The following is a 71,546-nucleotide window of genomic DNA, read 5'->3' as shown; positions in this document are numbered from 1 at the left end:
TTCACAGTCCATTCATTGGTGCGACACGAAGTGCCACCGCTAGCATTGGCACTACCAGAACCGCTACCGCCAGAACCACTGCCACCCAATATTGGTCCACTGCTTATCACCTCTGGCATGGTTGCATTCGAATTCGATGAAGATACCATCGGATGAGCTCGACGGGGTAAGCGTTCCAACTGTTGGCGAGTTGCCTAAAACAAAAATTGTGCAGAGATCAATAGAAAACATTAAGAGTGCTATACTTACTAAATTAGTACAATGCAAATACAAAAACGACAGCAAATACAAAATCAAAACAAAATATAGAAATTATAAATAATTAGAATCAATCGCGTCATTATTTTTCGATGTCGTACCTCAGCAAGATTTTATACTGCGCAATTTTTGCACATGTATCATTAGGAAAATATATTGTTGCCTTAATTCTCAAAAGCCCAAACTAAACCGTTCCTTGAAAGTGTTTTTACAGATTTTGGCATGATATGTATATAAGTATATTAAAATACAACCTCACTAAAAAAATTACAACAAAGTTATACCGCTTCTAAAAAGCCATATTTGAAGAGATCGTGAAAATGTGGTTTTGGCTTTTCTATGAAATGTGAGATCTGTTGGTTCGTTCCTTTAAATTAAGGTAACGAAAGAATTATTTATGTATTAGGTATGTTTGTAAGATACATATATGTACATTAGGTTGTACATATATGTACAACAACAATAACAACAGGATGTACGTTATTTTTTGACTGCTTATTGACAACATTGGTTTTATTACATTTTTCAATGTTCAAACTAACGCCCACCTAGATCGGCAGCTGCCCAAACTTAAGTAGTGCTCGACTGGCGCCACTGTCACCCATGGCTGTGCCCCATCCATTACGTGCCACCAGTTTCGTCGCCTGGTCTTAAAAATACATACTAGAAAAGGCTGTAGGCCTGCCAAAATGTTGTACTCAGAACTGCCACGGGATATCTCCTTATTTATTTAGCAAACGACTGCTTGGTCTAGGCCCGCATCCAAGAGGGAACATTTCCTTAAGTACTATGATGACATCTGAGACATGCCAACAAAGACGTTTGATCCAGACGAAGGGCTAAACGAAAGTAAAAAGGGCTTAACGAAATCCATATCGCACTGCTACAATAACAACAACCAATTGGATTTGGTCGGTGACATGCCAGGTCGCGCGAAGTTAAGAAACTTGAAAGACTGGGGAGATAGCTGTTTATTCTAGAAACTAATTCGTCTAATGGCGGGCCAGGTCCTGTTTCCATTATTGTGCAGTCGTCGGCGTAGGAAATGATTGTAACTCCTTCTAGTTGGGATAGGAGCTTTGATATGTTAATATGTTAAACAGAAGCGCGGATAAGACACCACCATGTGGAACCCTATGTTTAATGCTCCTAGGCTTTTAGGTTTCGTTCCTAAATTGAACCGACGCTTGCCGACCATTCAGATAACAATCCTTTTAACCAAGAGGAAAGGAGCGAACCGTCTTGGAGTTGCGTACCGTGGTTGTTTGTCAAAAGCTTTTGATAGGTCCGAGTGTCACGAGCACCGTCCTATGACGTTGTTTTTCTTGATTTACTCCGCGATTTATCTTAGTGTTTATGGCGTTTAGCGCGGTGGTAGTACTATGCATTTTGCAGAGGGTATATTGATGGGTGGCTAGGCGACGATTTGCAGTGAAATGAGGGAGCAGGACGGTTTCCAATATCTTCGCCACTGGCGAAAGTAGTGATATCCGTCGACCCGCCTTCGTTAGCTGGTTTTATCCTAGCCATTTGCCATTGTTCGGGAATGACGAAGGACTTCAAAGAAAGGTTGAAAACGTGCGTTAGGTAGTTTATTCCCTCAGCGCCAAGGTTTTTTAGCATTGGCATGGCTATTCCGTCTGGGCCTATTGATTTAGAAGGGGTGATGGTGATGGGTGACACGTTGTTGTTGTTGTGGTAGCAATGCTCGCCCCACCTAATAGCCGCGACCGATCACAAATTGTCATCAATATCCTCTAACGGGAGTCCAAGCAAACTTGCCGTTTCAATAGGGGTGGACCATAAGGAAAGGTGTGTTAGAGGCGTTGGTTCCACATTACAATTGAAGAGATGGTTGGTGTCATGTGGGGACACGTTGCAAGCGGGGCATACATTTTGTATGTCGGGGGTTGATTCTGGATAGGTAAGAGTTTAACCTGTTACAGTATCCAGAACGAAGCTGAGCAAGAGTGACACGCGTTTCCCTGGGGAGTATGCGTTCCTCTTCCGCAAGTTTTGGATAATTTTCGTTAAGCACTGGATTCACCGGGCAATTCCCGGCATAAAGGTCCGACGCCTGTTTATGGAGTTCACCAAGGACCTGCTTGTGTTTTTTCACTTCATACGGCTGGGTTCTCAGGTGCCGTATTTCCTCAAAATGCTTACGGAGATGACTCCTTAAGCCCCTAGGCGGTGCTGGTTCATGTTGTTGTTGTTGTTGTAGCAGTGCTTCGCCCCACCTAACAGACGCGACCGATCACAAACTGTCATCAATATCCTCTCACGGGAGTCCAAGGAAACTTGCTGTTTCAACAGGGGTGGACCATAGGGAAAGGGGTGTTAGAGGCGTTGGTTCCACATTACAATTAAAGAGATGGTTGGTGTCATGTGGGGACACATTGCAAGCGGGCATACATTTTGTATGTCGGGGTTGATTCTGGATAGGTAAGAGTTTAACCTGTTACAGTATCCAGAACGAAGTTGAGCCAGAGTGACACGCGTTTCCCTGGGGAGTATGCGTTCTTCTTCCGCAAGTTTTGGATACTTTACTTTGAGTACTGGGTTCACCGGGCAATTCCCGGCATAAAGGTCCGACGCCTGTTTGTGGAGTTCACCAAGGACCTGCTTGTGTTTTTTCGCTTCATACGGCTGTGTTCTCAGATGCCGTATTTCCTCAAAATGCTTACGGAGATGACTCCTTAAGCCCCTAGGCGGTGCTGGCTCGTCAATCAGATGTCTGTTGGGATGCCCAGGTTTCTGGGTATTCAACAGGAACTGTTTGGTCAGCATCTCGTTTCTTTCCCTGATGGGGAGTATTCTCGCCTCATTATGTAGATGGTGTTCTGGGGACATAAGAAGACAGCCCGTGGCAATTCTGAGAGCAGTATTTTGGCAGGCCTGTAGCTTCTTCCAGTGGGTAATTTTTAGGCTTGGCGACCATATGGGTGACGCGTAGCACGTAATCGGCTGGCTAATTGCTTTGTATGTAGTCATGAGCGTTTCTTTATCTTTTCCCCAGGTACTGCCAGCAAGGGATTTGAGGATTTTGTTACGGCTCTGAATTCTCGGAACAATTGCGGCTGCGTGCTCACCAAAATGTAGATCCTGATCAAACGTCACACCCAAGATTTTGGGGTGTAGGACAGTCGGTAGCGTAGAGCCATCGACGTGGATGTTCAAAATGGTCGACATTTGGGACGTCCATGTTGTAAATAAGGTTGCGGAAGATTTAGTCGGTGATAATGCCAGGTTTCGCGAGGCGAAAAAACTGGAGAGATCAGGGAGGTAGCCGTTTATTTTGTTGCATAGCTCATCGATCTGTGGGCCTGGGCCTGTGGCCATTACTGTGCAGTCATCGGCGTAGGAAACGATTGTGACTCCTTCCGGTGGTGAAGGTAGCTTAGATATGTAGAAATTAAACAAAAGTGGGGATAGGACACCACCCTGTGGCACCCCTTGTTTAATTCTCCTTGGCTTTGATGTTTCGTTTCTAAATAGCACCGATGCCTGCCGACCACCCAGATAATTTGCGGTCCACCTTTTAAGACATGGGGGAAGGGTAGACCCTTCCAGGTCTTGCAGTAACGAGCCATGGTTGACCGTATCAAAAGCTTTTGATAGGTCTAGCGCTACGAGTACTGTTCTATGGTGGGGGTTTTGATTTAAACCGCAATTTATCTGGGTGCTAATGGCATTTAGCGCGGAGGTAGTGCTATGGAGTTTTCTGAAGCCATGCTGATGGGAGGCTAGTTGCAAATTTGCTTGGAAATAAGGGAGCAAAATGGCTTCGAGCGTCTTTGCTACTGGCGATAGGAGAGATATCGGACGATACGACTCTCCTATGTTAGCTGGTTTACCAGGCTTTAGTAGCGGGACCACCTTGGCCATTCTCCATTTCTCGGGTATGACAAAGGTGGAAAGAGACAGGTTGAAGACCTGCGTGACGCGCTGAATTTGTGTTTATGTGCGTGTCTGTTGGCCCTCCGTCTAACTTTGTCGACCGTGGAATGCATTATATATTGTCGGCAGAAAGCGCTCGCGCATTTTTTCGCATCCGACAGCACTTTGTCGCCAAAGGCGATGGAAACTTTGTCTTTGTGCTTGGTCGGCTTCGATAGGGACTTTACGGTGGACCAAAGTTTACCCACACCGGTAGAGAGGTTACAACCTCTTAGGTGCTCCTCCCATTTCGCCCGCTTGTGTTCATCCACAAGCAATCTGATGCGTTGGTTTATATCCCTTATTTGGGGGTCGCCTGGATCAAGCTGCCTTATAAGGTCACGTTCTCTCGCTAAGTTTGCGGCCTCCGCCGGGAAGTGGGGCCGGATTTCGGGAATTCTCCCGGCGGGAATGAAACGTGCCGAGGCGGATTCAATGACCTTGCGGAAGGCACGCTCCCCTTGGCGGGCATCAGTCGGGATAGGGAGGGCAGCAAAGAGGTTGTCTGTAAAGGATTTATATTCTTCCCACTTTCCTTTTTTAAAGTTTATGAAAGTGCGTTTTTCGGCGACGATGAAGTCGGCGGTACGCTCGAGCGAAACAAGTATAGGCAGGTGGTCGGATGCCAATGATACCATCGGCTGCCAGTTGACGCAGTTTACGAGTTCTGCGCTCACGATTGAGATATCTGGCGAACTGTGACAGCTTCCTACCATACGTGTGGGGGCGTCTCCGTTTATTGTGCAGAACGTCGTTTCTTCTATTTGATCCGCCAACATCTCGCCCCTACTGTCCGCCCGCAAATTTGAGTGCCATAGATCATGATGGGCATTGAAGTCGCCTAAAATAATGCGATTGTTTCCAGTGAGTAAGGCTCTGATATTAGGGCGGTATCCACCGGGACAACAGGTGGCAGGGGGGATGTAGATGTTGATGATTTCTAGGTTTGCATCGCCTGACCGGACAGATAGAACTTGACGTTCTAAGACGTTGTCCCTGCGGTCGATGCCAGGATCAAATATGTGATATTGCACAGAGTGGTGTATTATAAACGCGAGGCCGCCTCCATTTCCGCTCTCGCGATCTTTTCTGTGGACATTATACCCAGAGCAGGTCTGCAATGCAGATCGTGCTGTGAGTTTAGTCTCTTGAATCGCAGCAATGCGGATGTTGTGCCGCTTCATGAAATTGACTATCTCCGTAATCTTCCCAGTTAGTCCATTACAGTTTAACTGCAGAATTCTGAAGTGCATGAGGGGAGACGTCGCCACTCTGGGGGTAAGTGACGGGTGACTACTCCTGGGTTCAGGAAGGCCAGGACGCAATTGCTGTTGTGGCCCTGGGACTGGGCGTCCTTGGGCAAGCATTGGGGTACCCGGATGATTTGGGTTTGCGACCTGGCAACATGGCGCGATGAAACCCGTCGAGGGGTTGCCGTCGCGGAGACCAGAACATCTAGGAAAGTGGCACCACCCAAGGCAGGAGCTGCATTGGGCGGATGTCGCAAACATATATATTCTGTGCTGGCAAACGGTGCAAACGGAGGTAGGGACTAAGAGTCTGGTTCCCTGACCTACACGATTGCTGCCGGAAAAGAGGGGGGAGAAGACGGGGGCAGGGGCTGTTGCTCAGCATTGCTTCCGACTCTACTACGAAGATTGTAGTTATGAGTGGTAGCAGCTGTTTGAGTTGTTGGCGCCGTAAGGCGCGAGCAGCAGCGGGTACTAGTTGTGGCTTGCTGAGCAGCGGGGCTGCTGGAAGGTAATGGGGGGCGCTTAGACGTAGACTACGGGGCGCCCTTGGGCGTGAACAGCAAGGAGCCACAAAAGATTTATAAAAGTTACGTGGACGTCGGGTTTTGGGATCAAGCCCAGAACAACCTGTCCGATGCAACCATCCCTTACACGAGACACACTGAACAGAGTATGACCGTCCTAAAAAGATTCTTTTCCGGCATATGCAGCAAAACCATTTCTCAGGACCGGGGTCAGGAGACGGACCCGGATTGGATTCGACACCTTCCCGGAGCAAGAGAATATGGAGCAGTCCTGCTGCAAGGAGCTGCTGGGAGGATGACAATTTGTGTGAGGGACGAAACAAATTAAATGGGGTTACACTGAAATGACAGTCCTTGGTCGGGAAAAATCCCGAGTCGCTCCGGTACATAGAACCGACTGCCTTGGGAAGCGCGGTGCTGGTTCATCAATCAGATGTCTGTTGGGATGCCCAGGTTTCTGGGTATTCAACAGGAACTGTTTGGTCAGCATCTCATTTCTCTCCCTGATGGGGAGTATTCTCGCCTCATTATGCAGATGGTGTTCTGGGGACATAAGAAGACAGCCCGTGGCGATTCTGAGAGCAGTATTTTGGCAGGCCTGTAGTTTCCTCCAGTGGGTGATTTTTAGGCTTGGCGACCATATGGGTGACGCGTAGCACGTAATCGGCTGGCTAATTGCTTTGTATGTAGTCATGAGCGTTTCTTTATCTTTTCCCCAGGTACTGCCAGCAAGGGATTTGAGGATTTTGTTACGGCTCTGAATTCTCGGAACAATTACGGCTGCGTGCGCACCAAAATGTAGATCCTGATCAAACGTCACACCCAAGATTTTGGGGTGTCGGACAGTCGGTAGCGTAGTGCCATCGACGTGGATGTTCAAAATGGTCGACATTTGGGGCGTCCATGTTGTAAATAAGGTCGCGGAAGATTTAGTCGGTGATAATGCCAGGTTTCGCGAGGCGAAAAACTGGAGAGATCAGGGAGGTAGCCGTTTATTTTATTGCATAGCGCATCGATCTTTGGGCCTGGGCCTGTGGCCATTATTGTGCAGTCATCGGCGTAGGAAACGATTGAGACTCCTTCCGGTGGTGAAGGTAGCTTAGATATGTAGAAATTAAACAAAAGTGGGGATAGGACACCACCCTGTGGCACCCCCCGTTTAATTCTCCTTGGGTTTGATGTTTCGTTTCTAAATTGCACCGATGCCTGCCGACCACCCAGATAATTTGCGGTCCACCTTTTAAGACATGGGGGAAGGGTAGACCCTTCCAGGTCCTGCAGTAACGAGCCATGGTTGACCGTATCAAAAGCTTTTGATAGGTCTAGCGCTACGAGTACTGTTCTAAGGTGGGGGTATTGATTTAAACCGCAATTTATCTGGGTGCTAATGGCATTCAGCGCGGTGGTAGTGCTATGGAGTTTTCTGAAGCCATGCTGATGAGGGGCTAGCTGCAAATTTGCTTGCAAATAAGGGAGCAAAATGGCTTCAAGCGTCTTTGCCACTGGCGATAGGAGAGATATCGGACGATACGACTCACCTATGTTAGCTGGTTTACCAGGCTTTAGTAGCGGGACCACCTTGGCCATTTTCCATTTCTCAGGTATGACAAAGGTGGAAAGAGACAGATTGAAGACATGCGCTAAATATTTGAACCCCTCTTTCCCTAGGCTTTTAAGCATCGGCATGGCTATGCCGTCTGGGCCCACTGCTTTGGATGGTTTAGCACGACCAATGGCGTCCTCAACCTCTTTATCGGTGATGGTGATTGGTGACGCGCTGAATTTGTGTTCATGTGCGCGTCTATTGGCTCTCCGTCTATCTTTGTCGACCGTAGGATGCATTATATATTGTCGGCAGAAAGCGCTCGCGCATTTTTTCGCGTCCGACACCACTTTGTCGCCAAAGGCGATCTTTGCTTACTCGGATTCGATAGGGACTTTACGGTGGACCAAAGTTTACCCACACCGGTAGAGAGGTTACAACCTCTTAGGTGCTCCTCCCATTGCGCCCGCTTGTGTTCATCTACAAGCAATCTGATGTGTTGGTTTATATCCCTTATTTGGGGGTCGCCTGGGTCAAGCTGTCTTATAAGGTCACGTTCTCTCGCTAAGTTTGCGGCCTCCGCCGGGAAGTGGGCCGGATTTCGGGAATTCTCCCGGCGGGAATGAAATGTGCCGAGGCGGATTTAATGACCTTACGGAAGGCACGCTCCCCTTGGCGGGCATCAGTCGGGATAGGGAGGGCAGCTAGGCGGCTGTCCGTAAAGGATTTATATTCTTCCCACTTTCCTTTTTTGAAGTTTATGAAAGTGCGTTTTTCAGTGACGATGAAGTCGACGTTACGCTCAAGCGAAATAAATATGGGCAGGTGGTCGGATGCCAATGTTACCATCGGCTGCCAGTTGGCGCAGTTTACGAGTTCTGCGCTCACGATTGAGATATCTGGCGAGCTGTGACAGCTTCCTACCATACGTGTGGGGGCGTCTCCGTTTATTGTGCAGAACGTCGTTTCTTCTATTTGATCCGCCAAAATCTCACCCCTACTGTCCGCCCGCAAGTTTGAATGCCATAGATCATGATGTGCATTGATAAGATAATGCGATTGTTGCCAGTGAGTAAGGCCCGGATATTAGGGCGGTATCCACTGGGGCAACAGGTGGCAGGAGGGATGTAGATGTTGATGATTTCTAGGTTTGCATCGCCTGACCGGACAGATAGGCCTTGACGTTCTAAGACATTGTCCCTCCGGTCGATGCCAGGATCAAATATACAATATTGCACAGAGTGGTGTATGATAAACGCGAGACCGCCTCCATTTCCTGTGGACGTTATACCCAGAGCAGGTCTGCAAAGCAGATCTTGCTGTGAGTTTAGTCTCTTGAATCGCGGCAATGCGGATGTTGTGCCTCTTCATGAAATCGACTATCTCCGTAATCTTCCCAGTTAACCCATTACAGTTTAACTGCAGAATTCTGAAGTGCATGAGGGGAGACGTCGCCACTCTGGGGGTAAGTGACGGGTGACTACGCCTGGGTTGGGGAAGGCCAGGACGCAATTGCTGTTGTGGCCCTAGGACTGGGCGTCCTTGTGCAAGCATTGGGGTACCCGGATGATTTGGGTTTGCGACCTGGCAGCATGGCGCGATGAAACCCGTCGGGGGGTTGCTGTCGCGGAGACCAGAACATCTAGGGAAGTGGCACCACCCAAGGAAGGAGCTGCATTGGGCGGATGTCGCAAACATATATATTCTGTGCTGGCAAACGGTGCAAACGGAGGTAGGGACTAAGAGTATGTTTCCCTGACCTACACGATTGCTGCCGGAAAAGAGGGGGGGGGGGGGGGGGGGGAGAAGACGGGACAGGGGCTGTTGCTCAGCATTGCTTCCGACTCTACAACGAAAATTGTAGTTATGAGTGGTAGCAGCTGTTTGAGTTGTTGGCGCCGTTGGGCGCGAGCAGCAGCGGGTACTTGTTGTGGCTTGCTGAGCAGCGGGGCTACTGGAAGGTAGTGGGGGGGGGGGGGGGGGGGGGGGGCGCTTAGACGTAGACTACGGGACGCCCTTGGGCGTGAACAGCAAGGAGCCACAAAAGATTTATAAAAGTTACATGGACGTCGGGTTTTGGGATCAAGCCCAGAACAACCTGTCCGATGCAACCATCCCTTACACGAGACACACTGACAAGATTATGACCGTCCTAAAAAGATTCTTTTCCGGCAGATGCAGCAAAACCATTTCTCAGGACCAAGAGGAGCAAGAGAATATGGAGCAATCCCGCTGAAAGGAGCTGCTGGGAGGATGACAATTTGTGGGAGGGACATAACAAATTAAATGGGGTTACACTGAAATGGCAGTCCTTGGTCGGGAAAAATTCCGAGTCGCTCCGGTACATAGAACCGACGGCCTTGGGAAGCGTCTCTTTTTGTTCTTTTTTTGCATTTGTTATTTGAGCAAAACAAGTTTTAAGAAACACATGTACTTTCTCTGGTTATATTAGCCATTTTAATCAAGAATATATGAAAAATTTTATGGTACTCGATTTACGCAAAAAGCGATTTTACGAACAAACCCTGCAACGATGGTGTTCGTAAAATGAAGAAACTGCTGTATATTCAAAAAAAAAAAAATTTTTTTAAAAATTGGTATAAATTTCGTTCACTTTGTATACCTACTTCGTTAAAGTCAAACCGTATTTATATATAGTCTGATTAATTGTTAAATTTGTACACTAATAAATTAATAAATAAATCTATTTTCTAAGGAAGTTATATTATAGTTCTGTACATTCAATTTGTAATTATCTTTAGTCTGAATAATTATTCAATTTTTTAAATTAAAAATCAATGTATTAATAAACTTACCGTAACTTGTTGACGTTCTAATTGTATTTGCATCTGCAATTGTTGTAGTTGTGACGTCTGTGGTCCACCTCGCCTCACACCCGATAACTGGGATAATAATTCTGCTATAGGGTCAACAGATTCCCTTCCTGATGGTGACAGTGCAGACAAACCACTTGATGAACTAAAGTGCATATTAGACCTACGAGCACGGGGACCTCCCAAAGTACGACCTGGAATACGACGTACACCACCACCATGTCGAATAGCTGATGGTTCGTCGTATATATCAAAATTAACACATTAAGGTAAACCCACTAGTTTTAAGTAAATAAACTAAAAAATAGCATTTCATGTATGTATGACACTAGGATGGGTAAAAAAACTAACTCACTTTTTAAAAAAGTACTCTGAAAACAGTGTTTGAAAAATGAGCAAATATCCAGTTAAACTTTCGATCCTCATTATTTTTAAATGCCACATGAAATGGGGTATTCGAACCGAATCTTGAAAGCAAAATCAGCTTCCATGGAGTTGTGTACTTAGATACTTTCCCTTTACAATATTCGATTGAACACCTCTTTGTATAATTGCTTAAAAAAAAAAAAAAACAGAGGATAAACCCAGCTTTATATATCCATAATTTCCTTCAAATGTAAAGGATAAAAATGGTGCGCATTTCCGTATTGATTCTATTTTCAAGGTACTTGAATTACAAATGATTTTCTGCAGATTAATATTAATGTATATACACACATGAAAATCATGTTTTAAAATTCATTATCATTTAAAAAGGATATCAGAAATGAAATCAATTCACGCGGCCCAGTTCTATGCTCCAATGTTAGATGACCGGCAAAGTCGTCTGTGACTAGATTCGGTTCACCACCCGGCAATCCAGCACACACTGGACATACCACTTCAAGGCTTGTCTCCGTATGCTCAGCCGAAACATGTTCCAGCAGCGTAGCATCACTAAACCCCATTTTCTTGCAATAAGGGCAAGTAAAACTTTGTGGCTGCTCAGAATTGAGCATCTCGCCACCAAAAAACAGCTCAATATCGGAACGCGTTAGAATACATTGCATTGGATGATCGACCAAATGACGAGTCGATGTAACGCCCTCTTCATAACAATCGGCGCATAAATCATAATCATAACAGATCAGACACTTGTAGCGGCGTCCGTTAAAATTGCTTTTAAGACAGGAATCGCAACTGACTCCTGCAAAAAGACAGTTATTAATAAATTCATTTATTTACCTATAGTTTTATTCTAACACATTTACCTTCATGACGACTCATTATTCAGAAGGCGAAGCAAAACCAAATTCCTTCCACACTCACAATGCTGCCGGCGTTGTTGTTGGTGACGATTTTCTTTCTAAAAAAAAGCAGTTCAGTATGCGTTGGAGCTCTTTATGCCTCTCGTTAATATATATATTTTGTGGAATATATATATTTTGTTTTAAGGTTATCGTTGAATAAACTACTTTCCGTTGTAGGTTAGATACAATAAAACAAACAAAACTGACCATCAGACAAAATTATTTGCAGTTAAAACGGGCATTCTAGTGTGTTATATTCAGTAGTTTTTGTTAAATTCGCTACAGTCGATGATAAATAGACTTGCCTCTGATGCTACAAAGCTTGTGTTTATAATTCTCAAATATATGTATATAATAAACGTTATTGCGAAAGATCTTCACAAACACCAATGTCTATACTATTCCAGCCGGTAATGGGCCGTGGCCAATATTTTAAAAAATTTTTTGCGGAAGATATCTTTATCGGTAACAATCCCTCCTTTTATGTATGTATGTATATTATGTTTAGTTATAGTTTATGGTATCAATGAAGCAACTGAAAATAGAGACATGTATGTTAGTTTAGTAAATATGAAATATTAAATAATGGATGATTTATAAGTAATCTGCCTAGCTCCCTGAAACAGATGCACCTTGCAATTATATAACATTTCCTTTGTAGATTTATTCTACCGTCGGCAATTTAGCCAGCAATACCCTTAATTCAACAATCCAACTTTGCCTCTAATATTATCGAAATTGCTAAGTTTTATGAAGTTTGCACACACATGTTTACTCCATCAACTTCTTATTGGTTACTGTTCATACGATTAGCAGACAATGGAATATTTTTCCTTTTGCTTATAATTATCAACTACACAATTCACTTTCGTAGCCAATTTCTTTTTTCCTCTATATCTATTATTTCGTTGATTGCATTCCAATTAGACCAGCCAAATACCCATAGATATGGATCTGCACACCTCTATTCTTATTTTTCTTTACTTTTTGTATTTCTGACTTGAGCAGAAACGACTTTAAGAAATGTACAATTGCGTTTTTTTTTTCTTTCACCTTCACTTAAATTTCCTGTCCTGTGTATTGCGCTGTGTTTGAGAAAAACTCAATTTTAACAAAGGAATCGTAAGTTCTTTGTTTTCAAAAAGATGTTTCTTTTAGTTATGATAAGCTTATTTGTATATCTACAATTATTTCCATTGCAAAATTTTATTTTTAACTCCGTCAAGGAAAAGCAAGAAAAAGGAAAATATTTAGCCCGTTGCCCGTTCACTTACTTCGTTTTTTCGTTAACAATCGTGCATTTTCCATCGGCTAAAACAGAATTGCCAGTTTAAAGATTTGAACCTTCAATAATCACAAGGCTGACAGTAGATAGTAAACAACACAAAAAAATCCGTCTAAATCTTGTTCATAATTACCGATTATCGAAAAAAATGTATATGGCAAATCTAGTTATGTAACTAACGATTTGGAGTTATGTACGAATATGAAGATAATCTCATTATATGTAAACAAGGTCTAACAGTGCTTCGAGAAATTTTTTATGGGAATGGGCAAGGCTAAAAGTTTCAATTGCGAAGTCTGAAGTGTAAAAGATAAGTGCAATCGACTCATCATGCATAAGATTGCGTTAAACGCATATATATGAAAAGCTGTTTATGGGACGATGAAAAGGTGAACATGCCCTCACAAACTGTATGAGAGCAACTAAAATTTAATTTACTGCGTAAAAAATAAAAACGATTAAAAAAATGTCCGGTTTGGGGGATCAAATGTGTATACGCTTCTGGATGAATGTGCACAACAAAATCTGGCAAAATACAACAACCACATGAAAACTTGCACCGGTAGTAGTGCAGTTTAGGGGCCCACCCTAAAGTTGGGCCAAGATTTTCGAGTGCGGTATCAAAAGACTGGCGGCCACCGTGGTGTGATGGTAGCATGCTTCGCCTACAACACCGTATACCCTGGGTTCGCACCCCGGGCAAAGAAACATCAAAATTTTAGAAATAAGGTTTTTCAATTAGAAGAAATTTTTTCTAAGCGGGGTCGCCCCTCGGCAGTGTTTGGCAAGCGCTCCGAGTGCCAAGAAAAGCTCTCAGCGAAAACTCATCTGCCTTGCAGATGCCGTTTGGAGTCGGCATAAAACATGTAGGTCCCATCCGGCCAATTTGTAGGGAAAATCAAGAGAAGCACGACGCAAATTGGAAGAGAAGCTCGGCCTTAGACCTCTTCGGAGGTTATCGCGCCTTACATTTATTTTTTATTATCAAAAGACGCGCATTTACGTCTAGATTAATAATCCGAAAGCCGAAGTTAAAATTTTTTCAACCCTTCAAAAGTTATCAGCGAAAAACAGGTTTGTGTGATACATATTGTTCCCGCATGTTTGCAATCTTTTAAGCGCACACATCACTTTACTTTTTATACTTGGTATATTAACATAATCTAACTTGCACGAATTAACGAAAATATCAACACAAATATTGCAAAAAATGTCTGTCCAAATGAAAACATATAAAAGTGAACAGTGTTGCCAGCTCAGCAGGTAATAAAACAAGGTTTTTTGTGATATATAAAACATCTATATTTGAAAATGTCTATAATAAAATTATGTTTTTATGGGATAATGATTGCTAACTTATCGTAAATCGAATAAGTTGAAAAAATGTGTTATTGACAAAATACTTCATTTTTTTTATTTTATTTTTTTTTTTTCAAAAAGGGCTTAACTAAACATGCACAGTAATTCTGCGTAGAACACCCTTAGCCGATCCAACACCGGCTGCGCCATGCACAGCTACCGCCACGGTTACACCACACACCCGGACTTAGCATGGCGTAGCCCAGGGTTATTTTTATAAGCGAGGCCGAAGGCCGCCTATGCAGAAAGGTGTTCTACGCAGAATTACTGTGCATGGCGCAGCCGGTGTTGGATCGGCTAAGGCTGTTCTACGCAGATGACTTGAGAAAAGCAAGAGTAATTTCTTGTTCAGTTAATTTCTATTATTGCTCATCTGGCAGCACTCTTCACTATCAGGTGTTTTTCTTCAACAACGAATCTGTATTTTTATTATTTAATTGCATATTAATTAGAGAAATTAAACAAATTTTTTTCACTAATTCGTGAATATCAAATTGTATCAATATATCGAAAAACAAAACAGGATGTGATTTGTGCGCTTAAAAGATTGTAAATGTGCGGGAACAATATGTACAAGACGAACCAGTTTTTCGCGCATAACTTTTAAACGGGTAAGAAAAGTTAACTTCCGCTTTCGTAATCTTGATTTAGACGTGAATACGCGTTTTTGATACCTCAATTAAAAAAAAGGCTCAATTTTAGGGTGGGGCCCCTAAACTGCACAATTACCCTTGCACCGACTTTTTGCTTATAGCTTTTGACAGCACTAAAAATTTTTACTCTTCGCTAACGGGTTCTTGAATCGGATGTCAAGGTGCGCCTTTTGATACCCCCTTTAACAATTTGTATCAAAAATTGTCAAATGTGATATCAAAAGACGCGTCTCGACCTCCGTTTTTAGAATCCGAAAACGAAAATTTAAATTTTTAATTCTGTGAGAAGATATAAGCAAAAAATCGGTTCAAATTTATATGTGGTTGTTGTTTTTTACCAGATTTGTTGTATACACACGCACACTAATGCAGAAAGGTGTTCTGAGCTTGATCCCCAAACCGGTGTCGGACCCACCCAGGGTAATTTTTTATAAGCGCGGCCGAAGCCCGCCAACGCAGAAAGGTTTTTCTGTGCAAAATAACTATGGATCGGGACCCCTATTTCGGAACCTCTCGGGGTCATTTTACAGTTTTTTGTAAATAACTTTCGACAGAAATAAAATTTTTGATTTCCGCTTTCGGATTCTAAAAACGGAGGTCGTGACGTGTCTTTTGATACCACTTTGGATAAAAATTAGGTGATGCACCGTCTTGTAAAACGTTACCATAAAAATAAACTGAGCAGCCTAAATGAAGAAATTGTTGAATTTATGGATTAGACATACTTTTAGATAGTAGTGCAGTTTATGACATCCACCGAGATTTGGACTAAAGTTTTCTAGTGAGGTGTGAAAAACGGGTATTTACGTCTAGATTAAAAATCCGAAAGCGGAAATTAATTATTTTTCTTACCCGTTTAAAAATTATAAGCGAAAGCCCGGTTTTTGTTGATGTTGTAGCAGTGCTTCGCCCCATCATATAGGCGCACAAATTTATCTTGAATCAAAACCCGGTTCTTGAGGTACAGTTTGTTTCCTTGCATTTACGTTATTTTAAGATAAATCACTTTCTTTTTGAAATTCAGTTTAATATTAGGCAAAAGGCTGTATGTTCCATTAGTGCACCATTAACGAGGTAAGGGGCGGAGCCTCTTTATACAAAAGTAATAAATTGTTTTGTGCAAATACTAGAAGTCTCCGGAAGATACAAAATTTTGTTTTGGCATCTAGGAGGATTCCTCTACTAACTTTGTTTATGTATATGCTCAAAGCGTGGCGCACTTATAGAAAACTTTACCGAAAATACAACAAGTTTATTAAGCTTTCTGAAATAACATTTTTATCATATGTGCAATACTCCTATATTGCTAGAATACAAAAACAGCACTTTGATGTTTGCAAGTGTACCGAGCCTGAAATAGCAATACAGAAGTATGTATGATTTGTATACAAATTTTCAATCATAGTAAATAAATGTTTAAAAATGAAGACATCCTTATGAATAGACAACCGAACTTCGACCATTTTCTTAACTTGCGAGTGCTGGGAGCTGTTGTTGTTGTAGCGATTAGGTTGCTCCCCGAAGGCTTTGGAGAGTTATCGATGTGATGGTCCTTTTCCGGATACAGATCCGATACGCTCCGGTAACACAGCACCATTAAGCTGCTGGCCCGACCATCTCGGGAACGATTTATATGGCCACATTCAACCTTCAGGCCATCCCTCCCTCCCCACCCCCAAGTTCCATGAGGAGCTTGGGGTCGCCAGAGCCTCGTCTGTTAGTGAAACGGGATTCGCCGCTCAAAGGTGAGGTTGACAATTGGGTTGGAGAAGCTATATATTGCGCTACACAACCCCTTGAATCCCAGTGCTGGGAGTTCTAGTACTTTATACAATTCTGCATCATGGCTACACAATATCAACTAGATTCACTTCATAATCGCACTATAAATATAACATATTACTATTATTGACATATGTATATTAATTTGAAAATTTTACACACACTTCAGCGGCATAATTTACAATTCGGATTGAATGTTATTTGCTCTGTCACATAAACGTTTATCCATTCACCACAAATACTTGATAGTATTTTTGGTAATCATACATGACAGAATATCGGGAAGGATGTCAAAAGACGCGGCTTGGACCCAGAATCGCGAATCCGAAAGTGGTAATTCTTTACTTTAGCCACAACTGCGATAACTCGTCCAAAAATATCGGGAGAGGTTTCCAAAGACGCGCTTTGCACCCAGAACCATGAATCCGAAAGCAGATTCGTCGTCCTGGGTCCAAACGCGTCTTTTGACACCTCTCTCGATATTTTTGAACGAGTTTTAGCAGTTGTCAGCCGAAGGCCGCTAACGTATAAAGTTGTTCTGACCAAAAATAATACGGATCACTACGCAGGTTTCGGAGAGACCCGGGGCCATTTTTTGTTAATATCTTTTGAACGACTCAAAACTTTTGTTTTCCGTTTCCGGTTTGGCGATCCCGGCACCAAAACGCGTGTTTGGACATCCCTACAGATATTTTTGAAAGTGTATTAAGAGTGTCATGCTGTCGTATAGAATTACCCTACTGCTAATCTATATGGAAAAGCAACATCCTGGTATATAGTGGTACATACATATGAATGTACACATGTAGCTAGGCCTCGTTGCATTCGTTGCAGCAAATAGCCTGAACTTTTCTTTTACCCAACTTCTGCAACAGCTTTTATATTATTTGGAAACGTAAAATGTGAAGATCTTAATTCAGTTTAATTTTTTTACATAGTTTTGTAAATCTAAACTTTTTATAAGAATGTTCAATAGCGGCGCAAACGATGACACGCAAAAAAAACGAGCCTACGTTTTCATTTGCTTAAATTTAATTTTATCCTACATTTTTATAATTTAGCACCTGATATTTCTTTATCACAAACTAAATCATGTTCACGTTAACAAAAATTTAGAGAAGAACTATTTTATTACTCGACTGGAGATAATTTGTCAAACTTCTTGTGTTTTTGCTCATTAATTTTTTATTCAATCTAGAGTTGGCAATTACCGTGTACCTGGGATTTTGTAACGACGACTGAAAAATCACTGGATATATTGCTATATAACAACTTGAAAGGAATCGCCGTGACTGACTGACTGTGATTTTACAGAGCTTGTTGCCCTGCCAGATGAGTTGAATATATTTATATTGGTATACAATGGCATACCGCGCCTTCCAATGGACAGTGATCCAGATCCCTCCCGATATAAATTTAACATGCAAATGCAACTACAATGTGATCCATATGCGTAATTTTAACACAACACCGCGTTTTTTGATAATAGCTGTCTTTTTCACATCTATAGACGTTTACGCTTAAATTTTATATGGACTGATAAGCGTCAAACTTTAAATACACCTCTGAATTTGCTGCGTATAAAATTAATGCATATTACTAAATTTCAATACGCATTATACTCAGATGCAACTGAAATATGTGTCTATGTTTCACCTCTACACTAATTTTATGTATCACCTCTTAAAAAGGTGCGTGTCTACAATTCATCGCAACTGGTTCAGCTGTATGTTATGCACTATGACCATCAGAGGGTTGTGTCTTCGCTTTTCGGTACACCCTGTGCCCTAGCTAGTTGCCCCTATATGGGTCTCCTAATACCTATATGACACTACTTTATTTTCGTGTATTTTTTCTTGTATTTTATCTTCAGTTTTTTGTCGCACTCCCTCCTAATACGGCTTTAGTACTAGTGTAAGTGTGTAGACTATATTTGAAAAAACTAACGAAATACAAGGAAAATACAATCTAGTTCACTAAAAACAAACGAGCCAGTGTATTTCGATAGGTTTTTTTGACATTCGGCCGTTTTTTCTTTATTTTTTCTGACACATGAAAATTTTGTTTTTAGTTTGAAAATTTGGTGCATAAAAACACATATAAAATCCACTTTTTTGTGAAAAAAAGTGAACCATTAGAGACCGAAGTAATTTTCGCGTATTAAAAAAAATGTAAGGCGCGATAACCTCCGAAGAGATCTAAGGCCGAGCTTCTCTTCCAATTTGCGTCGTGCTCCTCTTGATTTTTCCCTACAAATTGGCCGGACGGGACCTACATGTTTTATGCCGACTCCGAACGGCATCTGCATGGCAGATGAGTTTTCACTGAGAGCTTTTCATGGCAGAAATACAATCGGAGCGCTTGCCAGACACTGCCGAGGGGCGACCCCGCTTAGAAAAATTTTCTTCTAATTGAAAAATCTTATTTCTAAAATTTTGATGTTGCTTTGCCCGGGAGTTGAACCCAGGGCATACGGTGTGATAGGCGGAGCACGCTACCATCACACCACGGTGGCCGCCACGCGTATTACTTGCATTGTTTTTATTGTTAAAAGTGTTAATGTAAAAATAAAATGTAAAACATAAACAAAAACATGTCAAGCTCACTAATTTTGGGGGAATAGTGGTCTCGCTTTTTCATGATAGAAATTGTTTTTGTGTTTTGAAGTTCCGATAAAGTTTCGTCAGTTTTTTTAGCTTGGAATCCAAGCATAAATAAAGTAGTATCATATGTGCTTAAGTATTATCTAAGCGAAGTTAAGGCCTAATTAAACTTCCTCAAGGGCTAATTAAACTTCCTTAACCCTAACGCCATAGTCGTAACCATACCCATATCCATTACCATCTCCAATGTGATCGATTAACGGTGCCTTAACCTAAAAATCGTGAAAATTTCATAAAAATTAAAAAAACGCAAAAAATTACAAACATATTCCACAAAAAATAAGTCTCTTAATCATAACGTATCCAAAACAATGAATAAAATCTACAAACAGTTATTAAATTCACCGACTCAGATATTTTTAGGTTATGGATGTGACGAGAAACCTAATTGATTACTTAATCGTCACCAATAACTTGTTCACCAATTATCGTCTTAATGACTTTTACTTTACATTGCTGTCGTGAAAAAGGTAACGCATGCGCTCTCTCAATGTACGTGTGAATCGCTTTCTCGCTCTTACCTACTGTGTTTTCGACATTCCTTCTCGCTCGATGTTATTTACATTTTGAAGTTACTTTTTTTTTTCTTTGGGGTTTGGTTGAATGGCACGGACGCTAGTCCATAACGCCAGGTTGTATGTCGGATGATTCGGATGATGATGCACTACACTACAAAATATTCTTTGCATGTATTCTTATGAGGCATTTGCGATGAGTTCGATGAGGGTTCAGCTATTACAATTATTGAGGAAGATGCTGCTAAAATGATCGGGTTCAAGGATCAACTTCACCCCTTAACTGTCCAGTGGTACAATGATAAGGTCGTAACCGAGGAATCATTTAAGGTAACATTTGAAATTGGTAGCTGTAGTGATAACAAAAGGTTTTCGTTGCGTGGGGTACATACGGTACAACATTTTAATTTACCTCAACAATCTTTCGCTAAAGATAATTTTCGCCATTTAAAGGACTTGCCATTGCAGGACTACAGCATTGCGAAACCAGTTTTGTTAATTGGTCTAAATGAAGCACATCTAGGTATCAGTTCCAGCCAGCACAGTTCAAGCCGACCACAGTAGATCGGTAGCCATCAAGACTTCATTAGGTTGGGTAGCTTATGGACCGACTAAATTTGTGTCAACTACTGGAGTGCGAGTTCTACACGTACGTGAATGCGACCAACTACACCAACTGGTATCGGAGTACTTTGCCACGGACAACTTCGGTGTCAACACAATGCTATCCAAACTTGAATCTGACGCCGATAAGCAGGCGAACTGCATATTAGACACAACAACGCAGCGATTAGACAATCGTTATGAGGTTGGGCTGTTATGGAAGTCGTTTCCACTCCAACTACCACCCAGCAGAGATATGGCAGAAAAACGTTTGTTATCGGTGGAAAAGCGGATGAGAAGAGACCCCGAATTTGCTCTACGGTACAAACGTGAAATGGCGAAGTATGTGGAAAAGGGTTATGGCAAAAAGTTAAGTGCCGAGGAAAAGACCTTGTCACATGCACACGTATGGTATGTACCACACTTTGCTGTCTTCAATCCGAATAAGCCGTCCAAATTCCGTATAGTCTTTGACGCTGCAGCAGTAACCAACAATGTATCACTCAATTCAGTTTTATTGAAAGACCCCGAGCAGGCGCAACCATTACTACGTATACTTTTACAATTCGTACAAAGGAAAGATCGGCGTGGCAGCCGACATAAGAGAAATGTTTTCGCAAATTAAGGTACGACAGATCGATCAACAAGCACAGCGGTATTTATGGAGAAATGGAGACCCAAACGAACCGATACAAGATTTTTTACTTATTTATTTATTTATTTATTAAAGTCAACACAGACACATAGCGGTCGACTACTGGATATAAGATACAATACAAATAACAAGGAAAAAAACATAAGTGTAAAAAAACAAAATTTAAAGTAAAAACTTAAATAATAAATAATCAAATTAATAAAGTTAAATTTTAAATCAAATCAAAAATAAAAATTTGTTAAAATTAATATTGAAATAAAATTGACATCTTATTTAAAAATCTTTGAAAAATATCATCCCAGACGTGAGAGTATTTCCTTACGGATAGCAGCAACCTACATAGCATATGGAAGATTGATTAAAGTATAAATCACCACAATGACACATTTTCGACTCCTTTTGACGACTAAAAACTGTTTAATCAAATTTGTGATCGCTTTACATTTTGTTGTTGCTTTTTCAATAAATCATATTTCACTCATAAGGGGGAGTCGATTTCGAGTCTTCTTTTAATCACAAAAGCTTTAAAACACACTTAAAAATTATTCCCACAAGACTCATAAATGATGGTAAATATGACTCGAAAAAGACTAAATACTGGTTGGAAATATGGGTTGAAAGAGGCTCACTAAGTGTAGTCGCGCGTAGGGTACCATTTTCTCCCGACGAGGGAGTCTTTTCTGATCAGAAAATGAGCGCATATATGCTTATTTTGATCATGCTGGAGACTCGAAAAAGACTCTAATATGATTAATAATTTCAAAAAATGCTGGGTGGGAATCGAATACTCAAAACTAATACAGTTGTACAGTTCATTATAGCGCGAGCACCAATGGCGAATCGGGCTATATTTGGCAAAATAGAAACGCCGTAGAATGGGTAAATAAAAGAGTACATAGTGTTTTGTAGTTCTCACAGGAACAGAAAAATTCAGTCTGCTTACAAGGTCAGTGGAGTCTATCTCACCGATAATCAGTTTATGAAGGAACATTACCCCGAGTAATTTTCTTCTATTCTCTAAAGTTGGCAAACTAATGAGAAGAAGTTTATTTCTATAAGGAGGAAGATGTTGATTTGATTCCCAGTTAAGACCGCGTAAAGCGAAGATTAGAAACTGTTTCTGTACCGATTCACTTCGATCTATATGATATTTATACCCCGGGAACCAAAAACAGGAACAATACTCAAGTATTGGGCGAACCAAAAATGTGTAAAGGGTCTTGGTTAAATAAGGATCATCAAATTCTTTAGCCTATCTTGAAATATGCATGTTAAAGCTCAATTTCGCATCAAAAAGAACACCTAGGTCACATACTACAGATATACGCTCCAAGGGAGCACCATCTAGCATATAGGATTTTAAAAATGGGTTGACTCTGTGAAATGTCATTAGTTTACATTTGCAGCAGTTAAAAACTAGTAGATTTACTGTACACCATAATTGAAATGAGTCCAAATCGGCCTGAAGTAGATCCAAACGGGAAGAGTTAGAAGGCAAGTATGTACAGCATAGTTTAACATCATCTGCATACATTAGAGCACGGGAATACGAGATAACCATTGGTAAGTCATTTATAAAGAGGGTAAAAAGTAATGGACCCAAATGGCTACCCTGAGGCATACCAGAAGTTACTTCTATCAACTCTGAGATTGATGACATCGATGATTTTTGCGCAAATTGCTCCCCTTGTATCGCCGAGCATGTAAAGAACAAAAATGCCCAAAGATTTGAAACTAAATTTCCGGAAGCAACAAACATCATAATCAATAATCATTATGTCGATGACCTGGTGGCTAGTTTTGACGAGCCACAGGAAGCTATTCAAATCTGTCAACAAATCGTGCATATTAATTTAGAGGCCAGGTTTGAATTGCGTAATTTCATATCAAATCACATTGACGTGGGGAGCGAGCTGAACAAGCCACCACCAGTGGCGCGCGAGGCCATTAACATGGAGCGGAGTGAGGCCACCGAAAAGGTTCTCGGGATGTACTGGAACACCCGAACCGACACCTTCGAGTTCCATACAAAATTCTATCGCGGTCCACAGCCAGTTCTTTCTGGTGCACGTTCGCCTACAAAAAGAGAACTGCTTAGCATAGTAATGGCGGTATTCGACCCGTTTGGTCCTTCGGAAAATTTTTTAATATCATCGAAAATCATGGTACAAGATACTTGGAAGCAGGGTATCAGTTGGTATGAAGCACTGCCGGCGGAACTGACAGCAAGATGGACACCTTGGTGAAGAGAGTTGCAACGTAGCAAAAAATTTCACATCCCACGGTATTACTCGCCTTATATTTCACGTGGCCGTAAAGTCGACCTGCATACCTTCGTGGACGCAAGCCAAGTAGCGTTTGCAGCAGTTAGGTACTTCCGAGTGGTACATGAGAATGTAGTGGACATAGCTTTCATAATGGCCAAAAATAGTACTGCTCCTAAGAGACTAACGTCCATTCCTGGACTAGAGCTGCAGGCAGCAGTGTTGGGTACAAGGTTGAGTCAAACGCTATTCAACTCTCATCAGTTTGAGTTCAGTCGCATTTTGTTTTGGAGTGACTCACAAACGGTTCTGCAGTGGATCCACTCCTCCGAGAGAAAATACAAACCATTCCTGGGTCACCGAGTTGCCGAAATTATAAGCACAACGAATCCTCAGCAGTGGCGTTGGGTGCGCTCTAAGCACATCCCAGCAGATGCAGTGACACGTCCTCCAAATCCACCTAAGTTTAATGACGACCAGCGTTGGATCAACGGTCTAGATTTTTTGAGATACGAGGAGCATTGGCCAGTAACCATTGTAGAGCGTTCAACATCCTTACCCGAAGAATGCCAAGCCAGTCGTCTACTTTATTGTCAGGCAAGTAACAATTTCATTGATTTTACTAATTTTAATTCATCCTTAAAGATGAAGCGAACAGTCGCCTGGGTGTTACGAGCAATACATAGCTCTATTCCGTAAAAAACGAACCAAGGTTGGCGCACTTACCCTAGCAGAAATCGATGAGGCAGAGAAATGTATTTGTAAACAAGTGCAGCGAGAGTGTTTTGGGAAGGAGATCGCCGATCTTTCGTCCTTACCCCAGCTATCTAAACAGAGCGTAGTGTATAGTCTCTCGCCTTGTCTGGACGCTTATGGTATTTTATGATTGAAAGGTCGCATCGACATGTCAACGTACTTACCATTGGAGGCCCGTCACCCGATTATACTGCCATCGAAACATAGAGTCTCGGAACTAATCGTTCAATACTATCATCAAAAGGGGGACCATCAGAACATCGCGGTTATAATCAACGAGGTACGACAAAAGTTCTGGATTCCACATATAAAAACTCTGTACAAAAGAGTAGAACGAAAATGTCTCAAATGTATAATCGATAAAGCCAATCCAGTAGCACTATTGATGGGACAGCTTCTTGCTGACCGCGTCACGCCCTACGTACGACCGTTTTCTTATATTTAATGTCGCGGTAGGGCGAAGAAGGGAGACACGGTGGGGTGTCATCTTCACCTGTTTGACCATAAGAGCGGTGCAAATTGAGCTAGCTGATGATCTGTCAACGGATTCCTTCATCGTGTGCCTCCGAAATTTTGTAAATCATCGTGGTACACCAGTTAGAATACGAAGCGATAACGGCACTAATTTTATAGGCGCACGAAAGGAGTTGCGAAACGCGAAGCAACTACTTGACACAGACCGAGTTCAAGCAGAATCTACCAAGTGTAACATTGAGTGGCTGTTCAATTGTCCAGCGAACCCCAGCTCAGGCGGATGCTGAGAAAGTTTAATAAGGATCGTTAAATCTCTGCTGAACAAAACACCGCGCGAGACAGCACCTAAAGTCGCTACCCTGCAATGCGTACTCATAGAGGCAGAAAACATTATAAATTCCAGGCCATTGACTGATCTGCCGTTGACACATGAAGACGACGAACCGCTTACGCCCAACCATTTTCTGTTTGGTTGCGTCAACTCAACACAAACACCGCATCCCGTCGATGAAAGAATATGCTTAAGAAAACAGTGGGGGATTGCGCAGAACCTCAAAGATCGTATATGGAGGCGGTGGGTTACGGAGTACTTACCACAACTCATATGTCGCACCAAATGGCAAGATAAAACTACCCCACTCCGTGCAAACGGTTTGGTCCTGGTCTGCGATGCATCACAACCACGCAGTCAATGGCAGAAGGGTCGTGTCTTGAAAGTTTTTCCCACGGAAGATGGTCAAGTACGATTAGCAGAGGTGAAGACAAGCGGAGGAGTACTGCGTCGTCCAGTCACACGCCTAGCTCGGCTCATGGCAAATAATGAATCCCAGGGAGATTCACGGGGGGAGGGGTGTTAGGCACCCTGTGCCGTTTCCCTCTATTTCCTTTTACTCAACACTCGCCGACAGCAGCGAGTACGTCTCGTGAACTTGCAAAGAAAATTCTACAAGTCATTGGCAAAAAGTAATTGGCGAAGGCGGACGTACTGACAACACAATCAAGAAACGAATTAAAGCAATTCCTTTGTAATAATTGCCAATCAACCATACAATTTTACATATTATCAATTCACACAATAAATGCAGTAATTTTATATCTTACAAACTCAAAACAGACGCGTTTTCACTAATTCTTACACAGCCAGTATTTTTGAGTGTAAGACAGCCCGTAGCGTAACGCCATCGACGTGGATGTCCAATATGGTTGCCGATGATTTGTTCCGTGACAATGTCAGGTTTCGCGATGCGAAAAGACTGGACAGATCAGAAAGATAGTTGTTTGTTATATTACCGGCCGGGAGCTGTAGCCATTATCGTGCAGTCATCGGCGTACGATACAATAGTAACTCCTTCTGGTGGCGAAGTGAGCTTCGATATGTAGAAGTAAAACAAAATCGGGGATAGGACACCGCCCTGTGGGATCCCTTGTTATTCTTCTGGGCTTAGATGTTACGTTATTGAATTGCACCGATGCCTGCTGACCAGACACATAACTTGGGGTCCACCTTTTGAGACTAGGAGGTAGAGGGGACCCTTCCAAGTCTTGCAGTAACGTGCCGTGGTTGACTGTATCAAAAGCTTTTGATAGATCTAGCGCTATGAGTACTGTTCTGTGGTGGGGTTTCAGATTCAATCCGCAATTTATCTGCGTTGATGGCGTTTCGTTCGAAAGCCATGCTGAGTAAGACGCAATTTTGCAGTTGTTGTATTAACCATAAAGACACTCCCCGAACATTTTGGGGAGTGCTATGTTGTTGTTTTTGCAGCAGTGCTTCGCCCCACCCAATAAGTATGCCCAATCACAAATTGCCATCAATGTCCTCTAAGGGGAGTCCAAGGAAACTCGATGTTTTAACAGGGGTAGACCATAATGAGAGGGTTGTTAGAGGCGTTGGTTCCACAATACAATTGAAGAGATGGTTGGTGTCATGTGGGGACTCATTACAGGCAAGGCATAGACATTGTATGTCGGGGTTGATTCTGGAATTCTGGGGAGTGCTATCGATGCTGATGGTACTTTGCCGGATACTTGCCCCAACATAACCCACAAGTAGCAGAGGAGGAACACACTGCCACAACAACAACAACAACAGGAACGCACTCTCCCTAGGGAAACGCGCGTCACTCTAGTTCAATTTCGATCTGGACACTATAACAGGTGTCCTATCCACAATCAACCCCGACATACAAAATATATGTCCTGCTTGTAATGTGTCCCCACATGACTTCAACCATCCCTTCAACTGTATTGTGGAACCAAAGCCTCTAACACCTCTCTCATTATGGTCCACCCCTGTTAAAGCAGCAAGTTTACATGGACTCCCCTCAGAATTCTGGGGAATGCTATCGATGTTGATGGTACTTTGCCGGATACAGATCTGGCACGTTCCGGTGACAAAGCACCATAAAAGTACTAGCCCGATCATCTCGAGACCGATTAATATGACCACATTAAACCTTCAAGGCCATTCCGCCCCACCCCCTTGTGCTAGCAAAATAGGGGAACAGAATGGCTTGGCTTCTGGCTATCGGAAAGATATCGGACGATAAGATTCTCCTAATTAGCTTGTTTCCCAGGCTTTAGTAGCGGTACCACCCTCGCCATTTTCCATTTCTCGGGCATGACGAAGGTGGAAAAATACAGGTATTAGCAGTGGACCGCTGTTTTACGTTTTTACCTTGGTTTTTTGTATTTTTGTATTTTGTATTTGTATTTTATTAAATTTTTCATAACACAACAATTTGACAAAATTATTTTATAGTGCTAGTCAGAACAGTAACAGACCAAGGCGAAAATTCAAAAAATGTTTTAATAACTTAGATAAGCAATAGATAATTTGTAAAATAAGACTTAATGGTTACAATAAATTTTAAGAGCTTAGCCTAGGGACACAGAACAGAAATAAGAATAAAGGGGACATTGCAAGGGTAGGTAGTACAGTAATAATATTAGGTTCTATCCTTTGAGGAAATAGGGAGGTGGCAAGAAAAACGGATAGAAGATCAGTAAAGAGAGTCAGTTGAAGGAGAGGTGAGTCAATTAAAGAACAAGATTAATTCTTTTTTGAAATGCAGTGCATTACTTATTTGTCTTATTCTGGCTGGAAGGGAGTTCCAAAGACGGATCGAAGTAACGAAGAATTGGCGTTCAGAAATTAGCATACGGTGTTTAACATGTGCAAGAACCATTGTCCTCGTAGAATGAAGAAATTGAAGCCTTCGATATAGGTAAAAAGGCTCCTTCTTGTAGATTATCTTATGCAGGGTAATAATAATAAGTGTTCTAAACTTAAAAGGATTGTCAAAAGAAATGTCTAGCAACTTTGCAGAAATTAATTAAGAAAAATCAATTAAAAATAATCAACCAATTAACCTACTTTGAGTAATAAAACATTTATTTCTTATGGGATTTTATCATACATGGATTTTATATTATAGTTTGTTGTTTGTTTTGATTAAACTTGGCAAATGCTAATCAACTGTTTGGAAAACTAACTTTCATCACAAGTTTGCTGTTTTTCGCTTGCACTATCTGTTGATGCGGCAGTATTGAGCAGTGCTGCCTCTCTAACAGCTCGTTTATAATCACGAAAACGTGGGCGTTTTGAGGGGTTCTCAACCTCACTGTCACTTGCTGGACTTGCTTCTCCACTAACACCATCGAAACCTGTAGTACTCTCTTCATCACTCAATTGCTTCGCTTGTTCTTCGCGTCGTTTTCTTACATTTAACCAACTTAATAGAGTTTTATTTTTAACATTGCCTTCTTTTGATACTCTCGTTTTTGGAATTAGCTCTACGGGCTTGTTGCACTGCTCCGATTTGTTTCGTGAGTTATTCACAAGGTTTGAGACACGATACCATTGTAATTTGCTGGCGGGACGTAACGTTGCTAGGGCTTCATTGTCAGTAACACGTTTAAAGTCAAGCCAGTCCTTAAAAGTGATAAAGGGTATAATGAGTACACAATGTATATTTAATATTTTTATTTATTTATTTAATTTATTTATCAGTCTACAAATTAAACAATTATTCAGACCAAATATACCGACACTTAAATCTCAGATGTAATACATGATATAAACAACATAAGCATTCATCAATTTTAAAGTAATATTTAAACAGTATTGAACCAAGCGCTTGACAATTTCAATTAAAGACTTAGAAGAAAGCAAAAGATAAAATGTTGTAAATGTGTTAAAATGTACTCATGAAGGAGCTAGTAAATAATAATTTATGAAATTGACAATAAAGCAAATTAATAGTAGATAAAATATATACAGAATAGAATTTATACAGAATTTCATTACAAACATATAAAAATAATGATCACAACGCAATTTTGCAAACAAGTTTCAAGTAACTGGTACAAATTTGAAACAGAGGGTTGAACAGTATATCACGGTTTAGCGTTCTTTGCTTCATTTCGAATTACAAATTTAATGTAGTTAAAAGGTATTTTTTAATACCAAGAAACGAGTCGCAGACGTCTAAATTTTTACAGTGTTTATTAAAATCACGACATAAACAGTGAAGTGGTTCGTGCATTTCATAATTCGACCTGCATGTAGCTACAAAAATTGATTGAAAATGTCTAGATGGCCTAATAGGAACGTTAAACTTAATTTCGCCAAGCAAAAATGGACTATTTATTGACCCTCTTATTAATTTAACAATAAATAAGACTCCAAGTATCTCCCTGCGGCTCTGCAATGTGGGCAGCTGTATTAGATTTAACCGGCTGCAATATGGGGGAAGATTTTTAGAAGGATCCCATGGTAAGTGTTTTAAAGCGAAAAGCAAAAATTGTTTCTGGACCGATTCCAGCTTGTCAGAATGAACCAGATAACACGGATTCCAAATTATTGAAGCATATTCCAAAGTAGGTCTGACCAATGATGTAAAATGAGTTTTTGTAACGTATGGGTCATTAAATTCTTTAGACCAACGTTTAACAAAAGCCAAAGTACCTTTAGCGCTGTTCACGCAAGATTCAATTTGAAGTTTAAAATCGAGTTTTGGGTCCATAGTAACGCCTAAATCAATAAACTTAGTGACTTGCTTGATTACACAGTCGCCAAAATCATAATCATGGGATTGCAAGGACTTCCTTGTAAAACAAATGAACTTACATTTAGGTAGGTTTAGTGACATGGCGTATACATTACACCAGTCATCAAGACTATTCAGATCAGCCTGAAGACATGCCCTATCCACGGGTGAGCGGATAGGCATTACAAGTTTGACATCATCAGCGTACATCAACGGCTGGCAGCTCTTCAAAACACTAGGAAGGTCATTAATGAACAACAGGAACAAAACCGGACCAAGATGGCTGCCTTGAGGAACACCAGAAGATACATTTATGAACCGAGACCGACAATTATTAAATAAAACTGTTTGTTTTCTTTCCTTCACATAAGAAGAAATCCAAGATAGAAACAAAGGAGGAAATCCTAACCGATCAAGTTTGAGTAAAAGTATAGAATGAGAAACTTTATCAAATGCCTTAGTATACTTAAAATTTTACAATATTCAATTTCGTTTAAGTACTTACGTTGACCTGGTGTTCTGTTTCCAGTATAGCGGGCATACGATGATGTAGCCATGACATTATTTTAGATGATTCGAATGTAATAATACTGTAGCTAAACATTTTGTCTCCATTATCGTCGTCCCACATATCGAATAAACCGGCCATTTTAAGCAACTGTACATTCTCCGAAGTCCATGTAGATTTGTCATAAATTTTTATGTTTTCTGATTGTGGCATATACAACAAATGTGCTGCACGTTCTGATGGTTTAGCAGATTTTGTTGTCTGCCATTCATAGAAACCTTCACACAATACTACACAACGCTGACCTCTGCGAAAGGGACCCCGATACAACTTTGACTCCAGCATATGTTCCAATCGACAATTGTTAGTCGAGAGTCCATGACGGCGATAATCGCCCTTATGCCAAAATGGTATCATACCCCACATCATTGGCACAATCACACGCGATTTGGTGTTCAATTCATTACCATCAGTATTGTCGGAGAAATGATCAGATGATACAATTACAGGAGTTATATCGGTAGGAGTCATATTATATGAGGGCTGATATTTGCGTCCGCAATTAAACTCAGAACGCCACTCCGGTGTTAATAAACTACATGGCTCTGTTGACATGTTACATTTTTGATCATTATTTTTTGAGTTAAGTATAGTTTCAGACTTATTTGAATTTGGCGACGTTGTTGTTGTAGTAGCAGTTTTATTTGGTTTATATCTACAAGCACACAACACATCTTTGGGTTCTAATGTACTAGTAAAGTATAGATGTCAACAATTAAATCATAAGATCTGAATATGTTAATCAAGCTTACAGACAAGTCCTTCCACACATTTTATATTGATACTGTTTAGTGGAAACCATAGTGTACAAGTACAAGTGTGTTGACTTATCTGTCAAGCATTCTGACAGGCACTCGCTGGATTCGGAATGACAGCGAATTCAAAATGGATACCATTACCGAGTGCGCCGAATAGTTGAAAAATTGAAAAAGTCGATACGATTGGTAGTCAAAAATGTTGTCGTTGAGACCAAAAATGCGACTCTAGACTTGAGATTTCCATCAGGTGAGCGAGGCTGTTTGTATTTTTGACGTTTATCGCTTAGTGAACACACTTGGTATAGGTACACTATGGTGGAAACGTTTCTCCAATATTCTCATTGACACCATAGTGTACCTATACAAGTGTGTTCACTAAGCGATAAACGTCAAAACCATTGTTTACTATATAGTTTGGCAGCTTAAGTAGAGGTTATGTTGCGAATAGAGTGGAAGGCAGTGGACTAGGCAGTCGAATGTCATATAATGAAGGAATGGTGTTCGGAGATTTTTTAAAGTTAAAAAAAAAAAATGATAAAAGCTTTAATATAAATAAAACTATTGTTTTAATAACAACAAAAACGCCATATATATTCTGTATACATAAATTTGTAAGGATTATCTCACTTTAAAATTTGAATTAAATAATCTAAAGTTTTGTTTTGAGACTGAGTCGAGAACTGTGCGTGTGAATGTGCGAATTTTCACCGATCAGCTGTTAGTTGCGCTACTTGGTAAAATTTACAATGGTCAAAACTACAAACAGCCTCGCTCACCTGATGGAAATCTCAAGTCTAGAGTCGCATTTTTGGTCTCAACGACAACATTTTTGACTACCAATCGTATCGACTTTTTCAATTTTTCAATCATTCGGCGCACTCGGTAATGGTATCCATTTTGAATTCGCTGTCATTCCGAATCCAGCGAGTGCCTGTCAGAATGCTTGACAGATAAGTCAACACACTTGTACCTGTACACTATGGCCAAAGAGGATAAATACAATAAGAGCCGTCACTCGTTATTTTTTAGGCATTTACTCGATATATACTGAGAGGTAGTCGCTACTTTTTTTTTGGGCGAGATGTTTATAAATGTGTTCTATACATTTTCGTGGGGTATTTGTGTTTATTTTTCCCACTGTATTTAATTAACTTATTTAATTCTCTTTCCAAAAATCACAGTTGCACAAGGGGCCTACACGACACGGATAAATGCGAGACAATTAAAAATGTCCCTCTCATAAAACATTCGGCATCAATTTTTTCAATTTCCAGCGACATAGCGCAACCAAAGAGGATAAATACAATCAGAGCCGCCACTCGTTATTTTTGTTTTATGAGAGGGACATTTTTAATTGTCTCGCATTTAAGCTGGAGACATTGGTGCTTTATCTATTTTATTTATTTATTTATTATTACGGTCTTTAAGACCTAGTTTAGGTTAAAATAAGAAATTAAACATAACTACTCATGTCACATTTAGTGACGTACAATATAAAAACAATTTTTCTTTGAACTTACTAATATTTTCACAGTCTTTCAAATCAGAAGGTAACTCATTATACATTTTATACCCTAAATATTCAAGAGACCTTTTGGCGAACTCAGTTCTTATTCTAGGCAGTCTTATATTATTGCAATTTCTTGTTCCATAATTGTGGATTTCATGATTATAATGTATTTTACTACTCAGGTAATTCGGTAACATTCCTAACCTAAGTTGGTGTATAAATTTCAATGTGAAATAACTAACTGACTGTTTAATACTAAGCCAGTTTAATCTATTGAGCATTACAATTTTTGGCGTTCTTGGAGGACATTTTAAAATAAATCGCATTGCCTTGTTTTGCTGTATTTGAAGTTTCTTAATATATATATCATTACTTAATAGCAGAATAGTAGGACAATAAATAAAGTGTGGTTCAATAATTGAACGATATACCAATATTTTATGACTTTGACTGATATGTTTACATGTTCTATACATGAAGCCTATTTTCTGTGCAATTTTCCTTTCCAGATAAGTTACATGCTCTCCAAAATTTAGATTATCATCAATCAAAACTCCTAAATACTTAATTTTGTCTACTCTTTGGATTTCCATGTTTTTTACCTTCAGCGTAATATTATTTAAACTATTTTTAATTATGATATTGGTGTTTTTACAAAATATCATGAACTTAGTTTTTTCGACATTTAATTTCAGTTTTCTAAGGCATAACCATTTGTATAGCGAGTCCAGGTCTTCTTGTACTTTCAGCATGGCACATTCTGCATATTTTTCACTTATGATAAGCAATGCATCATCCGCAAATAGTCGTATTTTACAATATTTTAAGCATCTTTTGATATCATTGATATACAATGTAAACAATATTGGCGCCAAGACCGAGCCTTGTGGTAAACCAATGTTAACATCCACCACTGATGAAACCTCCTTTCCAATTATCGTTCTCTGTTTTCTGTCACCCAAATAACTCCGGAACCATTCCAAAGCCTTTCCTCTTATACCAATTTTAAACATAACGTCCAATAGCTCAGATCTATCGACAGTTTCAAAAGCCCGTTTTAAATCCAAGAAGACAGACACCGTAAATTTTTTGTCCGCCATGTCTTCTTTCCAATCTGCAATTACCATATTCAACGCTGTTTCACAAGAATGGCTCTTCCTGAATCCAGATTGTTCTGGGATAATCACATTGTGCTTCTCTAAGTATGCCACAAGTTGATCCTTCACCACTGTCTCCATAATTTTTTCATCTGTAGGTAACGTGTTAATTGGACGTAGTTCCTCAGGTTTCATTGTATTTTTTACTTTTTCAACAGGTATTATTGTTGAAATTTTCCAGTAACTAGGTACAATACCGCTGTTTAAGGATTCGTTAATTATGTCTTTGTAGAAATTAGCAGTATATGTCATGGCATCTTTAACGACACCCTCCGATAAAAGCTTGTCGCCGCCATATTTGTTTTTAAGTGATTTTGTGATAATAATAATATCGTCCACTACAATGTCAGTAAATTTAAATGTTTCAAATGGATTACTATGATTTGCGCTTATTTCATCCCCATTTACAATTTCTTCGATGCTATCATTAATTTCAACAATACTTTGTATAAAAAAGTTATTTAGGGCATTAGCTATATCATATTCATTTTCCAGGCATTCACCGTTAATTACAATTTTAGTGATATGTTTTTTAACATCATTAAGCTCGACGAGGTCTTTTAGACACTTCCACATACGTTTCATATCGCCATTGTTATGATTTACTCTATCTTCCATGTATTTCTTTTTTTTATAAATTATGGTTCTTTTATATATTTTCTTAATGACGTTATATTCGTCCCAAAATCCAGTATTTCGAGCAGTTTTATAAGATTCTATTTTTCTTTTATGCAGGTTTGTTAATTCTCGGTCGTACCACTTATTTCTTATCTGTATTTGGGTCCTCTTTATATAAGTCAGTGCTTGCATAGCCACAGTTACAACTTCGTTTAGGGCTTTAGTTTTAGTTTCTACTCCGGAAATTGACATAAAGCTGAAATCGCATGTTCGTAGCAAAGTTAAAAGATTTTCAGCACTATAGTACTCCCAACATGTAACAGTAGCATACCTTCTCATTTTACAAAGCTTTGTTGTTGGCACTTCGAAGTGGATTGTCTCATGGTCAGAAATGCGATGTTCACCTATATTTACTGCTTTAACTTTATCATTGTTACTGAATAGCAAATCAATTCTTGTAGACGAGTACTCTGTTATCCTTGTGTCGAAGTTTATCCTTTGTATCGGTAACCGTATCGGTAACCTTTTAACAGCTGATTCGACCAACCTTATGAGAATCAATGCAATCGATTATTGGTGCCGCTAAGGTCGTAACCGTATCGTAGCCAACCAATTGGGTTTTGGTCTACCGTCGTAACGATAAACAGCTGATTACGTTAGGGATACGGATACAGCGATACGACATACGGCACCAATGACTCCGGCTTTATCCATGCCGTGTAGGCCCCTTGTGCAACTGTGATTTTTGGAAAGAGAATTAAATACAGTGGGAAAAATAAACACAAATACCGCACGAAAATGTATAGAAGACATTTATAAATATCTCGCCCAAAAAAAAAGTAGCGACTATCTCTCAGTATACATCGAGTAAATGCCTAAAAAATAACGAGTGACGGCTCTTATTGTATTTATCCTCTTTGGCGCAACGAACAGCTGATCGCTCAAAATTAGCACACACACAAACATCACTAATGGCCATTTACGGAAATCTTTAGGGAAATTCAAGTTAAATTTTTAAACAGACATAAAATTTTATAATTTTGGAATATATAGCATCTAGGAAACCTTAATTGCAGTAATTGAAAGAAAATGTTTGCTTATACTCAAGTATTTAATTATTTCTTCTAAATTCATCTTTAATATTGATGCAATGCAAGATGAATCTATACTAGGTGGTGGCAAAACGAATTCAACCAATTCGACGTGCGGAAGAATGTCAGGTCAAAATAAAATTTTCATTAATTTCGATTAACTGACATGTTTTAGTACAAGGCGCTGTATGGAAAATTATCAAGAAGAAGCAACCAGCTGATGGGATAACACCACCTGTAATGAATTCTCCTTGATGCAATGATTGAAGGCAAGGCGAATTCAGTAGAGGTGGTGTTATCCCAACAGCTGATTGCTTCTTCTTAATAATTTTCCATACAAAGCCTTGTACTCCAATATGTCAGTTAATCGAAATCAATGAAAGTTTTCTTTTGACTTGACATTCTTCTGCACGGCGATTTGGTTGAATTCGGTTTGCCACCACCTGGTATGGATTCGCCTTGATTGAAGGTATATTAATCCAATGCAACTCTGCTCTTCCTACTGTTCTTCATTCCACTCCTTTCGAGTGTCTTCTTTCCATGGTTCAACTATACATGGTTGGCTCATCTGTAAAGCAACAAAATCTGTCTGTTCAAATTGTCAAAATCTGTGTATTGGTGTTGGTGCGAATGGTATGGAATGGAAACATAAAGCTTAGCAGTTTTTGTATGTGTAAGTAAAATGTTGCCAATGTGTTGGTTTCATTTTGAGTTTGCCATCTCCTTTTGACAATCCCTTCGACTATGCAATGACATAAATAATATCAGCTGATGAGATGAGCCAACCTGTATAATTGAACCATGCTTCTTTCACTGAATTCGAGTGCCTTCCACTCTATTCGCAACATAACCTCAATTTAAGCTGCCAAACTATATAGTAAACCATTGTGAATGATAACTAAGTGTGATATCTTCTGCATAGACGTCAAAATTTCAAAGTGACTGGATCACCTGATTTGTATTTGACTATCGCTGTCTCATTCTGTATCTCTTCTATCACCCGCTGAAGATAGGCGCCGCCATATTGAACACGCTGTCAAAACGCTAAAAGGTAGCCATATTGAACATCCTGTCAGGCATTTGACAGATAAGATATCACACTACTATATTGTTTGGCAGCTTATATTGGGGCTATGTTGCGAATAGAGTGGGAGGCACTCGAATTCAGTGAAAGAGACACTCGAATGGAGTGGAATGAAGAACAGTAGGAAGAGCAGAGTTGCATTAGATTAATATAACTTCAATCATTGCATCAATATTAAAGATAAATTTAGAAAAAATAATTAAATACTTGAGTATAAACAAACATTTTCTTTCAATTACTGCAATTAAGGTGTCCTAGATGTTATATATTCCAAAATTATAACATTTTATATCTGTTTAAAAATTTAACTTCAATTCCCTAAGATTTCCGTAATATGGCCATTAGTGACGTTTGTGTGGGTGTGCAAATGTCGAGCGATCAGCTGTTAGTTGCGCTACTTGGTAAAGCATTGTTTACTATATAGGTTGGCAGCTTAAGTAGAGGTTATGTTGCGAATAGAGTGGAAGGCAGTGGACTAGGCAGTCGAATGTCATATAATGAAGGAATGGTGTTAGGAGTTTTTTCAAAGTTAAAAAAAAAAATGATAAAAGCTTTAATATAAATAAAACTATTGTTTTAATAACAACAAAAACGCATTTATATATTCTGTATACATTAATTGGCAAGGATTATCTCACCTTAAAATTTGAATTAAATAATCTAAAGTTTTTTTTTGAAACTGAGTCGAGAATTGTGCGTGTGAATGTGCGAATTTTCACCGATCAGCTGTTAGTTGCGCTACTTGGTAAAATTTACAATGATTGTAAACTTTACCACATGGCGTTTTTGTTGTTATGAAAACAATAGTTTTATTTATATTAAAGCTTTTATCATTTTTTTTTTAACTTTGAAAAAACTCCGAACACCATTCCTTCATTATATGACATTCGACTGCCTATTCCACTCTATTCGCAACATAACCTCTACTTAAGCTGCCAAACTATATAGTAAACAATGATCGCCATGGAACGTACCTAACCTGTCGGAGTTTCGAATAGATGTAATGCAATATTTTAAAATTTGTGTCAATCATAGTGTACAGGTACAAGTGTGTTGACTTATCTGTCAAGCATTCTGACAGGCACTCGCTGGATTCGGAATGACAGCGAATTCAAAATGGATACCATTACCGAGTGCGCCGAATGATTGAAAAATTGAAAAAGTCGATACGATTGGTAGTCAAAAATGTTGTCGTTGAGACCAAAAATGCGACTCTAGACTTGAGATTTCCATCAGGTGAGCGAGGCTGTTTGTATTTTTGACGTTTATCGCTTAGTGAACACACTTGGTATAGGTACACTATGTCTTTGGCGCTACTTGGTAAAGTTTACAATGCTCGTGAATGCGCAATGTTCTGTGTGTGATTCAAGGCGAATTCAGTATAGGTGGTGTTATCCCATCAGCTGATTGCTTCTTCTTGATAATTTTCCATACAAAGCTTGTACTACAACATGTCAGTTAATCGAAATCAATGAAAATTTTCTTTTGACTTGACATTCTTCTGCACGGCGAATTGGTTGAATTCGCTTTGCCACCACCTGGTATGGATTCGCCTTGGCTGTGTGCGAGTCAAGAATGTCAAATCAAAAGAATATTTTCATTGATTTCGATTAACTGACATATTGTTGTACAAGGCTTTGTATGGAAAATTATCAAGAAGAAGCAATCAGCTGTTGGAATAACACCACCTCTACTGAATTCGCCATGCACACAGCCTTAATGGCCCAGATTTATCGACTTAATCGATATAAAAAAGGCCTCTTTAACTTTGGTGTTTTCTATTGTTAATTTATCAATATTTATATAGGAAGCAAACAACTACAGGCACACCAAAATGGGTGAACGCTATAATATCCATAGTCAATTGGAGCATTTGCAGAGTAAATATATCGGCACAGGTCACGCAGACACAACGAAATTTGAATGGCTTACAAATCAACATCGAGACTCTTTGGCCAGTTACATGGGACACTACGATATGCTTAATTACTTTGCTATAGCAGAAAATGAATCCAAGGCGCGCATACGATTTAATTTAATGGAAAGAATGTTGCAGCCGTGCGGACCGCCACCAGAGAAATCTGAGGACTAGAGTTAGTAAGTATTCATTGTGCACCTTTTTATGTATTTGCTTAAATACTGTTTTGTTGTTTTTGTTGATTATATAGTTAATTACTGAAAAACGGCTAAAAGATTGTCGTTTCACATAGCAGCAATCGATGTTTACACAACTATTATCATCGCGTACTTGAAGAAACAAAACACATTACAAAATATGCTCAAGCATTTGTTAAATTATTCTTGATGTTCTAACTAGATATTACAACACATTTTTCCGTAAAAATAAAGAATTTTTAGCTACCTCATGAATTTACATATTTTAATTCGACGATCCTGCATACAGGCGACAGGGCTATTTGGTTGTTGTAGCAATGCTCGCCCCACCTAATAGCCGCGACCGATCACAAATTGTCATCAATATCCTCTAACGGGAGTCCAAGGAAACTTGCCGTTTCAACAGGGGTGGACCATAAGGAAAGGGGTGTTAGAGGCGTTGGTTCCACATTACAATTGAAGAGATGGTTGGTGTCATGTGGGGATACATTGCAAGCGGGGCATACATTTTGTATGTCGGGGTTGATTCTGGATAGGTAAGAGGGCTATTTGGTCCCGTGAGAGAAGGCACAACCGAAATGAAGCGTTGACGCAAGAGTGCGGAAATAGATGGGCTACAACTCTACTGCTGGTCCAAAAGTAAGCAGATCCTACAAGCTGCAATACTATAGTAGTGTATACTTAACATACTACTTTATACTACATAAAAAATTGTCATTACGTGTAATTATAGCTAGCCGCCCGTTTAAGCAATAGTTAGAGGCGTTGGTTCCACAACACAATTGAAGAGATGGTTGGTGTTATGTGGGGACGCATTGCAAGCAGGACATATATTTTGTATGTCGGGGTTGATTCTGGATAGGTAAGAGTTTAACCTGTTACAGTACCCAGATCGAAGTAAAGCTAGAGTGACGCGCGTTTCCCTAGGGAGAACGCGTTCCTCTTCTGCGAGTTCTGGGTTTGTTTGTGTCGATAATTGTGATGTTGTCCAAGCCATACTATCTGTGAAGTCTAACGCAATGGGGCTTGATGGTATATGTTCAAAGTTTTTAAAAGTCATTCTTCCCAAAATCCTTCCCCACATTACTTACTTGGTCAACTCAATTTGGACGACCGGTGTCTTCCCAATATACTGGAAAGCTGCAAAAGTTATTCCAATCCGTAAACAAAATAATGAGTATCGACCAATAGCCATACTCCCTTTCCTCTCTAAGGTCGTTGAACGTATTCTACATGGGCAAAACGTATCATATGTACATGAATACAAGCTCCTGTCAGACAGTCAGTCCGGTTTCAGGTCAAAGCGGAGCTGTACAACGGCACTATTATCTGTGACAGAAGAAATTCGTGAGCGAGTGGATGAAAGTTACATTGCCTTCTTAACACTTCATGACCACTCTAAAGCTTTTCATTCTGTCTTTTCATTCTGTAGACCACACTCTGCTCTGTAGGAAGCTGGCAAACTTATTTAACTTCTCTGGTCATGCAGTTGCCCTTATAAGATCATATCTTGGCGATAGGACTCAAGCAGTATATATAGAGGGTGAAAAGTCTGACTTCTTACATGTCTTAAGAGGCGTCTCTCAAGGCTCTATCCTGGGTCCTCTGTTATTTGTTCTGTATATCAATGACTTACCCGATGTCCTTAAGTATTGTAATGTTCATATCTACGCTGATGATGTGCAGTTGTTTACGTGTTGTCCTCATGGTCAAACTAGCTTGTGCATAAGTAACTTAAACCACGATTTGAATTAAATATTTTCATGGGCTAATATGAATGGCTTATTTATAAACCCGAATAAGTCAAAATGTATTGTTATTCATAGAAGGTCTTTTCCAACTAATGATTTAGAGAATGTAGTGTTCGGAAATTCCGTTATAGAATACGTAGATACGGTGAAAAACTTAGGTGTAATTTTTAACAAAACATTGACATGGAAAGACCATATTTTTAGAACGGTTGGAAATGTGTATGGAATGCTTCGTACACTATGGTTAACACAGTATTTCACGCCTTTGCACATAACACTACTTCTGGCTAAAGCGTACTTAATACCTACGCTATTCCATAGTTGTGTGATTTACTCAAACTGTGACTATCTGTGCAAGAACAAACTAAATGTTGTTTACAACAACATTGCTAGATATGTTTATGGGTTGAAAAGACTTGACCACGTATCACAACATGCTGAAAGGTTGCTAAACATTTCTTTCGAAAATCTTTTAAAAGTCAAAACATTATCCTTCCTCCATAAATTGATACACACGAAGGAACCCGACTATCTATATCGTAAGCTTATTTTTCTGCAATCATCAAGATCGGTGCTTCTTCTTAAGCACATTAGATACCGCACGCTAACCTCTGAGCGCCAATTCTTTGTTACTGCAATACGTCTTTGGAACTCCCTACCTATAAGTCTTCGACTCTTAAGTAATGCTCTGCACTTCAAAAAAGAGCTAACATCATTTTTTAACGACTCTTAAACTGGATCTCAAATTGTTGTTAAAATGTTCATTTCTAAGTCCTTTTCCTTTCTCTGTGTCTTCTTCCTTTATTTTTTAAATACTATTCGATCTATAACCAGCCAAAGGTTATCATCACTACTGCTGTATTTTAATATTTATTAATTACTTTTCTTTAGTTTTAAGATTTACATTTACATACATAAATATTTCACTATTATCCGTTATATTTGATTTAATTTGATTAATCTAATTTATTATTATTATAAATGTTCAATTTTTATAGCTCATCTCATGCTATTCATGACTAGCACTGTTAAATAATTTGTCAAAATTGTTGTGCTAGGAACAAATTTTCAAATACATACACACATACATTCCTTAAGAACTGGATTCGTCGGGCAATTCCCCACTTAGAGGTTCAACGCCTGTTTGTGGATATCACTGAGGACAGGTGCCGTATATCCTAATAATGCTTACGGAGATGACCCCTTAAGCCCCTCGGAGGTGTGGCCTCATCAATCAGATGGCTGTTGGGATGCCCAGGTTTCTGGGTTTTGAACAGAAACTGTTTGTTCAAGATTCCTTTCCTAATGGGAAGTACACTCGCCTCATTGTGTAGGTGGTGCTCTGGGGACATAAGAAGGCAGCGCGAAACGGTTCTGAGGGCAGTATTTTGGCAGGCCTGAATTTTCTCCCAGTGAGTAACCTTTAGGCTTGACGACCATATAGGGGACGTGTAGCATGCAATCGGCTGGGCAATTGCTTTGTAAGTGCTAATGAGCGTTTCTTTGTCTTTACCCCAAGTGCTACCGGCAAGAGATTTGAGTATTACTGCTCTGGATTTTAGGAACAATTGCATGCATCTCCAAAATGTAGATCATGATCGAATGTGACATCCAAGATTTTTGGGTGGGTGTTAGACAGTCGGTAGCGTAATACCATCGACGTAGATGTTCAATATGATCGAGGGGGAGGATGGCCATATAAATCGTTCCCGAAATGGTCGGGCTAGCCCCTTAATGGTGCTGTGTTACCGGGGCCTACCGGATCTGTATCCGGCAAAGGACCATCACATCGATAACACTCCCCAAAGCCTTCGGGGAGTAACCTTATCGCTGCAACAACAACAATAACATAGTAAAACATTCTGGAGGTGAAGGTAGCTTCCATATGTAGAAGTTAAACAGAAGTGGAGATAGGACACCACCCTGTGGCACCCCTTGGTTAATTCTTCTGGGTTTAGATCGAATTATACCGATGCTTGCCGATCAGACAGATAATAAGCGAGTACCCTTCCAGGTCTTGAAGTAACGCGTCGTGGTTGACCGTATTAAAAGCTTTTGATAAGTTTAGCGCAACGAGTACTGTCCTATGGTGGTGTTTTGATTTAATCCGCAACTTATTTGCGTGTTCATGGCGTTTAGCGCGGTGATAGTGCTATGTAGTTTTCGAAAGCCAGCAAGCGCATATTTGCAGTGTAATAGGGAAGCAGAATGGCTTCAAATGTCTTGGCTACTGAGGTAGGAGAGATATCGGACAATAAGAATCTCATATGCTTGCTGGCTTCCCAGGTTTTAATAGCGGAACCACCCTGGCCATTTTCCATTTTTCGGCGATGACGAAGGTGGACAGGGACAGGTTGAGGACATGCGCTAGATAATTAAATCCACCTTTGCCTAGTTTTTTAAACTCGGCATGGCTCTTCTGGACCTACTGCTTTAGATGGTTTAGCATGAACGATGGCATCTTCAACCTCTTTGGTTGTCATGGTAATTGGGGACGCGCGTATTTATGCTTGTATCCGAGACTGTTGGCCCGCCCTATCAATCGAGTAGCATTTTACTGATGCGATTATTGGGCGAAATTTTACTTAATCGCCTATTTGACGCTCTCCATGCAATCCACTCATCTGCACCCGCACGACGCTGTATTAAACATTGATGTGTCGGGCCTATAAATAGTCCATTGTAAATATTAATAATTAGGAACAATTAAATATTAAACAATGGAATAGCCGCATGCCTCTATAAATCTTGTTGTTGTTGTTGTAGCAATGCTCGCCCCACCTAATAGCCGCGACCGATCACAAATTGTCATCAATATCCTCTAACGGTAGTCCAAGGAAACTTGCCGTTTCAACAGGGCTGGACCATAAGGAAAGGGGTGTTAGAGGCGTTGGTTCCACATTACAATTGAAGAGATGGTTGGTGTCATGTTGGGACACATTGCAAGCGGGGCATACATTTTGTATGTCGGGGTTGATTCTGGATAGGTAAGAGTTTAACCTGTTAGAGTATCCAGAACGAAGTTGAGCAAGAGTGACACGCGTTTCCCTGGGGAGTATGCGTTCCTCTTCCGCAAGTTTTGGATAATTTTCGTTAAGTACTGGATTCACCGGGCAATTCTCGGCATAAAGGTCCGACGCCTGTTTATGGAGTTCACCAAGGACCTGCTTGTGTTTTTTCACTTCATACGGCTGGGTTCTCAGGTGCCGTATTTCCTCAAAATGCTTACGGAGATGACTCCTTAAGCCCCTAGGCGGTGCTGGTTCATCAATCAGATGTCTGTTGGGATGCCCAGGTTTCTGGGTATTCAAAAGGAACTGTTTGGTCAGCATCTCCTTTCTCTCCCTGATGTTGAGTATTCTCTCCTCATTATGCAGATGGTGTTCTGGGGACATAAGAAGACAGCCCGTGGCGATTCTGAGAGCAGTATTTTGGCAGGCCTGTAGTTTCTTCCAGTGGGTGATTTTTAGGCTTGGCGACCATATGGGTGACGCGTAGCACGTAATCGGCTGGCTAATTGCTTTGTATGTAGTCATGAGCGTTTCTTTATCTTTTCCCCAAGTACTGCCAGCGAGGGATTTGAGGATTTTGTTACGGCTCTGAATTCTCGGAACAATTACGGCTGCGTGTGCACCAAAATGTAGATCCTGATCAAACGTCACACCCAAGATTTTGGGGTGTAGGACAGTCGGTAGCGTAGTGCCATCGACGTGGATGTTCAAAATGGTCGACATTTGGGGCGTCCATGTTGTAAATAAGGTCGCGGAAGATTTAGTCGGTGATAATGCCAGGTTTCGCGAGGCGAAAAAACTGGAGAGATCAGGGAGGTAGCCGTTTATTTTATTGCATAGCGCATCGATCTTTGGGCCTGGGCCTGTGGCCATTATTGTACAGTCATCGGCGTAGGAAACGATTGTGACTCCCTCCGGTGGTGAAGGTAGCTTAGATATGTAGAAATTAAACAAAAGTGGGGATAGGACACCACCCTGTGGCACCCCTTGTTTAATTCTCCTTGGTTTTGATGTTTCGTTTCTGTTATGTATGAAACGAAGTGGGAACGCCACACACTGAATTAATTTACTATCATTTTGGCAAATCTGTTTTGCTTATTCTTTTTTGTTCTTTTTTATTATTTAGTATTAACTCAACACATTTGATATTGAAATGTTCATATTCACTCATATTAAATAAACTGAGTAAATATACCAGGCATGCTTAACCAACGAAACGATATCATTTCGTTACGATAATCAACGTTAATAAACGAAACGAACTCATTTCGTTTGGTTTATTAACGTTAAGATCGTCAAATTAACGAAATGATTTCGTTTCGTTTTCTGCCATATCAAAACGAAATCAAATCGTTTATGTTGATTATTAATTTCAAACTATGCTGGCAAAGCTGATTGATGGCGGAGTCATTAAAGGTGAAAGCATTAGCCAAGCTGATTGCAACTTTTCTCTTGAATTTTGACAGTACGAACATTTCTCAGAGTATTTTTGACATTACCACCAACGAATTACACAAACAAATTACATAGAGTTTGTGTGTGTATGTGCGCTCGTTGTTGCCACCTTACGGCTTCACCATGGCCGTAGCATTGCCAGCACAATTCAAACATAAAGTATCACGTTTTTGTTAACGTTTTTAACGTTAACGAAAGCTTTTCGTTTCGGTTAAAAACGAGATACAATTTATTTTGATAATTTCTTTATCGATAATATTTCGAAGTGTTTCAACGGAAACGGTGGAAATTTTTTGATAAACGATTAGCTTAACGTTAAGGTGCATCCCTGAAATATACATATACAAAAGTGGTGTCAAAAGTGGGATTAAAAAGATGAGCCTCACACTGGAAGATTTGAAGAGGGTGATGGATGCATTGGCAGGGGCAATTCGCAAGGCTGTAGAGGGGGCGTCCCACAGTGCTGGGGCAAATGCAAATCAGCGGGCAGCAACCAAACCGCCACCGTTTAGTATTGCAGAATACAAGTCAGAAGACAAATCCTCAGTGCAGGATTTTTTCACACTAGTAGATCGGGCCTTACAGCTGAGCAAAGTTCCAGAAGAGGAACAACACAAGCTCGTACTCGTGCATATGGGGGCAGAGCTGAACGCCGCACTAAAAATACTTGTTAGCCCAAAGACGCCAGACTCGCTGAAATAGAATGAAATAAAAACCGTGTTAATTCGCCATTTTGATGGCTCACGGAACAAGTATGCTGAAAGTATCAAATTTAGATAAAGTAAGCAAGAAAAAGCGAATCGATTGCCGAGTACGCACTTCGTTTAAAAAAGGGCGCTGCATATTGTGAATATGGCGACTTTTTGGATAGGATGTTAACAGAGCAGTTACTGTATGGCGTGGAGTCACGCTATATTTGCAATGAGATTATAAGTAAAAAACCAAACAATTTTACTGAGGCATACGAAATTGCGCACACAATCGAACTAACACAAAGTGCAACAACAGATCTGAGGTGTACAGAGTGGGAACAACCAAGTGAACCAACGTTTAAACTGGGATACGAACCAGTAAAAAAAAAAGAAATGCAAATGCTGAAAAGTTGACCAAGAAGCCAAAAGAAAAATCCGCAAATTGTTACGGATGTGGGGGCCAACACAGCAGAAAATACTGCAAATTCATGAGCTCCAAATGTTTTTCGTGTGGAAAATTGGGCCACATTGCAAAAGTGTGCAAGGCAAAACTAGATCAGATTTCAGAGGATGAGCTCGAACCAGTTCAGCAGCTGAACAGCATTAATGTATGTAAAGCAGTAGACAGAAAAATGCTTCACGTAAATATCGATGGAAAGAAAATACAGATGGAGCTTGATACGGGTTCCCCATGCGCCGTTATTAATTATAAAACTCTTCGCACTATAAAACCGAATTTTAGATTATTAAAAACAGATAGACGATTTACAAGCTACACGGGGCATAGAGTGAACTGCATGGGTAGGGTTGTAGTAACCGCATCAATGGGGAGGACTAAGCGGCGCCTGAATCTGTATGTTGTCCAAGAAGATTTCGATACACTTTGCAGCAGAGAATGGATCTCACAATTCGCACGTGAAATTAACTTTTCGGAGCTATTTTCGTCAGCCAGGCAAATTAACTCTATAAGTTCAACCGCGCCAAAACTTTCAGAAAACCAACGAGAACGGCTGCAACATCTCCTTGCAAGTTACGAAGAAGTCTTTGACACGACAGCGGGTAAGTTGAGAGGGCCGCCTGCAAAAGTGAAGCTGAAGGCGGGAGCCACATCAGTGTTCGCACGAGCACGCGAAATACCAATGGCATTGAGAGAGGCGTATGCCAAGGAAATAGATCGCAAAATCCAGTCTGGCTTTTACGTGAGAGTAAAGCATTCGGAATGGGCTTCAGCAACACATGTAGTCGCGAAAAAAAATGGAGATATTTGCATCACTGGCAATTACAAGCCAACGGTTAATCCAAGAATGATTATTGACGAACATCCGATTCCTAAAGCGGAAGACTTGTTCAATAAAATGAAAAAAGCGGCGATATTTTGTCACTTGGATATAACCGACGCATATACACACCTTACGATCGACGATGATTTCGCACATGTTTTGATATTAAACACAGCTACACGGACTAGTACGACCGACTCGTGCGGTATATGGGGCAGCAAATATTCCAGCTATTTGGCAAAGAAAAATGGAGATGCTCCTGCAAGGAGTGCCAAACGTTTTAAATTTCTTTGATGACATCTTGGTGTTCGCGGAAAATTTTGAAGAGCTGCTGAGGGTTTTGGCGACAACGCTAAATCGCATCAAATGCAATGGTATACGCTTAAATAAGTCAAAATGTGTTTTTGCTACTCCATCGGTGGAGTTTTGATGCCATCGCATCGACGCACAGTGGGTGCATAAGTCTGACAAACACATTGAAGCTGTACTGAATAGCCCCACACCAACGAATGTGGAGGAGCTACAGCTGTTTTTAGGAAAAGCTACTTACTATAGTGCATTTATCCCAGACCTGGCGACGAGAGCGCGACCATTGCGCGATATGCTGAAAAGCGAAAAATTTCACTGGTCCAAAGAGGCAAACTCAGCCTTTGAGTATCTAAAACAGGCGCTTGTTTTTCCACGAGTCTTGATACCCTACAACCCGGCACTACCGGTTCTACTAGCGACGGACGCGAGTCAAACAGTGTTGGGAGCGGTGCTATCACATCGCTTAGAGAACGGAACTGAACGACCCATTGCATACGCAAGTCGAACACTGAATACTGCAGAACAGCGATACCCACAGATGGACAAAGAAGCACTGGGAATAGTATGGGCAGTTCAGAAATTTTTCAAATATTTGTACGCGCGTCATTTCACGCTAATCACAGATCATAAACCGTTGTCACAAATTTTACAACCAGACAAGTCTCTACCAGTACTTTGCATTAGCAGAATGGCTAATTACGCAGACTTTCTGAGTAGATTTGATTTCGAAGTAGTGTATAAAAATTCAAAGGCAAACGCTAACGCCGACTATCTTTCACGGGCCCACCCTCTACGACAGCAACCATTACAGGTGGGACATGTGCGGCAGGCATATACGGATAATCCAGACGAATACGACGAGTTCCACAACTTTGTGATTCGCCAAATCAACCAATTACCATTAAGATCCGACAAAATTGCAAACGAATCCAGAAAAGACGAGCGACTGGGTAAAATAATTAAACTGCTGGAAACAGGTCAATGCTTGAAGAGGACAGGATACAAGTTCGAGAAGTGAGTTACAAGCTATCATCAGGATGTTTGATGTTCGAGCATCGCGTCGTCATTCCACCAAAGTACAGAGCCAAACTGCTTGACAATTTACACACATCACACCTAGGGATTGTCAAGATGAAAGGAATCGCCCGCTCATTCATATACTGGCCGGGCATTGACAATGATATCGAGAACATGGCGAACAAATGCGAATCATGTGCAAAACAGGCAAACAAACCCGGGGAAAGTGGCGATCATCATTGGGAGTATCCCAAGGGACCGTGGGAACGCATTCATATTGACTATGCGGGGCCGTTCGAAGGAGCAATGCTACTGATAATCGCGGATGCGTATAGCAAGTGGTTAGAGGTGAAAATCACTAAATCAATTACGGCGGCCGCGACAATTACTTTGCTGGACGACGTATTTGCGGCTTATGGCGTTCCTCAAACGGTTGTATCTGATAATGAAACAAATTTCACGTCCGCGGAATTTAACAACTTCCTACTACTACTTCCGACTACAGTCGGTGTTAAATATCACAAATACTCAGCACCGTATCACCCGGCAACTAATGGACAAGCAGAGCGAAGCATACAGACGGTATGTATGTATGTATGTATGAATTCTTGAGACAGTACAAAAATGCACCACATTCGACAACAGGCACCTCGCCAGCACTATTGTTTATGGGGCGGCAGCTACGAACACGATTGGACTTGATTCGACCAGAGGAAATCTCGAGAAAAGTAGAGGAAAAACAATACATGCATCTCAAGAAAAAAGGAAGAGAGTTCAAGGTAAATCAAAACGTATACTTCCTGTCGGGTAACCTGCGAATTTCTAAGTGGCTCAAAGGAACAATACACGCCCGTCTAGGGGATCTTCACTATCAAATACAATTCAATGGGAAAATGATAAAAAGACATGTAGACCAATTACGGAAGTCACACGCGGGGCCCGATAAAGCAACACCGGAAGTGAATCATCATGAAACGAGAGTTGCAGCTGCATCGGGTATAGTAGAAAACCACGAAGAAGTCGAAGCACCCATAGAATCACCACAAAATATATCATTGGGATCAGAAGAAGATTTGGAAGGGTTCTCTACTCCCAACACTACAATAATACAGGACGATACACCGCCATCGCATTCAACACCAGCACGGCAGGCGACACCGGAAAGAGATCAGGAACTAAGCGAGACGCCGGCAGCCCCTCGGCGGTCGACCAGACAAAGGAAACCGAGAGTTCCATTCTCACCTTAACTCCTGCAGAGGAAGGAAAAATGTTATGTATGAAACGAAGTGGTAACGCCACACACTGAATTAATTTACTATCATTTTGGCAACTCTGTTTTGCTTATTCTTTTTTATTCTTTAGTATTAACTCAACACATTTTATATTGAAATGTTCATATTCACTCATATTAAATAAACTGAGTAAATACATATATACAAAAGTTTCTAAATTGCACCGATGCCTGCCGACCCCAGATAATTTGCGGTCCACCTTTTAAGACATGGGGGAAGGGTAGACCCTTCCAGGTCCTGCAGTAACGAGCCATGGTTGACCGTATCAAAAGCTTTTGATAGGTCTAGCGCTACGAGTACTGTTCTATGGTGGGGGTATTGATTTAAACCGCAATTTATCTGGGTGCTAATGGCATTTAGCGCGGTGGTAGTGCTATGGAGTTTTCTGAAGCCATGCTGATGAGGGGCTAGCTGCAAATTTGCTTGGAAATAAGGGAGCAAAATGGCTTCAAGCGTCTTTGCCACTGGCGATAGGAGATATCGGACGATACGACTCACCTATGTTAGCTGGTTTCCCAGGCTTTAGTAGCGGGACCACCTTGGCCATTTTCCATTTCTCAGGTATGACAAAGGTGGAAAGAGACAGATTGAAGACATGCGCTAAATATTTGAAACCCTCTTTCCCTAGGCTTTTAAGCATCGGCATGGCTATGCCGTCTGGGCCCACTGCTTTGGATGGTTTAGCACGACCAATGGCGTCCTCAACCTCTTTAGCGGTAATGGTGATTGGTGACGCGCTGAATTTGTGTTTATGTGCGTGTCTATTGGATCTCCGTCTATCTTTGTCGACCGTAGGATGCATTATATATTGTCGGCAGAAAGCGCTCGCGCATTTTTTCGCGTCCGACAGCACTTTGTCGCCGAAGGCGATGGAAACTTTGTCTTTGTGCTTAGTCGGATTCGATAGGGACTTTACGGTGGACCAAAGTTTACCCACACCGGTAGAGAGGTTACAACCTCTTAGGTGCTCCTCCTATTTCGCCCGCTTGTGTTCATCCACAAGCAATCTGATGCGTTGGTTTATATCCCTTATTTGGGGGTCGCCTGGATCAAGCTGTCTTATAAGGTCACGTTCTCTCGCTAAGTTTGCGGCCTCCGCCGGGAAGTGGGGCCGGATTTCGGGAATTCTTCCGGCGGGAATGAAATGTGCCGAGGCGGATTTAATGACCTTACGGAAGGCACGCTCTCCTTGGCGGGCATTAGTCGGGATAGGGAGGGCAGCTAGGCGGCTGTCTGTAAAGGATTTATATTCTTCCCACTTTCCTTTTTTGAAGTTTATTAAAGTGCGTTTTTCAGTGACGATGAAGTCGGCGGTACGCTCAAGCGAAATAAGTATGGGCAGGTGGTCGGATGCCAATGTTACCATCGGCTGCCAGTTGACGCAGTTTACGAGTTCTGCGCTCACGATTGAGATATCTGGCGAGCTGTGACAGCTTCCTACCATACGTGTGGGGGTGTCTCCGTTTATTGTGCAGAACGTCGTTTCTTCTATTTGATCCGCCAACATCTCACCCCTACTGTCCGCCCGCAAGTTTGAATGCCATAGATCATGATGGGCATTGAAATCGCCTAAGATAATGCGATTGTTGCCAGTGAGTAAGGCCCTGATATTAGGGCGGTATCCACTGGGTCAACAGGTGGCAGGAGGGATTCAGATGTTGATGATTTCTAGGTTTGCATCGCCTGACCGGACAGATAGGCCTTGACGTTCTAAGACATTGTCCCTGCGGTCGATGCCAGGATCAAATATATAATATTGCACAGAGTGGTGTATGATAAACACGAGACCGCCTCCATTTCCGCTCTCGCGGTCTTTCCTGTGGACGTTATACCCAGAGCAGGTCTGCAATGCAGATCTTGCTGTGAGTTTAGTCTCTTGAATCGCAGCAAAGCGGATGTTGTGCCGCTTCATGAAATCGACTATATCCGTAATCTTCCCAGTTAGTCCGTTACAGTTTAACTGCAGAATTCTGAAGTGCATAAGGGGAGACGTCGCCACTCTGGGGGTAAGTGACGGGTGACTACGCCTGGGTTGTGGAAGGCCAGGACGCAATTGCTGTTGTGGCCCTGGGACTAGGCGTCCTTGGGCAAGCGTTGGGGTACCCGGATCATTTGGGTTTGCGACCTGATAACATGGCGCGATGAAACCCGTCGGGGGGGGGGGGGGGGGTGGGGGGGGGGGGGTTGCCGTCGCGGAGACCAGAACATCTAGGAAAGTGGCGCCACCCAAGGCAGGAGCTGCATTGGGCGGATGTCCCAAACCTATATATTCTGTGCTGGCAGACGGTGCAAACGGAGGTAGGGACTAAGAGTCTGTTTCCCTGACCTGCACGATTGCTGCCGGAAAAGAGGGGGAGGGGAGAAGACGGGGGCAGGGGCTGATGCTCAGCATTGCTACCAACTCTACCACGAAGGTAGTAGTTATGAGTGGTATCAGATGTTTGGAGTTGTTGGCGCCGTGGGGCGCGAGCAGCAGCGGGTACTTGTTGTGGCTTGCTGAGCAGCGGGGCTGCTGGAAGGTAGTGGGGGGGGGGGGGGGGGGCGCTTAGGCGTAGACTACGGGACGCCCTTGGGCGTGAACAGCAAGGAGCCACAAAAGATTTATAAAAGTTACGTGGACGTCGGGTTTTGGGATCAAGCCCAGAACAACCTGTCCGATGCAACCATCCCTTGCACGAGACACACTGAACAGAGTATGACCGTCCTAAAAAGATTCTTTTCCGGCAGATGCAGCAAAACCATTTCTCAGAACCGGGGTCAGGAGACGGACCCGGATTGGATTCGATGCCTTCCCGGAGTAAGAGAATATGGAGCAGTCCTGCTGCAAGGAGCTGCTGGGAGGATGACAATTTGTGGGAGGGACGAAACAAATTAGATGGGGTCACACTGAAATGACAGTCCTTGGTCGGGAAAAATCCCCAGTCGCTCCGGTACATAGAACCGACTGCCTTGGGAATCTTGAAATTGCTCGACGTAAGAACTTTATATAATAAATTATTTAATAAAAGATATTGAATGTAAACTTTATTGATTCACTGTATATCTTATTATTACTATCATAATTGTTCATTGTATGTATGTATGTATATATTGCAAATTCAGCGCTTAAATATAATATCACGTACGTACGTCCATATATATTTGTTTTCTTCGAAAATTTGTGCATCTTATCTAACTAATAATAACTCAAGTATGAATGTAAATAAATTTTAAAATTATGCAGACAAATCTTCCCCTCAGATAAAATGCAAAAAAATCGGTGGCATTTTATTTATTCCTAACCCTAGCGCGAGTGGCCGTTACAAAATGTAGGAAGTCACAACAATGAGTTGCGGATAGCTTTTGAGTTAAAGCTGAATTAATCGTCATTATCTAATTCGAAATAGGTTTTTTTTTCGTCAAATTGGCACAGAAATTTATTTATGATCAACAAAAATCTGTTGGAGGCCTAGCTGAAAATATGACTGACCATCATTGTAGGCCATCACCACGTAGTAAATTGCATACCTTCGATGGGGGAGTAAATTGGATGGGATTTTATTTTATGATTTTGTTACCATTGTGTAAAATTATTCAAGGTTCGAATCGAGCTCAAGGCCAGAACAATAATTTTTTTCTAATGATAATTATTGTTATTTTTTAGTTTTTCTAAATTTGAAAAATTGTATTTTGTTTTTGGTATAGTAAGTAGATGGCAGATGGCGAACACTGAATGAATATAGTTGGTAAAAAGGAATAGAAGTAGCAAATTTGCCAGTCAAACAAACCACCGCTGTATAGCTAAATGGTTAGCGCAGCATGCCTAAAGCGTACTGATGATGAAGGCTTAGCATCCTTCGAAATGGATCTATCTGCTATGGCAGGTTGTCTGAAAAATTTTCTACTTACTATTCCAAAAACAAAATGCAATTTTTCAAATTTAGAAAAATTAAAAAATAATAATTATCATTAAAAAAAAATTATTGTTCTGGCCTTGAGCTCCATTCGAACCTTGAATGATTTATCAATAGGCCGATAAAAACAAAAACAATTGTGTAAAATTGTAAGCGATACAATTAATATAACATTAAACTTAATTTTGTAATTATTATTTAAAATATAAAAGATTCGCATGTGAAGCGTCATTCAAGCTACTGCCTTTCTTAACCTTGACCTTGGTTTAAAAAAAAGTAAAACAACAATAAATATTAAATCTAACAAATCCAATCAGAGACGTGACTACCTCAGGGGTTTCTTATTACTTTTTCTAATATTTTATTATTATTCTTTTCTTTTAAATATCTAAAATGTGTATATGTGCCACTATAGAAACGCTTATTGGTTCATGATTTGAGTTTTCTTACAAAGCTTTCAGCAAAATATGTTTATTGAATTTCGTTTTGCTAATGTCAATGCGCTATATACAACAGGGTATACAAGGATTGTTTGGCGATACTAATATTAAACCTAAAACTTCTACTAACTCCAGCATTTTTACCAAAATACTGAACTCTGATTCCTTACTTATACACACAGATTCTTGGTAATTCTGTTAATTCAAATTGTCAATCTTCCAGAAAAATCAATATTTCTCTTTATTCAAATTGTGTATTGAACATATTAATGTTTAAATCTTCGAACGTTGTTGTCCCACTTTGATCTAACATTTGCAACATATCGGAAAACTCTTGACCCTGTGGCTGACCGGCTTGGACATGAGCACCGTGTACAACAGCATGTGGGCCATGGCTTGTGTGAGGAGCTGCATGTGGCGCATGAGGATGTTGTGCTTGTGCTGGATTTTGCCAGTCACCCCACATACCAGGCGCATTAGAGTGGGGTGGTGGTACTGATTGCGCGCTGCTGCCTGTGTGGTAACTTGGCTGACGTGCATTACCAGCACTTAACTGTGTATAAGTAGGTCCACTGGGCGAACGTGCTGGACTTGTTTGATTGTATTGATAACCCTCGGATACGGCTTGTTGTTGCTGACGTATTGTGCTCCAAGAAGTAGCAGCAGGTGTTGGTGAGCTATTAGCTTTAGGAATTTTTGCCATATGTGCAGTATTGGGTGAAGGTCCACCAGCCGCTGGTGGGTAACCACCTAGAGGTGAATGTGTTGTATCATAATTATAGGCGGCTACAGGATTTTGTGCTGAACCTGGACGCGCAACATTATTAGCTTGTTGTGCTGTAAGTACTACACTTTGTGGTGGTATATGTGCACCAATCATACCATGCGCGCTATACATACCATCAGCAGCTGCAGCAGATGGTGCAACATCACGACGTGCTTGCAACGTATAATCTACACCAGGTGCTACATAAATATGTTCCGCTGTTGTTTGATCAGCAGCATTCGGCTGCTCGTGTGCCGCATTGGATGCGTGTAGTGCCTTGGCTGAGCTGTTTGTGCATACAATATATTCGACTTCTTCAGTATAGGGATTCAAAAATGCATTGGCATGTGTACGTATCCAAATATATTCACCACTTTTGCCACGCGCCCGATACATTAAAGAGAAGTTTCCTTTTTGTTTCAGCACTTGATCAAAACTATCCTTAACATTCATTTGATCTTCTGCATGGCAAAAGTCGTAACAAATTTTGCCAAGTAAATCTGTTGGCGTATAACCTAATACATTCATAACGCGCTGATCAACAAATGTAAATTTGCCATCCATTGCATGACGTGTAATAAATTCAGATTGATTATTTGAGTTTGTCATGTCATTCGATGCTGTTGAAGTTACCTGTAAGCGGCCAATCGCTACAAGGCAACAATGCGATGAATGCATATCATCATCTACTGGACGCTCCATATGTACTCCCGGAAACATATCAGTTGGGGGCCAATTTTTTATGTAACCAGTACAATGTACTACCGCATAATTGGTACCATCGCGTGATGGTCCCAGCGAATTTCTTTGTTTTAACCGATTCAAATGACCAGCAATCATAGTGTCTGGATTTACATTGCCCACACGCATTCGACATATGAAACCACGACGTGCTCCCATGCTTAGACGCATTGATGATTGGTGGCCCTCTTTCTTGACGGTGCCCGTTTTGAGATCCAGTATACGTCCAGTATTTTGTGATTCCTGTGTAGATAACTGCTCGCGTATCTTTTCACGATCATCAGGATGAATGTGTTCGTACAAACTAGTACCATACCAGTCACTTTGGGTATAGTTTAGTACGGGTGTGACCGAATCTGAAACATAAATAACACGTCCAGAGTCGCAAGACACAACAAATAGAAATCCGTCAGCTGCTTCCAATATTAAATGCTTTAATTCTTGATCGGTTAAAAATGATGGTTTGTATGTACCATCACTGCTCGTATTTCCAGTGCCACGCAATGCTTTCATATGCGCCACAGCCATGCGTAGTATGGTCAATTTGTCAGGTTTGCGTGCTAGGGCGCTGCATGTTGGCACCATATCCGATAGCTCAGTAATATATGCCGTCATTTTGTTACGACGACGTCTTTCGATTTCGCAGTGATTCTCCCGACTCGCGAAGCGTTCTTTATCCTGCAGGTTTGCATCGTCCATGACTTGAATGTTTAGTGAGTTCACGGTGAAGTTGCTATTTTTTGTCTATGGGTGAGAATCTTTATTTAGCTCAAATGCTACTACGCTTAATTGTAGCAGCAACGGTTTTTGTATGTTGAAGCACTGCTCCAATCCGCCGTTGCAAATTCTTGTATTGTGCTGCTCACTGTATTGGTGCTACACACTTTGCCTACGTATGTACTTAAAAAGAAAAAAAATAATTCTTGGAAATCAATACATCAAATACAAAGTGCAATACATGCGGTATATTTTTGGTCTCAAGTAAAGGATGTAAACGGTGAAGCGACCATTAATTTATCTCCACATGCTATTCGCTTTCGTTCTAAATTAAATTCATTACCTGTTTTGTTAAATTTCATGAAAATATCGACGAATTTCTATGTACAAAATGTTTACTGCAAACTTGACTGTACAAACGTTAGGTATCTATAGCATAGTGTACTATGTAGTGTACCTATACAAGTGTGTCAACTATAGTGATGGACGATATTTCGCTATTGGTGATTGCATCGCCGATATTGACAAATCGCTAATAGCTATAGCTATTGCAATCCAAATATATCAGTGATTGGCGATTTTCCTTCATTCGATTCTTTTGAATGGCAATCACCTCTAGCAGAATATCGCCAGTAGCGATTATAGCGATTGGCGATTTTCCTTTAGCGTGAAATTCAAATACTAATATTGATAGCGGGGATGCAATCATCGATGGTGAAATATCGTTCATCACTACTCATCTGTGTGCTTTGCTTTCCGACTGAGTAAAAAAGTTTATTGGCGACAAAAAGGAATAATTTTCTCGAAAATTGGAAAAAATATACTTTTACAAAAGTTTGCCAGCTATTATCGAAAAATGGGGTTAGTTGTCTTAAGAACTGTACAACGAAAAAAATTTCTCGTCAACAGATAGTGGTAAATAAGGGCGAAAAAAGTATGCTTTTTGTGCAGAGAAATTGTGGAAACGGCGAACGGAACAAAGCAAACTTGTGCAACAAGAATTTCGACGACGAAGTGATGTGCAATAATTGCAAAAAATGGTTTTGCAATGGGCGTGGAAGCACATCTGGATCCCAAATTGTTAAACTTTCGGTGAGGGCTAAACATAGGGAAGTCACCCTACATTCTGAAGGTCTACTTCGAGAAACGGTACTAAAATTTTACTCGTGTGGCGTACCTAATGTATATGAATTGAGATCAAGAACAATGGAAGCCACTTATAACTGATCGTTCGTTTTTGCCGTGGTTGGTTAAGGTGCCTACCGAGCAAGAGCAGTGGCGTGCACGACAAATATCAGCAGCACAAATAAACAAATTAGAGCAATTATGGAAGGAAAATATCGATGCAACATTTCAGGATTTAGAGAAGCCAGGTATAGACACTGAACCATCACAAGTGCTATTGCGTTATGAATATGGTTATCAATACACTTGTGCGCCTAGAAACAGAATACGATAAAAATTTAAAAGGATCGCAAACACAGGAGGGTATAGAAATAAGATGGGACGTTGGCCTAAACAAAGAAACAATAGCATTTTTACACTTGCTAAAACTGATTCGGACATGAAACTAATGCATGTGTTATTCATAAGTTAATACTTCTAGGCTGTAGCCGTTAACAGTTTTATAAAACCTGTGTTTTTGATGGAAAAATAAAAGAATTATAGAAACATATATCACTCGTCTTATTGTAAACAGATTAACTCAAAATTTAAGTTTTTTGGGAGAATGCAATTCAAGCTTTGTCATATGGTTTGTATATGGCTGAATTCTCCGGCTAATTTCTAGGGCACTGAAGTGGGTGGCTAATTTTCTGCTAAAGAATATTTTTATAATAGTTTGGAGAATTTGCTATATTTTTCCTCTGTATTTTTCATTAAAAATTGATTCACTTTACTATACAAATATTATGCAGCCAAATACAACTTTCAGAATAAATTCATACGGAGTATTTCTGAATACATGGGTGTAGTATAATATAGTAAATAAATCATGTTTTTATGGTGTTACATAGGCCCCTATTATGAGACAAATTCGATCTTCGACTGCGGTCGAACGAGTTCATCGAACGAATTTTCATTTGGTATTATGACGCGCGTTCGATGAAGACTAGCGTGATTGTGAATTTCGATCGTTTCAATTATTCACAATAGCTTATTTCTATCAGCTGTGAAACAAAAATAATAAACAAGCAAAAGTGCAAAAAAGTAAAGAAAATATAAATAAATCTAAAAATTAACACAAAAAAAGCCTTGACATATAAAAACATGACTTCAACGGAATTTTGGTTCGATGATTCGTCAGATGAGGAGGAAAGCATATTGGAATTAGCCAGAAGTAACAAACTATTGAGGGATGCTTCCAATCCTTTAGAAATGAATTCCGCAGCGTAAGTAGCGTTTTAAACAAGTCATTGAATGTGTAATAGTGAAAGTTTTGTTTATAGATTTATCAAAAACTTCAGGCTGTCTAAGGAAGCTTTCATGGACTTGCTGTCCAGTACAGACAATCTTCTGCAGCAATGCTCAAGAGCTAAATCTATACCAACCATTCTAAAATTGGCCACATTTCTCAGATTTTGTGCTCAGGGATCCTACCAATTGAGCATTGGGAACGAGAATACACTCGGACTGGCACAACCCACGGTGTCTGTGGTGCTATCAGAGGTGTTAAATGTATTGGAAAACTCTCTTTGTCAACGATGGATAAAGTTCAATTACGACGAAGCTGAACTGCAACAAGCTAAATTGTATTTCTTTAACATTAGCAGAATTCCAGGGATTATTGGCTGTGTTGACGGCACGCATATTAAAATTGTTGCTCCCAAAAAAGAACTACAACATTTGTACTACAACAGAAAAGGATTCTACAGCATTAATGCCATGATTGTAAGTATACCAATGTGATATTAATTTCAGGTTGTAAATGCATAAATATTTATCTTTATATGTTTTAAGGTTTGCGACCATTCCATGAGTATACCGTACATAAATGCAAAATATCCGGGAGCAACACATGATTCTATGGTGTTCAGTATGTCGGCATTGAAATCACATTTGGAACAGCAACATCAAGATGGTACTCGCAACACCTGGCTTCTTGGTATATGCTTTTTTTACATATAGATTAAATGTATTCCTATAAAACATAAATTTGCCCGTGCAGGTGATGCTGGATATGCATTAAAGCCATACTTACTGACGCCGTTCAGAAATACTGAAGATGGATCTGCACAACGTATTTACAACACACAGCATGCGAAAGGTAGAAATATCATAGAGCGAACAATTGGAGTCTTAAAAAATAGGTTTAGGTGCTTGTTGCAGGCAAGAGCCCTTCACTACACACCAGAAAAAGCAACAAAAATTATAAACGTGTGTGCAGCTTTGCACAATATTTGCATGTTTTACAAAGTAGACATTTCTGTAGAAGAACTTTCAGATGAGGAGCACGACCATGATATCACACTCGCCGAAATCGAAGCAACCATGAACTCAGAAGCAGAAGAAATCAGAAACCAAATATTAAGAACTTTGTAGTCAATCAGTTTTATTGAAATATAAAACTATTGTTCCTATAAATATATTTTTATGTATATGCACTTATATTCTTCGTTTTCAATTCATGTGTGTATATACTTAGACTAAAAAAAATATTTGGTAAATTCATTGATAATACTTAAAAGCTAAGCTTAATTCTATTCTAAACTAGGTAAAAAAATATCACTTCAGTTTCAATTTATTCGTTAACACAAAACATAATTCAGGTCATATTACAGATATAGCGCGGTGTGGAATTCTATTTTTGCATTTGAAGCTTGTACAATTCAAGCTTCTCTTTTTTTAATTTTAACATTTGTTTCTTATAATAATATTTTAACGCATATGTCCTTTCCGCATATTTTTCAGTCTCCATTGCACTTTTTTTTATCTCTTTTAGAGTTTCGAGCATTTCTTTATGGAACCTTTTTTGATCACTGGTCCAATATTTTTAACCGTTCCGTTCTGCTACATCTTCTTCTGGTATTTCTCCATGGCCTTTCCTCGACAACAGCAACACTATGCTCGCTTACCTCCAAATCTTCAATAGGTTCTGTATTATCATCCAATCGCTCCTCATTCATGCTAACTTCACACTCGACGACCTAATTTGCATTTAGCCCATGCTCTTCTCCAGTTGGATCTACGCTGGTGTGAAGCTGTAGTAAGCCCATTATAGCTTCTTCTGCGTGCGTATATGCATTCAGTCTCTTTGGCCCACCACCAGTGGCGCGATATTCCACCATGTTCTCCGACATTTTCTTTTTCGTTTTCGACTTCATGTCAGCCCACACCTAAAACGACAAAAAAAACATTTTTTTTTATGCTGAAAGGACATCTATGGTTCCTTAGTTTACCTTCATCCACTTCTTTGTCTCTCTTACGGGTGGTCCCAGGCAGTTAAGCTCCGCTGTTATCTCTTCCACCTTTTTGTAGATTGTACTTTTGTGCAAATTCCTTTTGCTATCACGGGATTTTCTTCCATTAATGAAATCAGTCTTTCCAGCTGTTGTTTTGTACTCACCACTTTCGACCTATACAAAATTGATAAAAATAATATAAAGTTACTATTGGGTACCAAAAAAGTAGAAATAAAATACAAAAAAATTACATTTTAAACAATTTTCATTCAATTCGTTCGGCGTCGTCAACAAAACCTTGTTCGATTGAAGTTTCGATACACAACGAAAATTTCGACAGAGATGAAGTGTCATAATACCGATTCCAACTTCGATTTTCGATGTTCGATAGCCAGCGAAGATCGAAGATCGAAAAATGCTCATAATAGGGGCCATATACAGATTTATTTCGGGTTGATTCATCTTACATTTAAAAATCAAAGCATTTTCAATTAGCAAAATTTATAAAACAAAGATGCATAGACATCTATTTGTGCTAGTTTCATCTCATTGAGTGTAATACGAGACTGAACATATTAGAATTTCACATTACATCAGTTTACTATAAAAGGTACATATTTTCGTCTTTTTATTCCAATTTGGTTCATATATTCTGTATACTAAATTAAATTAATGTATAACATTCAATCTACTCCGGTAAACAAACTTTAACATTCAATTTTTATATCCAAGTATACAAATAATTGCAGATTCGCTTATCAAAGATAAATGAAAGCGATCGCCATAGCTGTAAAAAATAGCCATATCTATATTCACTGATAGCTCAAAATCGCTGTATCGCCCATCATATCTTCTGTAGAGAATCGCTTGTTAAAATAAAGCGATCGCTATAGCTATAAAAAATAGCCGTGATTCAAAAATAGCCATATCTATTTTCACTGATAGCTCAAAATAGCCATATCGTCCATCACTAGTCAACTAAGCGATAAATGTCAAAACCATTGTGAATGATAACTAAGTATGGTATCTTCTGCATAGACTTCAAAATTCCAAAGTGATTGGATCACCTGATTTGTATTTAACTATCGCTGTCTCATTCTGTATCTCTTTCTATCACCATCGGAAGATAGGCGCCGCCATATTGAAAACCCTGTCAAAACGCTAAAAAGTAGCCATATTGAAAATCCTGTCAGGCATTTGACAGATAAGATATCACACTTAGTTATCATTCACAATGGTCAACACACTTGTACTTTTACACAATGGTGGAGGAAGATTTGACAGCAGTCATATCGAACGCCCTTAGTTCCAGGTTGTATTTTGGAAGCAGACGAGGATGTGGGAATAAAATAAATCCCCTTTTCAAATAGTATTTAAATTAATACCTTTTGGTAATTGTGCAGTTTAGGGGCCCCACCCTGAAATTGGGCCTTTTTTTTGTGTGAGGTATCAAAAGACGCGTATTCACGTCTAGATCAAGAATCCGAAACTGGAAGTTAACTTTTCTTACCTGTTTAAAAGTTATGCGCGAAAACTGGTTCATCTTGTACATATTGGCCCCTATTATGAGACAAATTCGATCTTCGACTGTGGTCGAAAGAGCTGATTGAACGAATTTTCATTCGGTATTACGACGCGCGTTCGATGAAGGCAAGCATTATTGTGAATTTCGATAAATTCAAAAGTTCACAATAGCACATTTCCAATACTCTGTCAAATAAAATAGAATAAATAAACAAAAGCAGAACTAGTTATTAAATGCAAATATTAAAAATAAAAGTATGACTACAACGGAATTGCGGTTTGATGATTCGTCAGATGAAGAGGAAAGCTTACTGGAGCTAGCCAGAAGTAGGAGACGGGTAAGATGCTTCAAATTCTTTGGAAGTGAATTCCACCACGTAAGTGTAGCTTTCTAAATAAGTTGTTAAATTGTTGAAATTATAAGCTTGTTTATAGATTTATTCAAAATTTCAGACTGTCCAAAGAAGCGTTCATGAACTTGTTGTCCAGTAGGAATGCACAAGAGCCGAGTCTATTCCTAATATTTTTTAATTTTGGCAACAGTTCTCCGATTTTGCGCTCAGGGATCCTACCAACCGAGCGTTGGAAACGAAAATGCACTCGGACTTGCCCAGCCGACTGTGTCTGTGGTGCTATCAAAGGTGTTGAATGTCTTGGAAAATTTTATTTGTGAAAGATGAATAAAATTGAATTACGAGGAGGCTGAGCTGCATCAAGCAAAGTTGCATTTCTATAATGTGCAAGTTCCTTTGCTATATGGGGATTTTGTTCCATAATTGAAACCAGTCTTTCAAGCTGTTGCTTTGTACTCACGACCTTGGACCTATATAAAATTAATTCAAATAGTTTAAAATTACTAGTAGGTAGTAAAAAAGTAGAACATAAATACAAAAAACTTACATTTTAAACAATTTTTTTCTATTCGATACAGCATCGACTACAAATTTCTATTCGCTTGAAAATTAGTTACACAACGAAAATTTCGACAGATTGTCATATTCAATTCAATTCAATTTATTTAACACATTTGTACAAGTGAGACTATTGTCTCTTAAAGTACATCGATATTTGGATATGTGTACAATATAATAATGTGAGTATAACAATATTTATATTAATATAAAAGAAATAACAGAAATAGACAATGTAGATTCTAGAAAATAGCTAGAATAGTGTTTTTCGTATATCAAAAAATTCAGACAAAGCCAATTTAAAGCGCGATGCATTGGGCTCATTTTTAATAAAATTAGGTAATGAGTTCCATACTTTGATAGTACTGACAAAGAACGTCCTTGATGATGAGAGATATTTATGGCGTGGAACGATGAGGTTACAGGTTCTGTCAGATCTGGCAAAACATAAATTTCGGAATAGGTATTCTGGTTGTTTTTTATAAATTAATTTATTCAGGAAAATTAGATTGCGATAGTTTAGGAAGGTAGTAAGACTGCAATCAAGTATTTTAAACGAAAACTCTGATATGTGGTCAAATTTACGCTTCAAGTAGATATATCTTGCACAATTGTTCAATGCAAGTTGTAGCTTATTTCTAGACCTGCAGTCTATATCACCAAACACTAATCCTCCCAACGAAATGAAAGGAACTATTAGTGATCTGACTAACATTAATTTGACATTTGGAGGAATGAAAGCAGCTGTGTACCACAATTTCCTTAACACAAAATAAATTTTTGATAAAACATAGTTAATATGATCAACACAGTTAAAATTGGAATTTAGTTTGAACCCTAAACTATTAACGACCGACTCATACTTAATGGTAATATCCTGTAGTATAACCGATGGCAAATTCTCTACTAGTTGCGGAGAGTGCGAAATGCAAATAGCTTTTGTTTTAGACGCATTTAGATTTAAATTATTATCACTCGACCACGAAGAGATGCTTCCGAGATCCTCGTTCATCCTACAAACCAAATCTTCAGATAAGCCAATAGGGCGAGATAGATATATTTGTGCATCATCAGCATATAGATGTATTGACACACTTTTACAGCAATGAGTAATATCAATCATTAATATCCTCTAACGGGAGTCCAAGGAAACTTGCCGTTTCAACAGGGGTGGACCATAAGGAAAGGGGTGTTAGAGGCGTTGGTTCCACATTACAATTAAAGAGATGGTTGGTGTCATGTGGGGACACATTGCAAGCGGGGCATACATTTTGTATGTCGGGGTTGATTCTGGATAGGTAAGAGTTTAACCTGTTTCAGTATTTTCCAGCATTTCCCTGGGGAGTATGCGTTCCTCTTCCGCGAATTTTGGATACTTTTCTTTAAGTACTGGATTCACCGGGCAATTCCCGGCATAAAGGTCCGACGCCTGTTTATGGAGTTCACCAAGGACCTTATTGTGTTTTTTCACTTCATACATATTGTTCCCGCCCATTTACAACCTTTTAAGCGCACAAATTACGTACTGTTTTGTTTTTCGATTGATTAATACAATTAGATATTCACGAATTAGCGACAAAAATTTGTCTAATTTCTCTAATTAATATGCAATTAAGTAATAAAAATACAGAAAATACACTCTAATCACTTGATTCGTTGTTGAAGAAAAACACCTGATGGTGAAGAGTGCTGCCAGATGAGCAATAATAAAAATTAACTGAACAAGAAATTACTCTTGCTTTTCTGAAGTCATCTGCGTAGAACACCCTTAGCCGATCCAACACCGGCTGCGCCATGCAAAGTAATTCTGCGTAGAACACCTTTCTGCATAGGCGGCCTTCGGCCGCGCTTATAAAAAATAACGTTGGGCTACGCCATTCCAAGTCCGGGTGTGTATTATAACCGTGGCGGTAGCAGAATTACTGGTCATGGCGCAGCCGGTGTTGGATCGGCTAAGGGTGTTCTACGCAGAATTACTGTGCATGTGTAGTTAAGCCTGTTTTGAAAAAAAAAAAATTATAAAATTAAAGTATTTTGTCAATAACACATTTTTTCGACTTATTATTCGATTTATGATAAGTTAGCAATCATTTTCCCATAAAAACATAATTTTATTATAGAAATTTCTAAATATAGATGTTTTATATATGAAACAAAACCTTGTTTTATTACCTGCTGAGCTGGCAACACTGTTCACTTTCATATGTTTTCATTTGGACAGAAATTTTTTGCAATATTTGTGTTGATATTTTATAAGTAAATTAGTGAAATTTAACATAATTTTTTCGTTAATTCGTACAAGTTAGATTATGTTCATATACCAAGTATAAAAAGTAAAGTGATGTGCGCGCTTAAAAGATTACAAACATGCGGCATGCGGGAACAATATGTATCACACAAACCTGTTTTTCGCCGATAACTTTTGAACGGGTGAAGAAAGTTAACTTCCGCTTTCGGAATCTAGACGTAAATACGCGTCTTTTGATACCTCACTCGAAAATATTGGCCCAACTTTAGGGTGGGGCCCCTAAACTGCACTACTACCTACTTTTTAAATAATGCTAGAATATACCTTGATTTTAATGCAATTTTATGATAAAAACTATGAAATTAAATTTGTTTTATTGATTTTCGAAACTTTAGCAGCTTATCGATTTTGCTGCTAGTACTCTAGGGCAGAGGTTGACTGCTAATACACTGCCAAAAATATGGAAAATGGTTGCAAAAGACATGTTTTAACCTCTATATCAAAACCTCAAAGTAGAGACTTTACTAATGTCAAAACATGTTTGCCAAAAAACTACTTAAATTTTATGCTAAAAGGGTTCTGCGACAAAAGACTATGAAAAAGATCGTACTCCTGGTCTTGGAGCGGTTAAGGGTCATTGTTCGGATTTAAATACCGAGGTCAAAACGTATCTTTTGAACACGCTCCTGACAGTTTTGAACGGGTATTAGCAGTCTACCCCTGTAGTATAACTTAATTAATTGGCGCTTAACCGTTTAAACGGTCCAACAAGGTACGCCAGCGGCTTCTTTTCTCTGCGAACTGGCGCCAATTGGTCACACCAAGGGAGTTTAAATCGTTTTCCACCTGGTCCTTCCAGCGTAGTGGTGGAAAAATTAAACAACATACAATAGTAGGACGAACAAGACGACAGGTATATAAATTACGTGGGATATAGTAAGTTGAAGGTCTGAATTTGAGTATTTATCCCGTAAACCTGAGAAGTTTCCGCTGTGAGAAGTTTCAATGTGGGTCAACCACCATTACAATTCGACGCTCAGGTCAACTGTAGGCAGGTTTCGGAGCCTAAGGGATCATCATTCACCAGACTACATATCTATCGGAGCCTTCGCTGACAGTACAGAAGAAGAACGTTGTTTTAAACAACAAATCATCTACATTACATAGCATACATTGTTCTTGCTTTTGTCTTAACGATAAAAGGTACTCCCCAAAGGTTTGGGTAACGTTATCAGTGTTGATAGTCCTCTTCCGGATATAGATGCGGTTAGTGCCATTAAGGTATTAGCAGAAGTAGCTCGGAAACGAATTGAAGTGACCAATTTCAGCCTTCTAGGTTATACCATCCTCTCCACACAAGCTTCTGATAGCCATTCACCTGGAATGACCATCATGGGTGGATGACTTGTACATTAATCGGGTTAGTATACAAAAGTGTAATATAATGCGCCCACCTCTCAAAGACCGGTGTATCGGTAGACATCTCTGAGGCTGACGGTCCATCAGCTTTATTCATCAATAGTGACATACTTACCAATCTCAAGAAACCAGCAATTTTTAGTACGGACTCGTATAAAACCGACAAACACATTTATTCCGATTACGATTAGAAAATAACAGTTTCTACTGATTATATCTAGAAAAGAGATATTCAGGATCACATCCACAATCACAGGGCACAGGCTATTTAGCCTGCACACGGAAAATATGGAAGTACTCGTCAACGCAAAGTGTAAGAGCTGTAGTGAGGACGGTTGATAGGAAGCAGTTACCCATATCCCCTGCAAGAGCTTTCCCAGGGAGCATTAGGTCCCGAACATAAGCCAGTATTATGCTTTAAGGGTGATATCAAAATGCTCTATAAAGGACATCAGGAGGTATATTGACCTAACCAAATGGTTTTGAGTTAAACACTAACGGTGTATATCAAGCAACCAAATAACCATAAAAGCCTCGGATACTGCCCCTTTTGGTGCTGAACACGGAAAACGTTTTAACACCTATGATTTGAGGTCATGCATTTAAAATTTCCGGTTCATTGACGGGAATGATGTCACTGCCCGAATGGTTCGTTAAGGAAAATGCTGACAATATGGGTGCGATATATGAAGCAAAGAAAAGCGCAGAGTAGGTCTCAGAAGCATCTGGAAAGTACAAGTTTTGCCCACGCCGTGATATATATAAGTTGTCCTTGGCGACGTGAATGCCAAGACATGGAGAAAAGGTGCATTTGGTTCAGTTGTTGCAATTTTCAGCCTTCACAACGAAGCCTCATGTAATGCTTTGGGAATCACATTTGAACATGAAATGTCCGTCCTTCTATCGTCACAAAACCTACAAGGAGACCTGTAAAAATACATTTTAAACAATTATTATCGATTTTATATTAATATTGCTACATCTTACCATCATTTAATGCAGAAAATATGCGAGTTTTAATAATTTTGTTCAAATAAACAAAACTATTAAATAAGAATTGTCATACGACTGAATCATATAAAAGTCAACACAAAACGGAGCTTGAGAAAAAAAGTGATGCCGCTGCATATTTTTTCAGAAAAAACGATTTGTATAGTTCTACATACATTTTTTCCTCTGAATAAAAAAGGAGTTTTGTAAAGCGACCACATTCTTACTTCTAAGGGCGTTCAAGATGGCGGCGTTAGAGCGAGAAACTGCTTACAACCGCCACCTTCTATAATTCCATCATCTTTGGCACTGATGACCTGATACGAACCATTCATTCTCTCTCAATTCGTTTCCAGGAATGGGTCTTGAAGTTCATTCGATTGTAAAAAATGGTTCATTCTATTGTAAACAAAAGTTCATTCGTTTCCAAGGATGGGTCTTGAACATCAGATGGCTATAGAGTTGCATAAAATACGCAAAACAAACTCCAAGAAATCCGTTAGGTTTCATTATTTTCAAATAAATCAGCAAGTAAGCTGATAAAACCTTATTAAAATTTATAAAAAAGCAAAGTTTTATAGAAATATTTTGTGGTAGATGTAAGTGAAAAAATATGAAATAATATATTTCGATTGCGTTGCTTAGCTTTGTTGCTCTGGCACCGCCATAAGATAACAATGAACGGCTAGGCCCTTTTTTCACCTTGATGCGACCAAAACGTTTATGTACATACATAGGTATATTCACATACAATAAAAAACGCAAAAAATGTATAAGAAATTACGAAATTAGATCACTTGGTGAAGTATCTGCGTTGTCGTCCGCAAAAGGCTGTTAATTAAACATGTTGCGTTAACCTATACGTATATCTACAATTTATCTCAGCTGTCAAAAATGGAATGTCGCAACGTTCCACAAAAACATAGCCTTTATGCATCCATTTACATCAATGCGAATACTAAGAAGCTGACTTTTTCACCAAAACACGTTTCGTGTGCAGCCCTTCGATGAAAGGTGTTGTTACTGATAAATTTTTCATGGGTGAAAAATAGTTCTTTTTCTTCGGATTTGTAATCCTGATGAAAATTCGAGTTTTTTGATATCCCATTTGACAATCTTGAGTAAATTTTCGGTGATAATTATAAATTAAACCTTTACCATGTAAAATACCCCAAAGTTATTCTGAAATGCCCAAATTTGATTTTGAGCATTATGGCATCTATGGCTAATATTATAAAAAATGCAAATTTTCACGCGCTCTCAGAGAGCGAGAAGTTTCATATCAGGTCATCAGTGATCAGTGGCTGCCAGGTTCGCCGGGTTGCATTCGCCTGTACGTGCGTGATCGGCAATTAGAACATCAGCTGATATATTTTTGATGTGGTGAGATTGATTGACTTAGGGTGCTATTATAACAGCTTGAAGCAAATAATTTAACAAAGATATTTTTTTTATCGGCGACCAAATGTCTTTATATTTTTTTAAGGCCCGGTTTATCAGTGGTTGGTTAAGCTAAGCTTAAAATAAGCTTGCTTAACCTCTAGTCAAATTTAAACTGCAGTTAAGCTACTGAGCAGTTTTTCAGTCACAGTTTAAGGCCGCCCTTGAGGTATGCTGTCAAGAGATATTTCCAAAAACCGAAAAATGGCCCCGGAGGGCTCCGAAACCGGGGGTGGGATCGATAGTATTTTTGCTCAGAACACCTTTCTGCACTTATAAAAAGTTACTCTGAGTGGGTGCAACACCGGTTTGGAGACCAAAACTATATCCGCGCAAAACACTTTTACCCACAGTTTTTCGTGTGGGTACAACAAAATCACCAAAATTACAACAACCACATGAAAATTTTCAATTTTGTTTGCAAATATCTCCGAAATAAAATAAAATTTGTGGACGAGTTTTAGCAGTTGTGAGCTAAAGTAAAGAATTACCGTTTTTTATTATCTAGATAATTTGTAGATACGGCAACAGCTGGATTTGTTTACTCAACAAACATGGAAAAAAATTTCTCCGGCGAAATATATTTCTAGTTCCGGAAGTGATATCCAACATCATTATTTAATTATTCTTAAACCAGATAGTTCTCGAATTGATATCCAACTTCATTCTCCAGTCACTATCCAACCTTTGAGAAATTTTGTAAAATTAAAAGTTTTCCAGTTGATCTCCAACGTCATTTATACTTTCCGATTATTATCCTAATTTCGAGAGATTTTGAATATTCAACCCATTTCTCCAGTTGATATCTTACATTATATATCGACTTAAGGTGGAGTTGAAAAAATCTCCAAGGAGGTACCACCAAAACCAACAGCTGTTTATTGCGAGTAATAAACACCTGGCTGACAGCAGAAATGAAGCGTAATTAATCAAGAATAAATTATATAGGCGGCCGCCGTGGTGTGATGGTAGCGTGCTCCGCCTATCCCACCGAAGATCCTACATCAACATCAATGAATTTTACATTTGGGTCCAGTTAGAGAACCACAATTTGTTAATTAAATTTTTTCAACTTAAGTAATAGCATATTTTGCTTTATAAAAAGTTCCCTCTTTTGCTGAGTACGCTATGATTCACGAGTTGAGCCAGTTGAGCCACTGCTTCAAAAACAACTCTTGAGATTTTAGAAGTATGCCTAGTTATCAGCATGAGCTGTAATGGTACTCAAGTCCAAATGCTTGTTGGGTATATTCGACGCCATTTCGTACGAACGCAAATAACTGATAGGTTAACTAAAGTTTAAACCTGGCAGATCGGCTGCTTAAGCTTAGCTTATACTTCAGTTAAAGTAGACTGAAAAACTGCAGAATAAGTTTAAGCGTAGTTTAACTGACAAACTGAGTTGAACTTGTACTGCAAAACCGGATCTAAGTGGCATAAGTGGCATCACTCCGGTTGAGGATCCCACATGTTCCATTTCATTAGCAGAGTTGCCGGAAAACAATATCTGTTTTTATTTGGTGCGAAAGGTTTTACTTTTATTGAGGTTTGGCCCTTTTTTGAAAAGTTGAGCGCTTCAAGATAAACCGTTGAGAGACTTCAACTCCAAGTTCATTCCAGTTGTAATAAAATTTTACTTTTATAATAAAAGTTGCGAATTCATCAGAAAATAACTACATCACTACATAGACAACGAAGAGCTTCGTGCATTTCAAATTCGATCTGCATAGGCTTTTCAGATGGTCTAAAGGGAACATTAAATAAAATTTCACCAATCAGAAACGCGCTATTTACCATCCCTCTAATAAGTTTTACTGTAAATAACAAACCTACCATCTCTCTATGACTTTGTAACTTAGGAAGTTGAATAAGTTATTAACGGCAGGAGTAGGGTGGAAGAATCCTTGAGGGATCCCATGGTATGTCCCTTAGCGCAAAAAGAAGAAATTGCTTTTTAATTAAGATTGTGGAAGCATATTCCAATATTGGCCTAACCGAAAAAATATCGAGAGTTTTGGTTTTATATGGATCATCGCATTCTATAGACGATCTTTTGACGAACGCTCCTTTGGCTGTGTTCACGCACCGTTCTATGTGCAATTTTAAGTCATGTTTAGGGTCCATCGTAACGCCAAGGTCCACGAAGCTAATGAGGGATTGGTAGGATTTTCATGTGAAGCACATGAACTTACACTTCGGCAGGTTTAGGGAAATTACATTCACGCTTCACCATTCAACTAGGCTATTGAGATCCGATTGTAGATTTGATCTATCAATTGGTGACCGGCTTGCAGCACTTTAAAATATTTGGAAGGTCGTAAATCCACAGCAGAGACAGGACAGGACCAAGGCGGTTGCCTTAGAAACACCAAAAGTAACAACGATAGATTCTCACATACAGTTATTAGATAGAACGGTTTGTTTTCTTTCCTTCAAGTATAAAGATACCCAGGATAGAAACAAAGGCGGGAAGCCAAATGGATCGAGTTTGAACAGAAGAATTGAATGACAAACTTTATCCAAAGCTTTACTAAAATCAGTATAAATGACATCAATTTAGCTGTTAACCTTTAATACGTTTAGTACATGAGTTCTGAACTATAGCAAGTTACTCACGGCAGATTTAACCACGCAAAACCATGCTGAAAC

At 39.9% G+C, this 71,546-nt stretch overlaps 6 protein-coding genes and 1 long non-coding RNA gene across 16 annotated transcripts in view; 2 read left to right on the top strand and 5 right to left on the bottom strand.

Moving 5' to 3' along the window:
- Kcmf1 (Potassium channel modulatory factor 1) overlaps positions 1 to 17,928 on the bottom strand; it is a 21,653-nt gene extending 3,725 nt beyond the window's left edge. For 2 of the 10 annotated variants that reach the window (XM_067778472.1, XM_067778535.1), the window contains exons 1-5: positions 17,784 to 17,928; positions 11,602 to 12,175; positions 11,113 to 11,537; positions 10,334 to 10,594; positions 1 to 194 (exon numbers count right to left, since the gene is read on the bottom strand). The exon at positions 1 to 194 is cut by the window's left edge. In XM_067778472.1, the coding sequence (XP_067634573.1) occupies positions 1 to 194; positions 10,334 to 10,594; positions 11,113 to 11,537; positions 11,602 to 11,617 (896 nt within the window). In that variant the 5' untranslated portion in view covers positions 11,618 to 12,175; positions 17,784 to 17,928. The other 8 variants (XM_067778513.1, XM_067778530.1, XM_067778506.1 and 5 more) reach the window with 8 other exon arrangements.
- A 10,094-nt stretch (positions 17,929 to 28,022) lies between these two features.
- LOC137238854 (abasic site processing protein HMCES) lies at positions 28,023 to 31,417 on the bottom strand. The gene is made up of 4 exons (XM_067763879.1): positions 31,350 to 31,417; positions 31,021 to 31,067; positions 30,206 to 30,959; positions 28,023 to 28,583 (listed from the first exon to the last, which is right to left on the bottom strand). Exons 2-4 carry the CDS (start codon positions 31,038 to 31,040, stop codon positions 28,140 to 28,142), a joined length of 1,218 nt encoding a protein of 405 aa, XP_067619980.1. The 5' UTR covers positions 31,041 to 31,067; positions 31,350 to 31,417; the 3' UTR covers positions 28,023 to 28,139.
- Positions 31,418 to 38,211: 6,794 nt separating this feature from the next.
- On the top strand, positions 38,212 to 38,856 carry Sf3b5 (splicing factor 3b subunit 5). The gene is made up of 2 exons (XM_067763878.1): positions 38,212 to 38,583; positions 38,655 to 38,856. Exon 1 carries the CDS (start codon positions 38,321 to 38,323, stop codon positions 38,576 to 38,578), a length of 258 nt encoding a protein of 85 aa, XP_067619979.1. The 5' UTR covers positions 38,212 to 38,320; the 3' UTR covers positions 38,579 to 38,583; positions 38,655 to 38,856.
- Positions 38,857 to 52,402: 13,546 nt separating this feature from the next.
- Positions 52,403 to 56,427, bottom strand: tgo (Aryl hydrocarbon receptor nuclear translocator homolog tgo). Its single transcript, XM_067778459.1, has 2 exons — positions 56,309 to 56,427; positions 52,403 to 56,148 (listed from the first exon to the last, which is right to left on the bottom strand). Exon 2 carries the CDS (start codon positions 55,945 to 55,947, stop codon positions 53,983 to 53,985), a length of 1,965 nt encoding a protein of 654 aa, XP_067634560.1. The 5' UTR covers positions 55,948 to 56,148; positions 56,309 to 56,427; the 3' UTR covers positions 52,403 to 53,982.
- A 1,629-nt stretch (positions 56,428 to 58,056) lies between these two features.
- Positions 58,057 to 59,505, top strand: LOC137254487 (putative nuclease HARBI1). The gene is made up of 4 exons (XM_067792224.1): positions 58,057 to 58,355; positions 58,413 to 58,854; positions 58,924 to 59,068; positions 59,132 to 59,505. The coding sequence occupies exons 1-4, from the start codon at positions 58,234 to 58,236 to the stop codon at positions 59,503 to 59,505; spliced, it is 1,083 nt and encodes a 360-aa protein (XP_067648325.1). The 5' UTR covers positions 58,057 to 58,233.
- Positions 59,506 to 59,763: 258 nt separating this feature from the next.
- Positions 59,764 to 61,908, bottom strand: LOC137254430 (uncharacterized). Its single transcript, XM_067792129.1, has 3 exons — positions 61,876 to 61,908; positions 60,363 to 60,539; positions 59,764 to 60,299 (listed from the first exon to the last, which is right to left on the bottom strand). The coding sequence occupies exons 1-3, from the start codon at positions 61,906 to 61,908 to the stop codon at positions 60,111 to 60,113; spliced, it is 399 nt and encodes a 132-aa protein (XP_067648230.1). The 3' UTR covers positions 59,764 to 60,110.
- A 4,713-nt stretch (positions 61,909 to 66,621) lies between these two features.
- LOC137238852 (uncharacterized) lies at positions 66,622 to 67,741 on the bottom strand. The gene is made up of 2 exons (XR_010949231.1): positions 67,455 to 67,741; positions 66,622 to 67,394 (listed from the first exon to the last, which is right to left on the bottom strand). It is a non-coding gene; the product is annotated as an uncharacterized lncRNA (long non-coding RNA).
- Positions 67,742 to 71,546: the final 3,805 nt, after the last annotated feature.

Source organism: Eurosta solidaginis, chromosome 1 (genome assembly GCF_040869045.1).
Source record: "Eurosta solidaginis isolate ZX-2024a chromosome 1, ASM4086904v1, whole genome shotgun sequence".
Lineage (NCBI taxonomy): Eukaryota > Metazoa > Arthropoda > Insecta > Diptera > Tephritidae > Eurosta > Eurosta solidaginis.
Note: the sequence above shows the minus strand (reverse complement) of the source record. Positions and strands in the feature narration are given on the sequence as shown.

What these genes read in the sequence shown, in the direction of transcription:
- Sf3b5 (XM_067763878.1), top strand. Translation starts at nt 38,321, where the DNA reads ATGGGTGAACGCTATAATATCCATAGTCAATTGGAGCATTTGCAGAGT.
- tgo (XM_067778459.1), bottom strand. Translation starts at nt 55,947, where the DNA reads ATGGACGATGCAAACCTGCAGGATAAAGAACGCTTCGCGAGTCGGGAG.
- LOC137254487 (XM_067792224.1), top strand. Translation starts at nt 58,234, where the DNA reads ATGACTTCAACGGAATTTTGGTTCGATGATTCGTCAGATGAGGAGGAA. An exon ending in ACAGCATTAATGCCATGATT is followed by an intron (nt 58,855 to 58,923) that starts GTAAGTATACCA and finishes ATATGTTTTAAG; the next exon opens with GTTTGCGACCATTCCATGAG. An exon ending in TCGCAACACCTGGCTTCTTG is followed by an intron (nt 59,069 to 59,131) that starts GTATATGCTTTT and finishes TTGCCCGTGCAG; the next exon opens with GTGATGCTGGATATGCATTA.
- LOC137254430 (XM_067792129.1), bottom strand. Translation starts at nt 61,908, where the DNA reads ATGAACCAGTTTTCGCGCATAACTTTTAAACAG. An exon ending in CGCGCATAACTTTTAAACAG is followed by an intron (nt 60,540 to 61,875) that starts GTAAGAAAAGTT and finishes AATTTTGTATAG; the next exon opens with GTCGAAAGTGGTGAGTACAA. An exon ending in AGACAAAGAAGTGGATGAAG is followed by an intron (nt 60,300 to 60,362) that starts GTAAACTAAGGA and finishes TTGTCGTTTTAG; the next exon opens with GTGTGGGCTGACATGAAGTC.
- LOC137238854 (XM_067763879.1), bottom strand. Translation starts at nt 31,040, where the DNA reads ATGTGTGGAAGGACTTGTCT. An exon ending in ATGTGTGGAAGGACTTGTCT is followed by an intron (nt 30,960 to 31,020) that starts GTAAGCTTGATT and finishes ATACTTTACTAG; the next exon opens with TACATTAGAACCCAAAGATG. An exon ending in AAACAGAACACCAGGTCAAC is followed by an intron (nt 28,584 to 30,205) that starts GTAAGTACTTAA and finishes ATCACTTTTAAG; the next exon opens with GACTGGCTTGACTTTAAACG.